Consider the following 72,089-nt stretch of genomic DNA (forward strand, 5'->3'; position numbering starts at 1 on the left):
GGCTGTATCTTTTGTCGCCCTTTAAGCAGAAAAATAAGCATAATCTCGGCACATATTGATGCAGGTATAACCGTCTAAATTGTGCATTCACTACACTAATGTATAATACGGAACTCCAATATGCAGCTTTAACAGATTTATTAACAAAGGGGACAGGTTCCGCCATATAGCGGACGAGAGCGCTGTCCAGCGTGGCTGTCTTGGAGAAAGCCAACCGATAACTGAATAAAATGTACAAAACAGCAAATTACATACAATTACATAATATTTACAATAGAGTTATTTATCAATCAATTAAGCAATTATTTGCATCGTCCAGAGATAAATGTTTACTCAAGTCTTTAACTCTGAAGTCCTTGACACCTGTTCAATTTATAATTAATCTGCCCGGAGGCGCTTTGATCTTTGTCCCGGATTAACACTAATTTCCTTGGTCACATTTGGTCCTCCTCCGGCTAAGAAATGTCCTCATTTCTGGTAAAAACATAACTGTACACACAATAAACACACGGGTAGAATATCAAGACACAATAGGATAAATAGCATCAAACAGTGAGGAATGTGTGACCTAGCAGTACTAATGGAGTAGCTGTAATTAATTCACAAAATATAATAAAAAGTATGCCAAAATTTGTGCAAAACTGTGTCAGAATTATAAAAAAAAAAAAAAATAATTAAACAAACTTATAATTGAAGTACCCTTTTTGCTATAATACAGAGGGGCCGTAATAATATAGTTTTTTTTCAGTAATATTTTATTGGTGTATATTTAATTACATTTATGAAACATAGACAGCACACTAAATGCAAGGTATAGGATTATAAAAAGGAATCAAATCTATACCACACCTTTTTTTGACTAGACTATATATGTTCTTGAAAATAGGGCAACATGTTCAAAGAAAAAAAATACATTTCTGCACGATAAATCACCCTTTAATTGAGCTACAAAATCCAACCAACTACAAAAGTACCACAAAGCAACTGCTGAAATGGTAAATTGTCTCATTTATTGCATTTTTTTTTTTTTTTTTTTTTTTTTTTTTAGAAAATCTTAAGTTAAAGCGCACGAGGCAATTTTGTCAATTACTTTGGACATTTTCAATTCAAAATTCTATATCTGTTATTTAATTTAATGAGTTTGTCATAATTGCTTAAATCTGTCAGATGTAACTTCTTTTAAATTAACATGTCTAATTATCTTAATTAGCCATAAGTGATATGACCAGATGGACTGTGCTTTGTGTGACTTAATTATTGTTTATTTAAAATCATTATCTTTAACTCTACTTGTAAATCAAATAACTCATGTCATGTATTACTCAGAATTGTCAATTATCAAACTTGTCTATAAATACAAATTTTTGTTGACATTCGGGGAGTTGGAATCGGGACGCGCTTGTCCCTGATACTGTCCGACCCGACGAGAAATAAAGGTCTGCAAATCGTAAAGCGGCTTTAACTTCATTTACTAAATAGTCCACCCTAGTGGCTTTTACCGACAAGCCCACGCATCTAACGCGAGGGTGTGATAAGTGGTGCAGATAACCGGGTACGACCCCCTCTCACAGCCAAGCGAGTTCTACCATTTGATTCCCTACCCTAAACGAGAATTCCCCAATCTTAAACTTCGTACACGCCGCTATGAATCGCAGCCTTGGACCACAACGGAGACCTATGGATTACTCCTTTCAGCGTCAATTTCCAGTTTGTGGCCGATGCGGAATTGACCATGGACCCAGTTGCCGTGCTCAAATGGAGAAGTGTTACAGATGTAAGCGTCATGGTCACTATGCTAGAATGTGCAGGACTGTCCTCTCTTCCCCTGTGAGGATGACCATGATGGCAAATACTAGTGCACCAATCCAAGAGCAACGTTCCGGTAGACGAAAGTCCAGAGACAAAGTTCGTATGGATAAATACCTACAAAGCAAATCTCATCTCCGCGAACTGCCTTTCTATAATCTAAGGAATACAGCGTTCAAGGACACCCTCAACATCCATCATGGACTTAAAAGGGAAAATCAACAGTTACGTTTCAAAGTGAAAGAAATGGAAATAATGTATGCTGAAGCAGTAAATGTGATTATTAACCTGGAGGAAAAGTTAAATAAACTTTCAACGACACAGCCATCTGAATCTCACTCATCTATCTGCAATACCGCCGAAGATAAACTTATCATTTCAAACTTGCAGCAAGAAGTTCAGACTCTACGGCTTGAAAAGTCATCTCACAAACAGCTAGTAGAATCAATTAGTGCTAACGTCCAAGAAGAATGGAGAGAAAACAAAGCAAGACTTCAAGAAAGGGACAACACCATTCTGACCCTGAAAACCGAAAACATTCAACTCTTGAACAACCAGGAATTGTATTTACAACGAATTCGTGAACTTGAAAATGAGGCCTATAATCGTTCCATCAAAACCCTAAATCACGGACAAAACCGGCAAAATATTCATTTCGGACATCAAATTTATTCAAGTGAACAAACCTCTAGTGTACATGTACCTATTCAAAACACGAGGCCGTGTTTTACTGGGGCAAGGGGGTATTGTCACAGATGAAAATGTACCATGGACATTTTGACAATTACTTTAGATATTTTCAATTCAAAATTCTACATATCTGTTATTAAATTTAATGAGTTTATCATAATTGCTTAAATCTGTCACATTGATCTACTTTGACATGTCTAATTATCTTAATTAGCCATGAGTGATATGACCAGATGGACTGTGCTTTGTGTGACTTAATTATTGTTTATTTAAAATAATTATCTTTAACTCTACTTGTAAATCAATTAACTCATGTCATATGTTACTCAACTTATCAATTATCAATCTTGTCTATAAATACAAATTTTGGTGAATATTCGGGGAGTTGGAATCGGGACGCGCTTGTCCCTGATACTGTCCGACCCGACGAGAAATAAAGGTCTGCAAATCGTAAAGCGGCTTTAACTTCATTTACTAAATAGTCCACCCTAGTGGCTTTTACCGACAAGCCCACGCATCTAACGCGAGGGTGTGATAAGTGGTGGAGAAATTTATAACCGCGTAGTTTGGGTCTAGAAGATGTGTCGTTGATCGGGAAAGAGGGAATGTTGGCAGGGGAAGTGAGTGGCGTCGTTGGCCGGAAGTAGTAGAGCCGTATTCCAAGGACTCTTCCCGATGACACATATAAAAGTCCAAAGTAACGAGGAACAAGTATGGTTTCCGAATTTATTATAAAGTCCCAACGATGAAAATGACTAACATGGAACAACAATTAACAATAACCAGTTGGATATGGCCGTGGCCTCCAAACTGTTAAAAGTTAAAAATAGTTAAAACATGATGGGGGAACGAGTCGGATGTGTGGCCGGTAGTACACCCGGCCTCCGAACTGATTAAGTAAAATTTGACAATCATATTTAAGGGGAATTGAACAATGAGTTAAAAGTGGCAGGTGTTGACAATGAGTAAAAGTGAAACGGTAAACAATTAATGAAATGCTTTGATGACATAGACATAAAGAACGCCGGTAATTAAATAATTACATAATGTTTGTAAAAGTGATTAAAAAGTCCTTGGGCATAAACACTCTGCCCCTTAGGTGTCTGACAAGTGTCACTCAGTAATTAAATGAACACTGAATAATTTATAATGAGAAAGAATTGTAAATTGCAAATTTAAGAACAAAATAATTTTAGAATATCACAATATAATAAAAATTAAATTTAACATTGAGTCCAAAATGAATTATAAGTAAAACAGTCAATTTCACATGGTGATAGTTTCCCACCGCTCCGGGAAAAACACGTCCTCGTGTTTTGAATGAGAATCACTGCACATTTAGATGACAGTAGAATTTATCTTGGCAAGTTCTTGATAATCTGTAAAAAATAATTGATGGTAAGAATTGGAAAAAGTCTTGGAATCTTGGTATGGATAAATCGCGTTTGTCTTCAGGTATAAGATACGGTAAATTTAGTCTAGTTGTCCATGGCTGTTGCAGCAAAGTTGTTTTCCATCGTTGAGCATGTTGAGCTGATTGGTCGAACATATCACTGGGGAACTCGCTAGCTGGAGAGGTCTGGGATCTGACCACTGCAAAGTATATGCAGCGGCCCCGGGCGTTGTTTTACCCGGATTCTCCACCAAATATAACCGTCTAAATTGTGCATTCACTACACTAATGTATAATACGGAACTCCAATATGCAGCTTTAACAGATTTATTAACAAAGGGGACAGGTTCCGCCATATAGCGGACGAGAGCGCTGTCCAGCGTGGCTGTCTTGGAGAAAGCCAACCGATAACTGAATAAAATGTACAAAACAGCAAATTACATACAATTACATAATATTTACAATAGAGTTATTTATCAATCAATTAAGCAATTATTTGCATCGTCCAGAGATAAATGTTTACTCAAGTCTTTAACTCTGAAGTCCTTGACACCTGTTCAATTTATAATTAATCTGCCCGGAGGCGCTTTGATCTTTGTCCCGGATTAACACTAATTTCCTTGGTCACACAGGCGACAATTTGTTCCGATGAACGACAATATGTACAGTGAGTCCGACGACAATATGTGCAGAATGATGATATGGATTATCAAAACAGTTCTTTTTCTCAATAAATTAGCATACCATACGCAATAGCTATAGTTACTTTACCAACTCAATTGAAATAATCTTTTTCCCTTTAAATAATTATAGATTTCCTATTCATTAATTAAATACATAGCAAAAGCGTATAATTGAGATTATGCATTTTGACATATTTTATTGATGTGTACTTTGTACTCCTTAACTGAATGTCTCCCGTGTACTCCTTTATTAAATATCAGTGGTTAGAGCGTCTGCTCAAGAGTTGCGAAGTAAGGAGTAAATCCGTACGTCGCGTGTTCGAATCCCACTGTGGGACGTAAAGACCGGTCCTTTGGATGAGACCGTTTAAACCGTGGCCCCGTGTCTCAGTGGGTGCTTGTGAAAGTCTCGCGAGTCTAGGGCTGCTTTCCGCGGATGACGAACACAATTATAACCTGAAACCTAAAAGAAGAAGGCAATAAAAAATTAATTAATAAAGGACTGAACAAAACTGCCTTTGTTATGCTTAAGTATTAAGTTGTTATGTAAAAAAAATATTATATTGAATATTTTCTTTATCAAAATTAAAAAAACTCAGAAGGATCGTATGCAAAATATTGAATCTTTCTCTGGAAATTGTCTACATAAACAAATTAAAGAAATATGGTCAATACTTCTTCATATTTACACCATAAGACCGTTTCTACGTACAAATTGAGAAATTAATGTCAGTAAAGTCCTTTGCATTCTGTAAAAAACGATATTTAAAAAGTGAAACGCTAAATGTATGAATGTATCAATCCATGAATGCATGAAGAACCAATCCATAGAAATATTCACTCTTTAAATATTTGCATACATGCTGTCCGAACTCAGATATTAACTAGAGGTACTGTGAGCAATGAGCTCACTAAATGATACCCCCCGCCTCCCATAATGTCGATGTGTTGCTTTATATTGTTTTAGGGTAATGTGTAAAGAGGAATAATTCGTCCTATGAAATGTTATCCAGAAGCTTCTATTATGTGACGTCATAGGTAAACAAAAAATGGCAATGTCCATGTTTTGCTCTGGGAAACCTAAAATACGTGTCGAATAAAAAAGTAAAATAGGAGGTGCACAATGGCAATATGTAATAAAGATTCTGTGAAAGTTTCATTAAATTTCACTCAGTAGTATAAGAGGAGTTGCGGATAAGAGAAAAAGCGTAACAGACGGACGGACGGACGGACGGACGGACGGACGTACAGACGGACGGACAGACGGACGGACGGACGGACGGAAATCCCGATCACTATATACCCTCCCGCTTTTCAAACGGGGGGTATAATAACAGCCTTGAAGCAAAACTCGTTTTCTTCCTATGCAAAAACAAGAAACATTTGTAAAATATGTTTTTCAGTGGTTTAAATACACTTAATTTAACATGTACATTTGTACAGGTTTTACATGTGCCAATACCTTGGTAGATACCATTTCCGGTCGGCGACATTGTAATTGTTGTACTGTGGAAAATATGTCTACCTCCTCATCCTGACATAGATGTTCTACGGCGTTATACACAGCTATAAACACTCCACAACACATTGCTCCGTCCCTAGGAAAAAAAAAAGATTTTTTCTCCAAAAAAAACTTTTTCTTAGTCAATCATTATTCTTAACAAATATTTTTAAAAATCAAAATGCATTAATTTCTTAGAAGTAGTAATACACACACGTAATGGATATAAGGGTCACAGGGCCATCTGGTTTTGTCATTCTATCCAACCAGAATTGTTTTATCAAAGGATGACTGCACTTAATGCTGTGTCTTGGATCTTTTTTGATCGCTTCTGTTTCTTTTAAGACTTAACATAATTTCACTTTTGTATATGTAGAAGTATGTCCATTTGACACCTAATTTAAATGTTTAAAACAATTTTAGACTGTAATACAATGACTTGATTAAACATTTTATATGTTTGAGAGGAGGAGCTAACATCGTAAGAATGGATCTAAAATTAGACTGGATGAAGAACAATGACATGTATAAAAAAAAAACGAGATCCCTTTTTCAATCTTGCGATTTATTCTGTATGACACAATTACATTATTTACAAAGGTTTAAACATATGAGCCCATCCATGTAAGTAAAAAAGTATTTTAAATCGATGGCTGAGTATTCAACGTTTTTGAAGACTGTATCGTTGTTAACTCAAAACATGCTATCAATAAGTTACGTGACGGAATTTAGTATTCCCAAAATCACCATAGGAAATATATTACGTGGTGAATTATGATATTCAACGTGTCACATCCCTTAGTTAAAGCAGAGAGAGAGCGAGTGTAAAAACAAGCAGTTTTTCCTCTTTTTAAAATGAGCGCATCATTGTCTATTAATCTCCTTTTAACACAACATTACTTATACAAGTGCAAATGCTGTTAAAAGGAGAACAATAGACAAACATGCGTTGACTATGTATAAACTCAGTAAAAATGTGGCCGTCTTCATTATCTTACGGAGATTGAAGGAATTTTTGTTGACCCCAACCTCAAAAAAAAAAAAAAAAAAATAAATTAATTAAAAAAAAAGAAGAAAAAAAAAAACAGATTCGTGCAATGTATATACATACTTTTATTTAATGTAATTAAATAAAATTGTAGATTAGATGTCGATCATTTCTGCTATTGAAAGAAAAAAATGTCTGTTTTGAAAGTTTAGTTTGAGGCTAATTTCGCATATCCTTAAGTGCAGTTATCCTTTGTCATCGAAGAGGGCTGTTATGGTAGAAGCTTATAAAAACCTCAGGAGAAATCAACTTTCGTTTTTGACCTGCGAGAATAATACATAACGCATTCCAAAATCAAAACAGAAAATCTTTTTTTCTGTTTTAAGCATTTTGCCCTTAGGTATTGACAAAACTCAACAAACAACACAGTTTACAAGATATTTATTGGTGCAAATACTAAAAGTTAAAAGAACGCAAATCATCGTTTACATAGCTAGTTTTACGGAGTAAATTTCCTCCCAAAAACTATCACTGAAACAGTTTTCACTACCACATTACAATTTGAAAAAGACAAAAATCTACAGGGTAAATTTCCTCTCAAAAATGACACTGATACAGTTAACATTCAGAAGTCAATTCAAAAGCGACTATCCATGATTAAACAAGGTTTTACGGAGTAAATTTCCTCCCAAAGAATATCACTGATAAAGTATTCACTACAACAATTACAATTTGAAAATAGCAAAAATCTAGAGAGTAAATTTCCTCTCTAAATGCACATCGGTGCATTGTACATTCAGTATTTCAATGCCAAATCAACGATCGTTTACATTGCTAGATTTTACGGAGTAAATTTCCTCCCAAAGATTTTCACTGATACAGTGTTCACAACTTTCATCACAGTTTGTTATAAATAAAAATCTAGAGAGTAAATTTCCTCTCTAAATTCACGTCGGTGTATTGTACATTCAGTATTTCAAAGCCAAAGAAACCATCGTTTACATAGCTACACTTTACGGAGTAAATTTCCTCCCAAAGAATATCACTGATACATCGTTCACCACTACATTTCAACATAGAAAAAAAAGTACGGAGTAAATTTCCTCTCAAAATGCACGTCGGTGCATTGTACATTCAGTATTTCAAAGCCAAATCAACCATCGTTTATACAGCTAAATTTTACGGAGTAAATTTCCTCCCAAAGACTATCACTGATATAGTGTACACAACTACATTACAATTTGAAAATAGCAAAAATCTAGAGAGGAAATTTCCTCTCTAAATGACATTCATACAGTAAACATACAGTAGTCAATTCAAAAGCGACTATCATTTATAAAACAAGACTTTACGGAGTAAATTTCCTCCCAAAGAATTTCACTGATAGAGTGTTCACTACTTACATTAAAGTTTGTTATTAACAAAAATCTAGAGAGTAAATTTCCTCTCTAAATTCACGTCGGTGTATTGTACATTCAGTATTTCAATGCCAAATCAACTATCGTTAACATAGCTAGATTTTACGGAGTAAATTTCCTCCAAAAGAATATCACTGATACAGTGTTCACTACTATCATTATAGTTTGTTTATAACAAAAATCTACAGAGTAAATTTCCTCTCTAAATTCACGTCGGTGCGTTGTACATTCAGTATTTCAAAGCCAAAGAAACCATCGTTTACACAGCTAGATTTTACGGAGTAAATTTCCTCCCAAAGAATATAACTGATATAGTGTACACAACTACATTAAAATTTGAAAATAGCAATAATCTAGAGAGAAAAATTTCCTCTAAAAATGACATTCATACAGTAAACATACAGTAGTCAATTCAGATGCGACTATCCTTTATATAACAAGACTTAACGGAGTAAATTTCCTCCCCAAGAATTTCACTGGTAGAGTGTTCACTACTTACATATTCCAGTTTGTTATTAACAAAAATCCAGAGAGTAAATTTCCTCTCTAAATTCACGTCGGTGCATTGTACATTCAGTATTTAAATGCCAAATCAACCATCGTTTATGCAGCTAGATTTTACGGAGTAAATTTCCTCCCAAAGACTATCACTGATATAATGTTCACTACCATATTACAATTTGAAAAAGGCAAAAATATACAGGGTAAATTTCCTCTCAAAAATGACACTGATACAGTTAGCATACAGTAGTCAATTCAAAAGCGACTATCCTTGATATAACAATATTTTACGGAGTAAATTTCCTCCCAAAGAATATCACTGATACAGTATTCACTACAACAATTACAATTTGAAAATAGCAAAAATTTACAGAGTAAATTTCCTCTCTAAACTCACATTGGTGCATTGTACATTCAGTATTTCAAAGCCAAAGCAACCATCATTAACATACTAGATTTTACATTCATTATTCGCAGATAGAAAATAAACATTATATAAAGAAAACAGCAGAATATGAGAGGGTTAATTTCCTCTAAAAAAAAAAAACTTTTTACAGGAAAAAAACATACATTTTACATCTTATTCAAAAAAAAGACTTTCAAGGGACATTTTTATCTCTATATACTAATGATGAAATACATTATTATTTAATCTATAAATAAACAACAAATAATCTATGCAAACACATACAGTTTTTTTGACTGATTTCAAGGCGTATTCAACGAGGGAAGGGGGTTCAGTGCGCATGCAGTAGCATGGTGATGTCACAAACAATATCTCAAAGTACGTTGAAAACTGTATTGTCCAGTCTATATCCGCGAAGAAAAAAAGGTGGTGGAGACAAGTCCCTCTCTTGATTATTGTCGAACAGTTTGATTTCAAACACATCTATCACATTTACTTTCTTTGACCGAAGCGATACTTCTATGCCTTCCTTATGGCTGATGCCATTGAACACTTGCTGAATGCATTCCCAACATGTCCAAAGGAAATATGGCCGCCATATTTTGAACAAATCCATAGTTGACCTATTGATAAAATTTTTAAACTCGTAAATCATCTCCTATAATTGTTTTCAAACTTTCAATTTTTCAAAACTCATGGGCATTTATTTCTTCAGGCATGCCGGATTACATAATGTGCACCACAGTCGAGTAGTGTTGCTTTCACAATTTTTGTAAAGTCAAAAATAGTTTTTCCGTTCGTTTTCCGTATGAAAATTTCATTCATCTAAAGAACGCGTACATATACCCTCAGTCTACACACACGTTTAGACAAACTAAGACAAGATAGATTTTATTTGAAAATGATGTCCCTTTATCATATAAATCCAGATCATATACTATTGCATGAAACACGATTTTGCATTCAGATGATTTCAGACAGGACATATGCAATTAAAACATGTATTACTACTGCCATTATTTTTAGAAGGTTCAGAGAGGTTAATGATAACATGTACATGCATGCGGGTAGTTTTACTCCAAATAAAATGATAGCTAAAGTGTTTAGTATTTCACACAATAAAGAAAGCAACCACCTTGACCAAGGATCGAAATCCTCATGAACTGTAGTTAAGGGTAGAATTCATCTGAAGACACTACCTTAATTACACTTCATCGTAACATACACTTAATTATATAATTGCAAATTTACCTTTATTGTTCAATGTTTGGTCTTGGTTTCCTTATTTCTCCATTCATCAGAAAACAGTCACTTTTATACCCAGTCGTCACTTAAACCACTCCTGAAATAATTGTGTTCACAAAATGTGGGGCAGTGTAACTTGGATTTCTTTCTCTAACTTGTTTTGTGTTCTCAGTGACTTTGAAGTAGATGAACCACTGGGCAGAATGCAAATATCCGATGCCGCCAATTTCAAAACTGCCATACACACAAATCTTATATATATACGTAGGATATGAAACGGGAAACGGAAAAATAAGCCGTTTTAACACAGAACTTAAAAACAAATCCATCGTTTCCAAGATAAATGAATTAGGTTGTTGTGAGAGAAAATTGTGATAGTCTAATGGCTTCTCATCATTTAACCATTTTCATTTCCGCTGGGAATCCCCGCTGTTACACTTGTAATCAACCCTTTGTATTGCATAGAGCTGCGGCCATGTCATAATAAACTGGCCTAAATTAAACTGTAATTTCAACATTTTCTCACCCCCAAAATCTAAGCCTGTGAAACGCACTAGTTGCCACACTATTACTTACAATTTGTTGATATTTAACATTATACTCTGCTGTGAGTGCATTAACCTTATCTACTCGTGTCGTAGTATTTATTGTTTTTTTTTAAATACATATGAAATATGCGGTTCCAAAGATCATGAAGATGTGAAAAAAATCACGGAAAATTATTCCTTTTCGATGATATATCTACACTTACACAATGAGATTAAAAAAGAGAAAATAAGCTTTATAAAAACACTTATTTTTGACAATAGAACTCTAATATTGTAAATGATTTGCTATCTTTATGCCAGTGTCTTTCGATCCTATTGTAGTTTATCATTTACAGTTAATTGGATGTCAGACTGCAAAAATTGTAAAGAATGATTGTAAAGATTTAATAAGATATATATTATTTTATGTAGCGTAATTACAGTTACACAATCTGTCTATTTCATGTATTTCTTCTTTTTTAATTTAAACATGCCTTTTTTAAACTGTTAACACTAACACTGTACAATTTGTATATTCACAAATTAAAAGAAATATAAATGTATTATGTAATCACTTCACCATGTAATCCCTACACTATGTAATCACAGGGGAACTTTGATAAGGCCGAGATTATGTTTTCCCTTTCACAGGCCGAGTGTTTAAAAATTACTCTCTTTGAAATATTTAATAATTAAAAAATGTACAGATAGACTAAATTATTTTTGAGAAATTTGAAAGAAAAAACTGTTCTTAGCAAAACTTTTCGACAACAGATCTTGCATGTCTTGTCGAAAGGGTTCTAGAGAATTGCTATTATTAGGTACATGAAGTTGCCAAAAAATGGACATTCTGTCTTAGTTCAAAATATAGTGTCTACAAATTACTTTCTTTATTCCATGTTATGCAAAACAATCCCATACAGTTAAGTACATATGGTTATCAGATCCTCCATCCATTAATTCTCGATTAGGAGCAATATGTGCTCAGCATGTATTCTTTAGGTCTAATGAGGTATCACATTGCCCATCCTGCCGAAGTCGCAATTACTTTCAGTCACTCAATTAAGTTAAAAAAATACACTTTATTGCCTAGATATCAAGAAAAATTATGCTTAAATAAAAGAATGCATTTTTTTTAAATTCTAAAAATGATGTACATATAAATTTGAATTTTTAAGTCAGCAACAAAATTTTATCAGTAAAGCTTTTTCCTTATTAATTTTGTTTTATCATATATTTTTAAAAGTTGTTTTTAGAAGTATAGATAGATATCCTTTCAAAGAAAGGAAACATGCCAAGAAAACCTATCTATATATAGAGCGAACTCAATAAAAGCTGAATGAACGTTAATCTGTAAAACTTCCCCGAGAGATTTTTGCACGGCAATTAATGTCTACTGTTAACTGGGTTTAAAACAAAGGTACAAAACTAATTATTTAGAATCCTTTGCACCCATCCTTTTTTTTTTTTTGGGGGGGGGGTCATATTAATCAACTACTGTAAAAAAAGTAAATTAAAGAAAAAGACAGTTATAAAAAATATTAATTTTACAATGCTGTGGGAAACTAAATCGTTAGTAGAAATAAGCTGTCTTTCAATTTTTGTTTTACGTATTTCCATATAATTCTATTTCCCTTTGTATGAATTGACTTCGGGTACGATATAACTTGGTAATTCTGGAAGTACTGCGAGTTGAATTATTGGGAAAAGGGTACGAAATTCCCGGAAGTTGGTATCATTTCCTGGTTAAACAAGAGGGAGGAGGAGTACTAAATGGGTAGAGGTATCACACAGGTAATTGACCGATCAAAATAAACTTAGTCAAATATCAAATTGATTTTCCTTTCTTTTGAAACGTTTTTCTATTCTCTTCCAATCCTTTTTTACAACTTTTGTACCTGTGCCTAGTAAATTTTATGTACTTTTTGAACAAATAAAGGTTTTTTTAATGAGCTTTTTTCGGGCATGGGGGGCTACAATCTGTGATGCACTAGGAATGTTTATAAAGACTTTAAAAAACGCGTGAATTTGAGGTAGCCCTGTTTGCAAATGGAAAAAGTCAGAAAATGCCGCGTAGGTACCGTTTTGTGTGTGAGGATGTTTTAGCTAGTGTGACAGGTAATGTTTAATATCTCCTGTTAAATATTTTTTTTTTTCAAGTAAACAATTACCAGATTCTTTTTTTTTTACGATTTGTTTGGTGAAAACATTTACCGTTGTGATACCTAGACACATCCTGATTGGCTATGTTAATATTTTCATTCTAATGTAAAAATTTCACTGATAGAAATTAACCAAAAAAAGCTGAAAACCTAGGATCCACCCTCCTGAAATCAAAATCTACTGCCGTAAACTGTCTTGCCAGCGTTTGGGGAATACGGGTGATTTGCATCAATTACACTTTTATTGACTTCATCGGGCGCGTCAATCGGACAAGATTTCTTTGAACGTACATGTTTACTGTTCATATTTTTGTTACATCTTGAAAAATAAATATTTTCATTAATGTATTAATTAATATACTGTCACATCAAATAAATATACATATGCGATACATGTAGTAGTAGAGTATATGTAAAACTTGTAACTTTATAAAAATCAATAAACTTCAATGGATTTACATAATTAACAATTTCTCAGATGTAAGTTTGCGCTTTCAGGTTTGATAGATAATATATTAAGAGCTTACAAAATTTGGAAATAACGGTTTTATAGTAATTAAGATCAGATGTTATAACACCCAAAACACCATTATCGAATACAAGTCGTAAATAATAAATTACAGTTAGGAATAGAAAATACAGGCATATAAAAAGGAAGGCGATATACTAGTATGTATTTTTTTTAATTTAATTTTTAAATGATTTACATTATTTGAGTTTTTAAAATTAAAAGCTTAAAAAAAGTTTTAGAAGTTTTGCTTTTGCGTTAGCTTTTTCTAAAGTCTATTTTTCTCTTTTTTGACCCCATGATGTTAGTGTCGATAGGTCAACTAAAACGAATAACAGTCAATGATTTTTAATCACATCTTTGAAACCTAAATATCGGTAATTGCTGCATGAAAGATAATGTCTATGCATTTGCAGCAGAGTACACATATCAACAAAATGTAAATAGCTAACTGAGGCGATTTTTTAGGGCTTAGATTTTGATGGTGAAAAAATATGGAACTTACAGCTTGATTTAGGTCAGAATATTATGACATGGCCGCAGCTCTTTATCTAATACAAGTGTTTGATTACAAATGTAACAGCGGGGATTCACGCACCGAAAAAGAAAATCATGAAATGATAAGAAACAGACCATCTCAATTTTCTCTTACAACAACCTATTGACGCTAAATCATTCATTTATCTTGAAAACAATGAATTTGTTTTCAGGTTCTGTGTGAAAACAGTTTATTTTTCCGTTTCCGGTTACATGTGTATTATCCCCACATGAGGATTTGTGTGTAATGCAGTTTTGAAATTGGCGGTATCGGATATTTGCATTGTGCCCAGTGGCTTCTCCACTTCAAAGTTGCAGGAAACACGAAGCAAGTTAGAGAAAGAAAACCAAGTTAGACCGCCTTTCAATAGGTGAACAAAATTATTTCAGGAGTGGTTTAAGTGACGACTGGATATATAAAAGTGACTGTTTTCTGATGAATGGAGAAATAAGGAAACCATGCAAGACCAAACATTGAATAATAAAGGTAAATTTATAATTATATATGTATATATGTTACGATAAATGTAATTGAGGTAGTGTCTGGCATATGAATTCTATCCTTAACTACAGTACTAGTTCCATGAGGATTTCGATCCTTGGTCAAGGTTGTTGTTTTCTTTATTGTGTGAAATACTAAACACTTTAGCGATCAATTATTTGCAGTAAAACTACCTGCATGTACATATTATCATTTAACTCTCTGAAATCCCCTTTTGGCGTTAGTAATTAGTGTTTTAGTAGCAAATGTCCTGTCTGATCTAATCTGCATTCAAAATCGTGTTTCATGCAAACGTATATGATCTGGATTTATATGAGAAAATTTACATCATCCTCAAAAAAAAATTATCTTGTCTTAGTTTGTCTAAATGTGTATGTAGACTGGGGGTAATATATACGTGTTCTTTAGATGAATAAATTTTTCAAACGAAAAACCAACGGAAAAACTATTTTTTGATTTTACAAAAATTGTACAAGCAACACTGCTCGACTGTGGTGTGCAACATGTATTCTAGCGTGCCTGAAGAAATAAATGCCCATGGGATTTGAAAAATTGAAAGTTTAAAAATAATTATATGAGATGATTTACGAGTTTTAAAATTTTATCAATAGGTCAACAATGGATTTGTTCAAAATATGGCGGCCAAATTTCCTTTGGACATGTTTGAAATGCATTCAGCAAGTGTTCAATGGCATCAGCCTTAAGGAAAGCATAGAAGTGGAGCTTTGGTCAAAGAAAGTAAATTGTGATAGATGTGTTTGAAATCAAACTGTTCGACAATAATCAAGAGAGGGACTTGCCTCCTTCACCTTTTTTCTTCGCGGATATAGACTGGACAATACAGTTTTCAACGTACCTTGAGATATTGTTTGTGACGTCTCCATGCTACTGTATGCGCATTGAACCCCCTCCCCTCGTTGAATACGCCTTGAAATCAGTCAAAAAAACTGTATGTGTTTGTATAGATTCTTCGTTGTTTATTTATAGATTAAATAATAATATATTTCATCATTAGTATATTGAGATAAAAATGTCTCTCGAAAGTCATTTATTAAATAAGATGTAAAATGTATGTTTTTTTCCTGTAAAAAGTGCATATTGTATCAATTTATTTTTAGATGTTTATTTTCTATCTGCGAATAATGAATGTAAAATCTAGTATGTTAATGATGGTTGCTTTGGCTTTGAAATACTGAGTGTGCGATGAACCAATGTGAATTTAGAGAGGAAATTTACTCTGTAAATATTTGCTATTTTCAAATTGTAATTGTTGTAGTGAATACTGTATCAGTGATATTCTTTGGGAGGAAATTTACTCCGTAAAATATTGTTATATCAAGGATAGTCGCTTTTGAATTGACTACTGTATGCTAACTGTAACAGTGTCATTTTTGAGAGGAAATTTACCCTGTATATTTTTGCCTTTTTCAAATTGTAATGTGGTAGTGAACACTATATCAGTGATAGTCTTTGGGAGGAAATTTACTCTGTAAAATCTAGCTGCGTAAAAGATGGTTGATTTGGCATTGAAATACTGAATGTACAATGCACCGACGTGAATTTAGAGAGGAAATTTACTCTCTAGATTTTTGTTAATAACAAACTGAAATGTAAGTAGTGAACACTCTATCAGTGAAATTCTTTGGGAGGAAATTTACTCCGTAAAGCCTTGTTATCTAAAGGATTGTCGCCTCTGAATTGACTACTGTATTTTTACTGTATGAATGTCATTTTGAGAGGAAATTTCCTCTCCAGATTTTTGCTATTTTCAAATTGTAATGTAGTTGTGTACACTATATCAGTGATATTCTTTGAGAGGAAATTTACTCCGTAAAATCTAGCTGTGTAAACGATGGTTGATTTGGCTTTGAAATACTGAATGTACAATGCACCGACGTGCATTTTGAGAGGAAATTTACTCCGTAGACTTTTTTTCTGTGTTGAAATGTAGTGGTGAACAATGTATCAGTGATATTCTTTTGGAGGAAATTTACTCCGTAAAATCCAGCTATATTAACGATAGTTGATTTGGCATTGAAATACCGAATGTACAATACACCGACGTGAATTTAGAGAGGAAATTTACTCTCTAGATTTTTGTTAATAACAAACTGTAATGTAAGTAGTGAACACTCTATCAGTGAAATTCTTAGGGAGGAAATTTACTCCGTAAAGTCTTGTCATATAAAGGATAGTCGCTTCTGAATTGACTACTGTATGTTTACCGTATGAATGTCATTTTGAGTGGAAATTTCCTCACTAGATGAAATGTAGTTGTGTACACTATATCAGTGATAGTCTTTGGGAGGAAATTTACTCCGTAAAATCTAGCTGGGTAAACGATGGTTGATTTTGCTTTGAAAAACTGAATTTACAATGCACCGTCGTGCATTTTGAGAGGAAATTTACTCTGTGGAATTTTCTTTTCTATTTTGAAATATAGTGGTGAACAATGTATCAGTGATATTCTTTGGGAGGAAATTTACTCCGTAAAATGTAGCTATGTAAACGATGGTTTCTTTGGCTTTGAAATACTGAATGTACAATGCACCGACGTGAATTTAGAGAGGAAATTTACTCTGTAGATTTTTGTTAGTACTAATTTGTAATGTTAGTAGAGAAAACTGTATCAGTGAAATTCTTTGGGAGGAAATTTACTCCGTAAAATCTAGCAATGTAAACGATGGTTGATTTATCATTGAAATACTGAATGTACAATGCACTGACGTGAATTTAGAGAGGAAATTTACTCTGTAGATTTTTGTTAGTACTAATTTGTAATGTTAGTAGAGAAAACTGTATCAGTGAAATTCTTTGGGAGGAAATTTACTCCGTAAAATCTAGCTATGTAAACGGTGGTTGATTTGGCGTTGACATACTGAATGTACAATGCACCAATGTGAATTTAGAGAGGAAATTTACTCTCTAGATTTTTGCTATTTTCAATTTGTAATTGTTTGTAGTGAATACTGTATCAGTGATAATTTTCGGGAGGAAATTTACTCCGTAAAATCTTTTTATATCATGGACAGTCGCTTTTGAATTGACTACTGTATGTTAACTGTATCAGTGTCATTTTTGAGAGGAAATTTACCCTGTAGACTTTTGCCTTTTTCAAATTGTAATGTGGTAGTGAAAACTGTTTCAGTGATAGGTTTTGGGAGGAAATTTACTCCGTAAATTCTAGCTATGTAAACGATGGTTTGCGTTCTTTAAACTTTTAATATTCGCACCAATAAATATCTTGTAAACTGTGTTATTTGTTGAGTTTTGTCAATACCTAAGGGCAATATGCTTAAAACAGAAAAAAAGATTTTCTGTTTTGATTTTGGAATGCGTTACATGTATAATAATGTATACATTTTGCTATGTTATAAATGTATTTCATATATCTATTAAATGTTAAATATTATTTAAATCCACAGGGAATCAAAATCATTTCACTTTAATTGTCAATTCATTTTTATGCGCCCGGATCGAAAGATCCGAGGCGTATATTGTTTTTGTCCTGTCTGTCTGTCTGTCTGTTTGTCGTTTGTCTGTTTGTCTGTTTGTCTGCAAACTTTAACCTTCGCCATAACTTTTGAACTATGAATGATAGAGAGTTCATATTTGGGATGCCTACTCCACTAATGAAGCCCTTTCAAATGACACCAAGGTCAATGACCTTGTGACCTTGACTGTGACCTATATGCTAAAAATAGAGGTTTTATTGCAAATTTTGACCTTTGCCATAACTTTTGAACAATAAAAGGTAGAGACTTAATATTTGGCATGCATACTCCACTAATGAAGCCCTTTCACATGACACCAAGTCAATGACCTTGTGACCTTGACTGTGTCTTATATGCTAAAAATAGGTTTTTTGAACATTCAAGATAACTTTTGAACCATAAAAGATAGAGACTCAATATTTGGCATGCATACTCCACTAATGAAGCCCTTTCACATGACACCAAGGTCAATGACCTTGTGACCTTGACTGTGTCTTATATGCTAAAAATAGCTTTTTTGAACATTCACCATAACTTTTGAACCATAAAAGATAGAGACTTAATATATGGCATGCATACTCCACTAATGAAGCCCTTTTACATGACACCATGATCAATGACCTTGTGACCTTGACGTGTCTTATATGCTAAAAATATCTTTTTTGAACATTCATCATAAGTTTTGAACCATAAAAGATAGAGACTTCATATTTGGTACGCATACTTCACTAATCAAGATCTTTCAAATCACATCAAGATCAATGACCTTGTGACCTTCACTGTGACCTTTATGCTAAAGATATGTTGTTTTAAAAATTTGTTGCCGCCGGGCGCATAGTGTTTCACAAACACATCTTGTTAGCTTTTTCGTTTTAAGCGTGTATATTTCTTCTGATGTCAAAACTAAAGTGATGCATTTTTTTACGAGAGCTTGGGATTCTCTAAAATATGTTTAAATTTTCATAGCTGAGTGTGCTAAATGGTGTGACTGCTGCGATTGTTGGATAGGAGGTACAGGCATCGATACTGATGGGGCATTGTGTCGTTATGTGTCGAGATGGATTCTGGGATGATTTAGATTGCATGTGCGAGATTGCATAAGTTTATTTGTGAGAAATTCTAATGCTTTTATAAAGTCAGATTTTTTAGATTGTATCATTTCAAAGAAGGTTTCTGAAGATTTTTTGTACGATGCACATGGCTAAATACACGTTTAATACCTAAGATGGTACAAGTTCAATCGATCAAGGAATCAACAAGCTAATTCAAAGAATTCATGTCCCCCGCTTAGTGAAAAAGTCGGATTCCCCTGACTGAATTTGTAGAATTATTAAATCTTTTTATATGGAATACTTATCACATTCTAATGATGATTTGATGAGTTTGTATAAGTCAGACCTCATAATTTTTTTTTTTATTTCACATGCTTAATACTATAATTTTGTGAAAAAAAGTATTTCGAGAAAAAACAGAATATGGATCGTCCGGGACCTCTCAAATGTGGAGCGAGAGACATACCGCTAGACAACGGAACTGCTTTACTTCAACGAAAATTAATTGCAATGATGAAGTCACATACACGTACATGTATTTATATATTCACGTTCGATATTGTCAAAATTTTACACAATGCATGGTGTCTCATCTAACCTATCAAGCTAATAGCGACATGTAATACAATAAATACTAATAAAACAAACGGTGCGGGACAGTTTGAGAGAGATGAGAGAGGTCCTATGGAGTTTGGGTATAAATTTACATTGCAAAAGCTCAAAATACTCTTGAAATATCGCCCGGAAAGAAAAGTGTAACATACAGATATAATGTATAAAATTACGACCTTGAACTTTGCCATTTTTACCTAAAAATCATTAGGAGTCTTCCTTAGGCCACAGGGAGTTGTAACATGTATGTCAAAAGCTCCAAGGGTTCTTGAGATATTGCGCAGAAACGAAAGTGTTTCAACAGAGAGAAATTGCAAATTTATGACCCTGATCTTTGACTTTTTGACCTCAAAATCAATAAAGTTCTTTATTCGTCCATAGGACATTGATATGCAAAATTCCATTTCGAAAGTTCAAAGGGTTCTCGAGATATCATGTGGAAACGAAAGTGTTACAGACCGACAGAATGGCGGACGGACGAACAGACCCAAATAAATATCCCCCTCTTTCCAAGCGGGGACAATCAATGGAAAATAAACTAATTGTATGCATTATCATTGAATTGAGTACTCAAAAATCTTTGTATAAACGTGAATATATTGTGCAATGCGTAAGGTTGTTTAAGTAGATCGATAAAATGTATATAGAAGGTCATATTGAATGGCATGTTGTAAAAATATTTAAGGAAGGAAGCTTATTTCAACTTTTGTTATACGATATAATATAACTTTGGGCAGTTTACGCTTTATAAACCGCGAAGCGGTATGATTTTTTTTTCATGAAAAATACAAATGAAACCAATCTCATGTCATTTCAAATATCTGAGACGATTGAATATATCAGTCTACTCTGTTGAGAGTTATTGAAGACTGGAAATATGCCCTGGATAAAAATGAATACACTGCAGCTATTTTAATGGATCTTTCCAAGGCCTTTGATTGCCTTCCCCATGAACTACTTCTTTTGAAGCTAAAAGCCTATGGACTATCTGAATCAGCACAAGAAATGCTTTATAGCTACCTCTCACATAGAAAACAATGTGTTAAATTAGGGCATCATGTTAGTGACATGTTAAACATTATTAAAGGTGTCCCACAAGGATCTATTCTTGGTCCCCTGTTATTTAACATATTCATAAATGACCTGTTTTTCTTTGTAGATAAATGTAACCTCTACAATTATGCAGATGATAACACCCTATCAAAGTCTGATAAATCTCTAGAACAGGTGGTAGCAGCTTTAGAACATGATAGTAGATCTCTCATTACATGGTTCTCTTCAAATAAAATGCAGGCCAACCCTGAAAAATTTCAGGCAATTTCTATTGGAAATAAAACACAAAGTAAAAACATTGTATTTGATTTAGATGGAATCAAAATTCCTTGTGAGGATGAAGTTAAGTTGCTAGGTATAACCATAGACTTTAAGTTGTCTTTTGATACACATATTACAAATATGTGCAAAAAGGCTGCAAGGCAATTAAATGTTCTTAAACGGTTAGGAAAGCACTTAACTAAGTTAGGAAAACTTACAATATATCACTCTTTTATCATGTCAAATTTTAGTTATTGCCCCTTAACATGGCATTTTTGTACTGAGCAAAATACTCGCAAAATAGAGAAAATTCAGGAAAGAGCATTAAGATTTATTTACGAAGATTATAAAAGTTCTTATGAGAGTCTTTTACATAAATCTAAACTACCATCTTTGAAAACCAGAAGAATGCGTGCCATTGCTATAGAAACCTTTAAAATTTTACAAGGTTTAAGTCCTGTCTTTTTGCAAGATCTGGTTGTTTTTAAAAATAATTCATACAATTTTAGATATACAAATACTGCAGAGGTCCCAAGACCAAGAACAACAAGGTATGGGATGAAATCATTTAGGTATGAGGCAGCAAAGCTCTGGAACTCTCTACCCAATGAAGCCAGGCAATTCTCCTCATATAATCAATTTTCAAATTACATTTCAACTTGGTGCGGAGAACTAAATTGTAAATGCAGCTCCTGCAGACTTCAGACTTCTATGCCTCATACCTAATTTTTCAGTTTTATAGATGACCGTCTTAAGTTATTATTTATTTATTTATTTATTTTTACAGTATTGTGCTTTCTTAACCATTCCTCCTTGTTTGTGTGCATGACTTTTGTTTTAAGTACTTGTTGTTCTCTTATGTTGACTCTTTTATTTTTTTTGTGTGTTGCTCAAATGTTTTGTCTTTTATTTCTTTCTTTTCTTTTTATGTCTGTTTATCAATGTCTTTGGTTACACTTGTGTATTTAAATGAACTTCTGTCTTTGTGAAACTTTAATGTGATATTTGTGCTCTTATGTGTATATATGTACATTTTATTATATATATGTTTTTTATGTTTCTAGTCGGTAAAAGAGCTTTATAGCTCATGTTCTTTGTTATGTGTATGTAGTCCGACTATAAATAAAATTTACTTACTTACTTACTTATCGATTTTATTTGACACATATCAGTATCGTTCTGCTGAATCTTATTTCAGGGATTATGCATTGCTATATATTTCTTACCCATTTGAAGGAGACGCTATTAATGACAAAAGCAACTGTAAAGCATGCATTCTGTATAATAAGAATGTCATATTGAGGAGGCGGACACATACCTGATTTTTTTCGTCTTTCATTCTGCGTAGTGCTGATAGCTTATGTCATGTAATTTAAACACACAAAGCTAATTTTAAAAAAAAACTACTCATCACGAGGATATTTTTTTAATCGAACAAAGATAAAAAATAGAAAGGGAATGAATGAAACCAGGGGGCATTGCCATTTTTTATTTGTCAATCGATTTACATTTATATTTTGAAAAACCAGTAGGGATATGATAATATTGTAAATATTTAGACTTTTAAAGTTAGTTCTTAAGAAAGGACACAGAATTCCACAAATTATCAACCTGGCTTGATTTTTTTTAAATCAACACAAAATGTAAGAAAGATAATCAAATCAAGCTTCTTTCGTATGTTTTTAAAATTCTTTTGTCTTGCTCAGGAATGCACCCAAAGGCGTGCAATAACTAAACAAAATATGATTCAGTTTATTATATAAGGAATGTGATTCCTATAGATTTTATGAAAGACAATCATTTCAATTGTAAAAAGATGTGATAATTATTAAACTCCATGTTACCTGTGTCTTCATCCTTAATACAGATTGCAACAATAAGGAATTGTTGTCATATAACTTTCAATTATTATAAGAGACACATTTTTTCCAGAGAAAGTAATTTTGATTTGAAAATCTTCTGCAATTAAAAACCTTCACTAGTTAAGCGAATTGTTTTAATTTGAAATTAAATGGAAATCAAAAGAGTCGAGGCCCTTAGTCATACCTGTAGCATGATCTTTCATAGATAATGCTTCAGTCGACTTTGAGTTTAACGTCTATTGATCAGCACGACAAGCTGAGTTGCACAATAAAGGAACATGTGTGCAGCTATGGGAATCGTTGTTTAACAGCACCAGGACGACTAAGATTGTACAGGTTTAACTTTTTATGCAGTAAGTAACTTTCATGCATAATTAAAGTAAATGCAACTTGATTCGTGTTATGCGGCAAGATTTTATTTTCATAAAACTCTTTAAATGAAGGAAGTTGCATTTTGCACTTATGAATTCAAGGTGTCATTTGCTTAATACGTGTAGGTCAATGACGTTTTAATTTTGTTAAAGTTGTGGAGTAAGATCATCTTTAAAATGATGTTTGTTTACAATGTTCTGACACAGGGAGAAAGGAATGGGCCGGTAGTTTGGTCGAAAATTCTTTATAAGGAAGACTTCGTCTCTGTTCATGGGGTGAAAAAAAACAGGAATAAAGAAAATATTGTCTTCTGAATAATAAAAGAAATGTTGAGTCGTGCCAATTTATCCAGTCGTTGGAGAGAAGAAAGAAACAACCCTCTATAATGATGGCTGAATGTTGCTAAGAATACTGGCTATTCGATTCTGGTGTTACATTTATTGTAGAAAATATTTTAAGAACGTGAACACTTTTGATATGTTTTAATTTTTTTTCAAAATTATACAGCCTTAAATGGGGGAGGAAAAACCATTAAAAGTGGGAGACATCATTCGAAAGTTTTCGAGGTGAGTTTTACTTTTTTATATACGTATTTTTTCGATGCAACATAATTATTTAAGGGATGAATTTAATACATGTATCTACCCATGGAAAAACATACTTGTGTAACATGGGAACAAATGAACTTGCACAACAACAAAATTTATAAGTTGATAGTAATATTATTGGTAATAGTGAAGATGAACTTGAAAACCAGGATGTTTCGTGTAATATACCAATTATCAAAATATCTATAAACTAAAAAACAATATAAAATTATCTTAGAATTATCTTAATTTCGATGAATAAACGAAACAACATTTATCAATCTCTTAATATTGCTGATCATGGATTATGAACGAAGAACATGCATTAATTTTCTGTTCTGTCTTTTCTTCTTAATATTTTAAATGGAGCAGTCAGTCGGATTTGACCACGGACAGCAAACCTCAAACTACACAGTACAGGTTTGTAAGCTTGAATTTTTTCTATTTATTCATTGTATTGATTAAAAACGAGCCGTATCTATTGATTTATTAAACTTACGATCAATCCATGTAATTGTTTGTGGCAGACTGCCAACGTACAAGGCCCAAGATTCTGTGTAAAAAAAATCAATGAAACATGCATTTTCGAACGGATTACTTCGCACAACTGCAACATTAAAATGCTATATGACAATCGTGATGACTTTAACTTTTCTATCGTCAACTTCCCTTACTTATGCAGCAATATACCTTCATCACCTGCATACGGATTGTATATATCTCAGTTGATTCGATACGGAAGAACATGCTCTACGTATGATCAATTTCTAAAAGGAGGTAAATTATTGACAAACAAGTTGATGAAACAAGAATATCAGCAGTCTTGTTTAAAGTCATCATTTCGTAAGTTCTATGGTCGATACAATGACCTTTTCAGCAAATACAATTAATCATTGAGTCAAATGCTAACTGACGTTTATCATACTAATTGTTAGTCCATTATTTATTCACTGAATTAAAGACGGATTTTTCCGTTATTACACGATCATGACAATGAGCACACGGCGGGTGTGACCGGTCAGCAGGGGACGCTCACTCCTCCATGGCACCTGATCCCATCTCTGATGTTTCGGGGGTCTGTGTTTGATCTGCTCTTGTTTGTACTGTTTTATGGACTTTGAGATTGAATACTGTTCGTTACAAATGTATCTCCATATATCCTTCGTGCAATTGAGCAACATAGAACAAATTAAAAAAAATAGCATTTACATGTATATGTTCAATTTCAAATTTTAGCCAAAAATATGAATTCAATGCTTATATTTACATTCTCTAATTTTCCTTCTTCATAATTGCTTATTTCATTAATCTTTAATGTGAATTTAGCGCCCTTCTAAACTGACGTGTTTAATAGACGTAAGAGCCGCTTGTGACGTCAGATGACGTTGCAAAGTTAAATAACGCAAACAAACATTGCGAGGAAAAAATGACACATTAATTTTAAACGCAAATTTGTAGTATTTTACGTTAATCTAACAGGTTTATAGTTTTCAATTAAATTGAGTCAAAACATTGTACATTTTGTTGTTCCTAGATTATAGAAATTTGCATATAGTTCCTTCTGTGTACTCTAAGGCGTGGTGACAAGTTTTCGCGTGTGTTATAGAAATTTGAATGCCGTGGATTTCTAATGAATTTCATAAGTAAAAATATACGGAATGTAAATATTTACTGTTAAATCACATATTTTTGTGGGGTCAAATTTTCGTTGTTTGAAGAAAAACTCTTGGTTTGAGGGGATTTGATTTCATTAATGAAGAATTGTTGAGTAGTTACGCGTGCAACATTTTACCTTTCATGGTTGACATCCATTATTGTGTCTCTTCATACCTTATAAACAATCATAATTAATTCCAACGAAAATTGGTGATTTTACAGTCTGTCAAAAGTCACAATATGACCGACGTATAATTTTTAAAAAAATGTAATTTTAAGATTATTTATTGAAAAGACATTTTGTTATTCTATTTTCTTTTCTCCTTTAACAGGAAAAATCCATCGGCTCATGAATCTCCTGCACAGACGTCTCAAGTGTATGTATGTTCTTTGCTTTGTTTAATCTTGAACCAGCCACGGTAGCCTCGCAATAAGGTACTCACTATGTGATCAGGGGTCTGGAAGTATTTCTAATCTGTTGCATTTTATCAAACATACGACGTGAACAAGGAGACAGGCCATCCTTCTCCAACAGTATTAAAACTGAAAGTCAAAATCCCTTGTTACTGTAGGTTTTGGCATGATAAAGAACCCTAAGTGCTATATAGGCTTTTAATGATTAATAATGGTCTAAAGTTAAGTCTTTTTATAAGTTTAAATATTCAGGATGTGATGCAAATGAATATACACAGTGACTGTACAATAAATCAATATTTGTGTTTGATATCACAAGATAGAAAGTTCTTGATATCATAAGATAGAATCTTCCATTTTAGGACTCAGGCACAGGTGGCAAAGATTGCGGAACCTTCCCTATATCAGAATGTTTCTAGTGAACCTATTGATATAAATGAGTTGAGAAAGAAAAAACCTCACATAGCATTGAAACCATTCTGTGAGGCATCCCCTTTCACAGAGAAATTAGAAAAGGTGAGAAATACATTATATATGAACAGGTGCCCTATTAAGCAAAAGCCTAAATGCACATTTATTGAATAAGGTCATTGAAAAAAAAGCTGATAATTTATAAGGCAAATCTGTTGTATTTTATTTTTCTTTAGAAAACAACAAACATCTGACGAGTATTTTAATAAAAAGAATTGAAAAATGATACAGTTTGAATTTTTCAAATGGTGTACATTTCATGGTATATGGAGTTAAGTATTGTAAATTTAGCTTTTAAATGATTTTAACGTTTTGTATTCAGATGTGACGTTTTCTTATCCTGTTTAAGTAACTGTTTGATTTGAAATGACAGGATACTTAAGGCGTAGACAAATCATATAAAATACTATGTACTTATAAGACTATACGTATTTGTAAAAATTTACCAGCACGTTTGAAACAATACGAAGTGACAATGTGCTGGCGTTAAACGTGACGATGTGTTGTGAAAAGCTGTGTAAGCGACCGAGCGTGATTGCCTTTGTATGTAAACGTAACGGTATATTATTTTTGCTCGTTGTTTAAAGTTGTGTTATCGTGACCGTGTGTTGTGTGTTCAGGCGACGAATGAAGCTAACATCGCGCCTGCGTGTTTTCTCTTTGTGCTAGCGTTGTCACTTACAAAAAAACAACGCACAGGTCCCTTCTGAAAAACGCACTCTCAGATTGTCACTTTGCGCTAGCGTTTTGTTACACCCCACTAGCGCTTTGTTCCTAACTCGTGGTTACAAATTTGCAAATGACTCTATCGGGACATTATACATATTTGTCAAATTTCCGTATTTTTGCTATTTTATTTCCAATTCTTATAAGGTTAAGGAATATTTTCGTTCAGATTTTAAATATTCTTATTTTTCCTGTAACAACCGCTTGTACTGACTCGATAAAGCTCACCTAATGAACAAAGGTTTATTCAGTTAATGGCATTATAAAGAATCGCCCATGTGTTTCGACGGTCTGGAAGGTTTACTACGTCAACCCTGTCTGCTGTTACACTTTTTAGCTCACCTGAGCCGAAGGCTCAAGTGAGCTTTTCTGATCAAAATTTGTCCGTCGTCTGTCGTTGTTGTTGTTGTTGTCGTTGTCGTTGTCGTCGTCGTTAACTTTTCACATTTTCATCTTCTCCACAAGAACCACTGAACCAATTTCAACCAAACTTGGCACAAAGTATCCTTGGGTGAAGGGGATTCAACTTTGTTCAAATGAAGGGCCACGCCCTTTTCCAAGGGGAGATAATCATGAATTAGAGAAAAATTATTGGCATTTTTAAAAAATCTTCTTCTCAAGAACCACTGGGCCAGGAAAGATGAAACTCATGTGGAATCATCCTCAGGTAGTGTAGATTTAAGTTTGTTCAAGTCATGACCCCCGGAGGTAGGGCGGGGCCAAAATGGCCGATCAAAGTTTTACATAGGAATATATAGGAAAAATCTTTAAAAATCTTCTTCTCAAGAACCACTGGGCCAGAAAAGATGAAACTCATGTGGAATCATCCTCAGGTAGTGTAGATTTAAGTTTGTTCAAGTCATGACCCCCGGGGGTAAGGCGGGGCCAAAATGGCCGATCAAAGTTTTACATAGGAATATATAGGAAAAATCTTTTAAAATCTTCTTCTCAAGAACCACTGGGCCAGGAAAGATGAAACTCATGTGGAATCATCCTCAGGTAGTGTAGATTCAAGTTTGTTCAAGTCATGACCCCCGGAGGTAGGGCGGGGCCAAAATGGCCGATCAAAGTTTTACATAGGAATATATAGGAAAAATCTTTAAAAATCTTCTTCTCAAGAACCACTGGGCCAGGAAAGATGAAACTCATGTGGAATCATCCTCAGGTAGTGTAGATTTAAGTTTGTTCATGTCATGACCCCGGGGGGTAGGGCGGGGCCAAAATGGCCGATCAAAGTTTTACATAGGAATATATAGGAAAAATCTTTAAAAAATCTTCTTCTCAAGAACCATTGAAACAGGAAAGATGAAACTCATGTGAAATTATCCTCAGGTAGTGTAGATTCAAGTTTGTTCAAGTCATGACCCCGGGGTAAGGGTGTGGCAAAAATGGCCGACCACAGTTTTACATAGAAATATATAGGGAAACCTTTTTAAATCTTCTTTTCAAGTACTTCAAAGCCAGGATTAGTAATATTCTGTCATATGAAATCATCCTCAGGTAATGTAGATTCTAGTTTGTTCAAATTATGATCCCCTTGGTGGTTAAAATTCAAGCCCCCCCCCCCCCCAGTAAACTTTCAGTTCTGATCTGATATGTGTTTTTTTTCCGAGCTGATGTGCTCAGGTGAGCGCTGTGGCCCCTGGGCCTCTTGTTATTGTATCGCTTCATAGATTCAACTTAAAAGATGTGAATAAATCTGCTGATAATAGCTCGATTTTGATGTAAAATGTAGTATATGATACAGGATAAACAAAGGACATTTTATCTTCTTGAAATGTGATTGTACTATGTGGGCTCAGGTACAACTGTGACGGAGGACTCGGCAAGTCTTGTACTCTATCCTACCTCAATCTCACGTTACCTGAAAGACAGTAACCATGTGTTACAAATATTTCTTATGTTCTTTTTTTCGCCAATGTATACTTGTAAATTTATCTTATTAAAATCATTCCTTTTTAAAGTAAGTCTTAGAATTATAATTCACATTTGATTGAAAATTGTCGCAGACAACTGTTGCATCGAACCTTAACATTAATATAATATTAAATGTAAAGGGTTCTTTTAATTTTAATTATCAAGAAAAACAAACATCTATTACGCTCTTGCAAGCAAAATGACCCAACATCTGTCAGACAACTGTCACATTATAAAAAAAACTGCACTATGAATTTGTAGATTGAATTAATTTTTTTTTGTTTTTCTATCTTCAGACCTTAGAAAAGTCGAGCAAAGATCAGAAATCGCCTGATGGTGGCAAAATACAAACAAGGTATTGTTTTAAGCGCATCATTAACTAACCTTACACTTGAGTACTAAGATTTCTTCTTTACTTGCTTATGGTAAACAAATATTGTTATCTCAATACAGTCCCTGAAACGTTCTACTTTCCCACCTGAACGGTGAACGAACGCTGAACGAACGCTGAACGAACGCAGAGCGAACGGTGAGTGAACGATGTGCGAACGCTGAACGCAACTTGGTGAACGATATGTGAACGGTGAACGGTGAGTGAACGCAGAACGCAAACGGAGCGCAAACGCGGGCGAAAAGTGAACGGTGAACGAACGGTGAAGGCAAGATGAACGATTTATTCGGAATGCCTCCGATCTTTTCCTTGCATTGAAATTATTCTATTATTCTATAATTCTAATTTCAGGTGCTTTAATATAAAAATTAACAATAGATAAATAAAAAAAAAAAAAAATAAATAATAAAAACATTTTTTCTCTACATATATGTACCTATGTTTTATTTTATAGCACGCTTTTAATTGCCGTAAAAAATGTGTATTTGTTACCGAACGCGTGTAGTTTGAATATAAAATTAATCTATTTATATAGTAAATATGCTTTTTCTTTTAACTAATAAAATAATGTGGACTTCAGAAGATAAAACTATTGCTTATAGAATGAATTAGTTACATTGTACGCGGTACATACATTAACGAACTAATTATCGCTTGTATACAAACAATATAGTAAGTCGTACAGTATTATATTCTCGTCAAATAGTGTGCCCTATTGTGATAAACCGTACAGTTTAGATGTTTAACGTTTTTTTCCCTCTGATGTTCATTCTTGTTTACTGGTTATTGTGGTCAAGATACTTTGAAGATTTTTAAATACACCAAAAATAAATATACATATATATATATATTTTTTTTTTACAAATAAACATTCCTTAAAGCTTACATAAATATTTTGTCGGCGAATGTACATGCACACGACATAATTTCCAGGAATTTGTTTATCAGTATTTAGCTCTGGAGCTTAATTTTTAAAATTTCTGCAAATGAAAAAATGATAAATAATTGGTAAAATCATTTTAAGAGATTAGCAAGCATTGAATCAATGGAAACATGGATATAACTTGTAATTTAAGTCATTTCATGCTGCGTTTTTTTTTCCAATCGTTTTCCACTTTCTGAATATTATGAATTCGAAATCCAATTCAATCAAATTTTACGGTCCACCTACATGTACACCTTCTGATAGAACAAACAAATCCGTTTTCTTAAGTCTGAGAATTACCTAAATAATTATTTATAATCTAAAATATTAAAATAAGTCTTACATGTATTTAGTTCCAGAAAAAGTCAATGAATAATATTGATAATTCTTTGACATCTTAAATCAGTATTACATGTAACATGTGTAAGCCGTATTTCGTTTTGTAAATACTACTGTTGGCACAAATTTATTCTAAAATAATATTATTTAATGACTGTTTGATGTTAGTTTTAAGACTGATTTTCTTGAGTTACAATACACATTTGATATTAAGTAAAATGTACTGAAAATACTAAGAATTTTATTTCGGGAGAAAAGGCACCGGATTGGGGGGAAGAGCTTAATTATACTGAATGGAAAAAATATATTTTGGTACGGTGAAGTAAGTAATTTTCCATCTCTAATAAAATATTATTTTAAAAAGTTGGTGTTTTTTTTTCCAAAATTTAAAACCACTCTACCAATTTAATTAGCCCTAAAAATATTTAATTAACTGAATATTTGCAGTACTGTTCATAATTCTAAGACCTACGTGTAGTTTGAAACACGTGTTACTGTAGGAATAATTTTTTTGTGTATTCATGTCCTTTAAAAGACTTGCATTAATTATTATACATCCATTGGTGATTTGTCGTGTTTAACATTACAACAAATTGATGCCGTGCGTAAAGCATTTGTACATTGTCTTTTTTTAAATTTAATATTTTAGCATCGTTCGACATACATGTACAATAGGTACTTAATGTATTATTTTCCAGGGAAATTTCATGAAGAAAGTAACAGCTGAGTCATGACAATAAAAATATAAATACCATAGATAATTTTTGCAATGAAATAATTATTTTTTTAAACACGATATCTAAGTTATTGAATTAAAAAACGTGTAAATCCTTACCATCAAAAAGATAAGTCCTTTCACTTCGGAGTTCCGAATGACAAGAAAGACTGAACGTTAAATGAACGGTGAACGCAAGGTGAACGCAAGGTGAACGCAAAGTAAACGGAACGAAGAGCGAACGGTGAACGTTTTGTGAACGGTGAACGCGTGCGCACGGTGAATGGTGAACGTAATACTGTGAACGGAGAGCGAACGGTGAATGCACGCTGAACGAACGGTGAGCGAACGGAAAAATGGGAAAGTAGAACGTTTCAGGGACTGTAACATGGAATGTCAGCCCCTTCCAGTCATTTATCGCTTTGTACTTAAGGTCATGTTAACTGACTTATGTATTTCTTCTTACATGTAGATCTGAAATGTATTGATGATAGACTAATCATCTCCGCTCTGTTATATTGAACGAATTTCATAGGATCAACATTTCCAATACTCTATCCAATCATTTCATAATCAGTTCAACTAAGCTACCATTTTACCAATTAAACCATGTTTATCAAATTCAGCTTCCAACTTTCTACTAGGTCTGACTTTCAACAACATACATCGGGGGAAATACAGGAAAAAAGACTGACACATTCAATAGAGCCACCGACATTATCTACACAACCCATTTTTACTAAATCTCCTGTAAACCAACTTGCACCAAAGTTACCACCAAAAACATATCAAGGATTTCATTGGCAAGTATCAGAAAAAGGATTTTGTATCCACGCATTGAACATGTTGAAGTTTTATTAATTTAATATTTATTTGGATTTCACAAAACCAATAATGCTTTAATGTGTAAGGGGGTTTGAAGCTGTACAATCATTCTTTTCCTGAAATAAGAAATAGAGTTTTTGTTCCTTCAAATATGTTTCTCGTTAACGAATAGGTCTTTTGAAACAAAATATTTTTATTTTGTTTTCCTGCAAAAATGGATCCCATCTCTAATTCTATAAATCAAAAGTATATTTACAATTATATGCATTCGAGAATTTTGTGTCGCCGGCTAGGTAATATTACTATTGGCACTCGGGAAAATGTATAATTATGTGATTCGAAGCTTTGACATCAATTCAACATACATTATGTTTGAATTGTAGTGTACGTTATTTTTTTAAATATTAGATAATTTAAGCATTTGAATGTTTACGTCTACTTGAACGTGTAAACCTAGACGTGTTTTACAAGTATGGGTACCCAATATCGTTTTCTGTTCTACAAAACCTCACGTGTACGGTACGTGTAAAACAACATTTCAGCAAGTCACTTTACAATCCATTTGTATCAAATAGTTCTATGACTTTCATTTAAAAAGACTTGTAAGATTTATTGAATAAACTCTTAACTTCGTACCAAATACCACCTGAAAATAATATAATATATACTTTGATTTTGAGAAGTACAAGTTCTCACCTCCGTGTACTTTTGAATCTACGCGTTGTATACAACCTGTAGAATATCATTGTCAGAAAAAGTGATAACGTAGTAAATTAGGGGATTTCCTTAGATACACGTACACCCATACGGTCACATGCTTAACCCCTCTTTTGCAGAGAACATGCATGTAAATAATGTGAGCGTTGTGGCCCATTCAGAACGGTTTCATTTGAAGAACTGAGTGCATTTTCTAAATTATAATTTTCAAAGTTACTTACTCCTGCTGTGTGACATATCTTTTTAACGACTCAGTTGCACTTAAATTAAGTTATATGCAGTAAGAGTGAAAGTTATGCTGCACAATATCACCTATATCGACATCTTATAATGATTCAAGGATATTAGCACAAAGATTTCATTTTCACAGCAGGCGGAAAAAAATAATATCGCCACCTTTCCATACAAAGCATGCTAAGGTTTTTTCCCTTCGTAATATCTTGCAACGGAAGTGTATAACTTAATTGGTTTATCTTTTTTCTTCAAAATGTAGTCAATTAATTAAAAAAAGACTTACCAGGAGTAACAACGATATTCAGAAAGAGATAATTACAATGTTTGATGACTTAATGGAGATCATTGAAAGTGAGGAATACGACACAAACCTAAGACAATGCCTGGAAAAAGCATCCCCAGATTATAAGACGTCTATTGCTAAGCGACAGAAGGATATTTTGAGATCAGATCATGGCATTGTTGTAGCAGGTACATTTTAGCTTTGTTTCAAATATCAAAGTACAATAAGTGACATTAGTGTTGGATTCCTAACTGCAGTGCTTCTAGCAAAAATCATTTTGAAAATCACTAGAAGTGCTAAAATATAATTGTTTTATTTATGTTTTTGTTAATGCATTCTGAAACTTAAAGAAAGTCATGTAATAAAATTAATGCTAATAAGTTTTTGGTATAATTTGAAGGAAAATGATACATGCAGGGCTTTAGATTGATCTCATCAAACATTTCATGAACCTCACTTAAAAGAATACAATTAAAGTTCTTTTAAGTGAGGTTTGAAATTCTCTTAACAGGAGAAACAAGCGCGGGAAAATCCACCCTTATTAATAAAATACTAGAAATGAGAATTTTTAAAGGAAGAAACATGGAATCTACATCAACAGTCTGCAAAATACGAAACTCTGACAAAGTTATGATAAAAACTGAGTTAGAAAATGGTGAGGTTGAGCGCAGAGATATGAGTGACATTGATGTACTAACAAGGAAAGGGGAAAAAACTCTTCGAGATACACTGAAGAATCTTACAGATATGACCATTGAAAAAGACAGTAGAAAGTATAAAAGTGTTGATATTGGATTACCAGTACCCTTTTTAAAGGTATTTATAATAATGTATCAAAAGATATTTTTACGTTTGGAAATGACAAGACCTTGTTTTTATTATTTTATATTTAATACAATTTAAACGCAAATAATATTCAATTCAATATCATCTCCCAGGGTAACACAATAATGGTTGATACACCAGGAATCGGAGGCTCTGGAAAAGTCAGTCAAAAGTTAATGGAATACTTGCCAAATGCTGTTTCTTTCATATTTGTGATCAATGTGGCAAGTGCAGGAGGGATGCAAAGAGACAGAGTAATTCAAATTAAGTATTAATAGACCCTTTCACCATAACTACTGTACTTGTACAACTCATTTACAAAATGATATATTTTGGTGAAATATGACGTTAAAGCAATTGTTTAAAAAACGTCATTAAATTATCTATCAACAAAACTTCGCTTAACGTTATTAATTTACCGTGCAGTAGAGTACTACCTTAGTTACCGTGAAAGGACTCTTTAGAAATTGATTTGGACATTATGCTATATGCATTTGAAAAAAAAAGTTATTTTGAAAATGAATGAAACGAGCACCAATTATGCTGAATATCCGATAGAATTATACCATTTCTGAGGAATGTATGCATAGACCTTTTATAAAGAGCTTGAATTAGGTTTGATGGAGCTTGCCCATAGCCATGTGTGTGTAAACGTAAAATACAGAGGAAAATGTGTGATAAAAATAAACTAAAATTTCTTAAGAAAAGCATCCTTTGACCCATCGATCGATTGTTTTTGCAACAGTTATTGTACTAAGATCTTGCAAAAAGTTGCCTTTATACATGATTGTTAATGCCTTTGTACCACGACTTATTTTCAGAGCAGGCTTCGAAGAAGAAATTGTAATTAGCAGCATTTATTCGTAGAGTTTGATCTTGCAAATCTTTTTTTCTTGGAGTAAATATGAACGTTAAAATGACATTTTGCTAAAGTATTTTGTTTGTATATCATGGAAGTTGAAGATGTAGGAATTGTCATAATAATAAATTGTTATTTTGCCGTCATTTTTTATTTACTTGCAAAACTTGCAAATATTGAACTTATTAATAGAAATCTGTAAGTTCTTTAATGTCAAGTTTAATGTGATAGATCGAAACAACAAATAATAAATTAAAAATTGTTAACTGATTTAAGAATCGTCGATATCTCTGAATGTAAAAAAAAACAAAACAAAAATTTTTCACGTTGAAAAATTTTAAATAAATTGAATAAAATTTACTAAACGATCAGTACAAAACTAATACACATTTACATTTTCTGTAGTTAAAGATCCACGAATATTTTTTACAAAATTAAAGAAATACATATAACAGTGTCGTTTTCACAAACAACTCTATCTCATTGGTCTGATGCCTTAGATTTTCTTGGGCTTTGGCAATGGATCTTTTAGCTTAATTTCTGTTTGTTATGTTTGTGATTTATTTTTCTTTCTAAAACTTTATTTCGCTTGTCGATTTTTTTAAAATAACTGTACATGTAATATCATTTTATATTCATCTACTTACTGCGAAAGAAATTTAGAAATTAAATTTCAATCATTTTAATTTCATAGATATAGAATCAGTAATGTAAACAAAAGTCACATACTGGAAAACGAGAATATTTGGCGCACTATTAATTTTAGCGCCTTTGGCGCAAGACTCCCTGAGCGCTAAAATTTATTGTGCACTAAAGGATTTCTAAATATCATTTTTGTGCGTGTTTAAAGCTTTTACATAAGTACATGTAAACCGGAACGCCCGATTACGTAATGTCGAAGGGTCATTGGAATTTATATACACACTAGACAGTACTGCACATGTTCGGAAGACAGAAAGTTCTGCCAAATTATAATTTACTTGAACTATTGTTACCCCAGTAGTAGTTATTATCATTAGCACCTTCAAAGTTTGGCTTCTCGGCGTGTCAACCATCTATCGCCTCGAGGTAAACAATGCAATCAAGCATGGCGATTGAGCTTGCTTGAACTTGAACTTTATTCTCATAACTGACAAACCAGTGAAGAGAAGATATATACAGTACAATGAACATGAAAATATTACATGCATGAAGAAAGGATAACAGAGTAATATCAACCAAGAGAGCTAACTCTCTCAATTATAATGTTTAACAATTTACAAATATTGCCGAGTTGATAAGTATTGGTTACATTAAAAAGCATTTCAAATTTCAAAATATTTGGATTCGAATAAAAATATTTTGACAAATACATGACTCTTGCGTTCTTTATAGACACATCAGTACATTTAAATAAGTAGTGAAATTCATCCCCAATGTCACTGCTATTACATAATTTACAAATTCTGTTTTCTCTAGGGATGTTAAACCATCTACCAGTCTCAATTGGTAATTTTGTATTCCCAGTTCTAAATAAACAATATTTCTTGGATTGTTTTGGAGGCAAATTCAACAAATAGTCTTCAAAAATTAATGATTTTTTAAAGATTCTATAGTTCAAACCTTTAGGGGAAGTTTGCACTTCACTAAACCATGTTTGTTTAAACTGATCTAAAAGAATGGTATATACTTTATTTTTAAGCCAAGATATATTAATTGAATTTTCATACCAGACATAAGTCAATCCACATTCATCTAAAATTCTCTGTACAAAGTCACACCATGGATTCTTATGTAATTTCAATGCACATAAAAGCTTTGCTGATAATTTAGAGCACTGAGCATTGATGAGTTTACCCCAAAATGAGATCATTCTAACTTTGATATCAATTAATAAAGGGTGTCTACCAAGTTCTCCATACACCATAAAGTTTGGTGTTGATGTTTTCAGGCTCAGAATATGTTTACAAAATTTTAGGTGTAATTTCTCTATCAGTTTAGTATTGTGAAAACCCCATATTTCGCACCCATATAAGAGTATTGGTTTGACAATTTTATCAAACATGTCTAATTTACAATCAATTGATAAGTTATGTTTTCTACATCTACCAATAACACCATACATAGCTTTAATAGCTTTATCTTATAATTCTTTAGTATTCAAATTAAAAGAATTACTTTTACAAAATGTAACACCCAAATATTTAAAGTTATCAACTATATCAAGCTTAGAGCCTTCAAATGTAAAAGGGACATTATTTTTCCCTTTACCAAATATTATGACTTTTGTTTTCTTACTATTAACCTTAAGATGCCATTTCTTGCAATATTTAGAAAAAGTGTTAAGCATGTATTGAAAATCATCTGGGTTTTCAGATAACAAAATAGTATCATCAGCATATAATGATACAAAAAGCAAATATTTCACAAGACGAAACTCTAGAGTTTACAGGCGGTATATATACTGTACCTATTAATATATGTTCATTGATTCCGAATGCTTTACCTTCAATTTGGACCCAAAGTATATTATCACATTCATTATTAACAATGTTACAGTTTTTAGCAATTGAATCTCTAATATACATAACTATTCCCCCGGATTTCCGAAATGATAAATTTGTTCTATGCTTACAAAATGCACTAAAATTTGGAATGTCAATTATGTCAGCTTTATCGGTTTTGGTTTCTGTAAGGCACACTATATCATATTTATTAACAAAATCAAGAAAATCAGGAGATTGGAGTTTTGTATTTAGCCCACAAATATTAATGGAAACCAATTTTACATTAAAAGTGTCTTTTGATCTGAGAGAGTTACTTGAGTTTTTACTTTCATTAATAATTGTTTGTTGTTGCTCTCCGTGGTTTACCTGCATCGGAACTTGATTGGAGCCTGGATCAGCCACGAATTTACCAGTTGGTGGAAAGAATCGTTTGCTATCTATGATAAGTTTGTCCACGATCATCACAGCCTTCTTCCCTTGTTGTTTCGCTTTTTTGTAGTGGGGATATAGAACTTTCCTGCGCTCGTTAATTTCCCTAGGAAATTGCTCGTTAACGCCAAATCCCTTTCCCTCTAAGCTTGATGGGGCGGCCTTTCTCATTATTTCTCTTTCTTTATGCAGCACGAACTTTGCGACGATTGGTCTGTGTTTATCCGGTAGACTCTTCCCCATTCGGTGTACCCTGTGGAACTGTGGAACTTCTGTGATATTCATTTCTGCACGTATGAACTCTTTCAGTACTTCTTCTGTATTTTCCTCTTCAGTCTCCGGTATACCACTAAATACGAGGTTGTCTCTCATCGATCTGGTTTGTAGATCTAAGTGGCGTTCGTTCAAATCCTCGAATTTATTCCTCACCATTTCTAATTCATTCAAGATCATTTCATTTTCGTTCCTTATGTTACTAACAGATTTCTTCATTTCTTTGACTTCCCTCGTTTGATCATCATACTGTTTACTAATATGTGTCACACACTCTTCCACCCCGTTGACCATGCCCTTCATTTCTTTTAACTCTGTGTTGACATTCCGTTCCAGTTCATTGAGTCTCCTTTCAATATGATCTAATTTGTTTAGTTTAGTAGATACTTCTTCTAATCGATTCGACATGACTTTCAAAGTCTCAAGAATATCAACGTGCTGATATTGGTGTTGTGGGGGGTTTGGTACTAGTGGTATAGGGGATAAGTACAAAGCAAATTGACTCTGTGGTCCCGGGGACCCATAGGGTTGAAAATTATTTCCTTGACAGTTGTTTTGAAAGTTTGCAGTTGGTGTAGATGCAACTGCCGTTGGTGCACTAAGGCTGATACTACTATTACTGTTACTCAATTGACTCTCCATATCATGGATACTAGGAACATGCAATGATTGAGTACTACTCACATGAACTTTCCTTTTCCCTTTTCTAGGCATTTCGCAGTGCTATGTCTCAGATAGGTTTCCACACACATTACTACACGTTTAAACAACAAATCCAGGTGATCTTATATACAAACCACGATGTATATTGTATTAAATTCGAGTAAATTTTCTCTGCGATTTTTAAAGCTGCCCCCCTTCCTCACGCATGCGCTATGCGCAGACAATACCTGATTAGGATTACCGTTTTATCGAAGTAATTTTCTGTCGATGCATGCATTGTTTTAATATGATTTTAAATGAGTAAATTCTCCATTTCTTTTAATAGAAAATAGAAATAAAATAAATATTTAACATTGTGTCACGTCCATGTGACAGGAACACGTACCGCGGTAAAGTTTACGAATGTTTACTTATATACGGTAGTACTTATGTGTTTCCGTGCTCGACTAACCATAAAATCAAATACGGGTGTGGATTAAAAAAAATGAAATATAAAATACGTATAAATATTTTATTGACATGTGCAAGCGCTAAAATTTATTTGCGCTAATGCATTCCCACTTGCGTTTGCGCTAAAATATGTATGTGCCAAATTTTCTCGTTTTACAGTACTAGGTTTCTCTTCCATCATTTAAATAGATTATTAGATATATATGTTAAAACAAAAGAAACAACGATTGCACTAAAATGTTTCATAGCTTCCAGAAATATTAAAAGCCATTACCAACTTGCAAATGGATGACGAAATGCCTTGCTTTGATCAACGAAGTGTCATCTTCATAACAAATAAATGGGATTCCATAAAGAAAGATCCAGATGACAGCAGCGATGAAGACGAGGTCGAAAAAACTTGGAAAAAATTATCAGAGAGGATTCTTAGACAGTGGCCTTCAGTTAGGAAAGAAAATATCTTCAGAATGAATCTAACAGATGTAAGATATTATAGTACTGAATTCCTGTTTATTAGACAAGACTACTTCTTTTATCAATAGTAGATCATCTAAAATATGCAAATATATTGAAATTTGGTTTAAAATTATTTTTAGATTATTTTTGCTGTTATTTTGTTTATTAACTTCAAGAAACTATCACTATCGGCGACCTTTAATGACCAGGAATTTTACAAAAATATTTTCAAACAATGCATTCCAAGCTATTCTGACTTGGATTTCTTAGATAATATTTTGGTATTTAATTGAACCATTCATTTTTATTTGGTAAAAATGTCATTGTTCAAGTACGTTTAAAATAACACTCGTACATGTATATTCAAATACACTAAAAACCAATTTATTTAAACTTAAAAAAAGAATACAACTGTAAAATACAATCCTTTCTTTTTTATATTTTAGGTATATCAAAAGGAAACTGCAACTCAGGAGTTTAATCAATTCCGAAAGTCTTTAGAAAAGATTGTTAAGGAAAATGAAAATATAAGAACTACGGAACACTTTAGGTATTTACTTAAAACTTCTTCTTTGAACTCATTAGAGTGGTTTTATGAGCACGTCTCATCAAGAGGTTAAGGACGTTTTTCTTTTGCACGCTTTTTTTGGGTGTATGTATTTATGTACGTATGTATGTATGGACGGAACTATGGAGTGACGGACGAATTCACAGGATGAAAAGCCAGGTTTCCCAAATTTGGAAACCCGATGGAAACATATGGGAATCGTGACATCAGTAGTTTCCATATAGTTTCCATTTTATGGAAACCACATAGTGGTTTCCACATAGATTCCCGACATGGAAACAATCAACCTGTGGTTTCCCGTAAGTTTCCCAAGATAGGAAACCATGGAAACATACCCCGGTGGTTTCCACATAGATTCCCGACATGGAAACAATCAACCTGTGGTTTCCCGTAAGTTTCCCAAGATAGGAAACCATGGAAACATGCCCCGGTGGTTTCCATGTAGATTCCCGATATGGAAAAACCAACCTGTGGTTTCCCGTAAGTTTCCCAAGATAGGAAACCATGTAAACATGCCTCAGTGGTTTCCATACAGATTTCCGACATGGAAGCCACCAATGTGTAGTTTCCCCCATGTTTCCCAGGCAGGGACACTTTGAAAGTAAATCTCAATACTAACCCACCTACCTTTTATTTTACAAAAAAGTTAAATATTTAATTATGTTACCATATTTTTACCAATGATAGAAATATTTCAAAAATGTTTACATGCTGTATCAAAATAATTAACTTCAAACAGTTAAAATAACTAGATGTGTATTTCTGTGTGATTAATTTAATATTTCAGCACCGTGAACGCAATTCAATTTTAATTTAATTTTATTTTACTTAATTCTATTTAATTCAATTCAATTTTGAATTAAATCACATAAGTTTTGGTAAACTCATATAGAATGCGTGAAGTGGAATAGAAAAAAGTAAGTGCATGCAGTTATGTAGAAATCAATCATTTCTGTCTATGATGAATGTTCCTTTGAAAAAATGGAAGAGCTAAGGAAGGGTACATTTGATTTGATTTGAACATATTTTATTGATTATACTTTACAAATGGGATTGGGCAAAAGTTCTAAAAACTTATTACGCCCTTTCCCTACATATACATTATACCAAACATATTTACATACATGGGTTTCAGCTTAAAATGAAATAACAATAATAATAATAATAATAATAATATAATAATAATATATAATAATCAGAGTGAAACACATTCAATAGAATACATTTCATATGAAATAGACATGCTGTATAAGATTTACAATTAGAAATAATTATTGTATCAACCAAATCGTCCTGACTTTTTAATGAAAGTTTGTACAATAGAGAATAGGTATTCATTTTCAAAATCATTTAACGATTTGTCTCCCCAGAGTAAAGTGTGAGTATCGACAGTGTGTAATTTACCCATTCGCAAAAATTTGTCAAAAAATTCTTTCCTGGCTTCTGTATATTTTTTGCATGAGAAGAAATAATGATGAGAATCCTCCACTCTTCCACAAGAACATAGTGGACTCAAGATTACATTACATCGAAAAAGATCGCTATTAAGCACACAGTTATGTCTAAGCCTCGTGTGTATTATATTTAAGCGTCGATTTCCATAACTGAAGTAAGAGGGTGGCATTTGTTTATTGAAAGAAATAGACTTTTTAAAAATAGATAACGAGGGAGAATTTCTTACATTAAGAGGTAATGAGTTCCATTCTTCAATAACAAGGGGAACGAAAGTTGATTTGTAAGCTTGCAATCTGCATTTGGGTATGTTATAGTTCTGCGAGTTTCTCGTACTGTAACTTGATGAATTACATCGTAGGTTAGGGATTATATCAGTGAGATATTCAGGAACTTGGTTTTCATCAATTTTATACATTGTAGTTAGTCTGGTCTTTTTCCTTCTTTCATGTAAAGGGTACATTTAATGAAATTATTTACAGAAAAGGTTTACTAAAAAGATCGATTAAAAAGTAAATAAAGAAATATGTCAAATTACGATTACTGATTAAGAACAGGTGAGACGTTCCTCAATAAAATAATTAAATTTTTTTCCAGTATTTTGCAACTGACATTGAAGAATTATTTATACATAATTACATGTATTCACAAGACATCAAGGTACCTTACTAGGCATTTGTGTTAGATACCAGAGGTTGGCATTTCTTATATACCGGGGTAATCCGTCAGGAAAAAAAATACTTCAGTTGGTTTGTCAAAATTACATTTTTAGTGTTTCAAGTTTTTAAATACAAGTTTAGAAAGTGATAAAGATTTTGTTTTAATATGAATTAATATATTAATATAAACTGGTCAGATAAGAATCATTCATCGAATTGGCTGGGGGTTGAGTATTATCATACTAGTATTTTACTATTAATAGTGAATATTGTTTTTTTTTTAATTTATTAAATTATTATTTTTATTATTGGGGGTGGGTGGGTTGCTTTTCATTTTTTCCTTGAGAAGCCCCCCCCCCCCCAAAAAAAAAAAAACAACAAAAACACGCTTTTGAAAAAGTCACTATGGTCGGCCTGTGTGATTAGGGACACCTGTCCTCACGTGCCATTTCAGGTGGAGACACGTGCCGCGAAGACACCTGTCACTGTGTATTTTTTGTATATTCTATGTGAATTGAGACGGTTTTGTACCTAAAGGGAACAATGGGCTGTCGTCGAGCATGTACACACACAGTCTCCGACCGAAAATTCTTTTAAATTAAGATGATGATTCGTGTTTCTTTTATCATTTAAAAAATTGTATATTCCATAAATAAAGTTATACAAGAGAACATATTTATAAAATAACCTACATTTAAGAAGTTCAATGAAAGATCAAACTATTTAGAATTTTTATTTCAATTTTCATTACTGATTTAAAATAAACCTATCCTCTCTCATGTGTCTTTAGAAATTAAATAATTTTCTATAGGTATTGAATAGATCTTAATTCTCGTCGTGTATAATTATATTAAATCAGAATGACGTTAATAGATCAATGTGAAATCAAAACTGTATTTAATATTGTTGATGGGTTTTTTGTGTGAAATTTGTAATCTAACGTACTACAAAGACATTTATTAGATAAATGTTTATAATATAATTCATCAGATAAAACGTTTTTTTTTTTTTTTTTTTTTGGTCTTTCCTTTTTTTGTTTAAATATGTATGCAGATCCCCGTTTAGTAAAACGCCTGCACTTTTCGCATGAAATTACAATGTAGGGTCATAAATGCACATACATTATATTTAACAAACTTTAAAATTTTCAGACATTTTTTTTCTCCAAAGGCCATTGCTCTAGATAAAGGAAAGTCTATAATATTTTGCATGATTTTGTTTTCCTTAAGAACAGTGGATTTTAAAGTAGTGCATGCTAAGGCAATCTATTAAAATAATTAATTGTATAATTAATTCATTGTATAATTGTCACGATTGTATTTTTGTGCACTTTTTGTTGATTTCATTCTATAAAGGTATGAAGTTTGTCAATACTTCAACAAACATTTCTTTATCTATGTTGTACACTACTTTATTTTTATTCGCCGACATGCTACTCTTTAAAAAAAAAAAACTTGCGTGACTAATAGACTTGATCTTCAGGCCTGTAGGAAAGTAATTTCCGTTAGAGTAATAAACTAACCGGGATTTTATTTTTACTAGCATACCTTACCAGATTTCTTAACGAAAAAAAAAACATTAAAGAATACAGGGCGGGACCAGCAGCTAAAGCTGTATGCATAAGTACAGCCCTACACATCAACGAGTATAGATGACTTTCGACATAATCTTTCCCATGACTTCACTTATACCAATCACGACTAAAATACTGAATTAAAATACTGTTATATTTTCCTGCCTTTGATAAGATGTTAGTTTTGTTCCACCTAGAGATATAACTCTCCTAAGAAAAAGGTTTTCAACATATTCTGATTCATTTTTAAAACAATTTTACGTGTTAAAATGATGTGTGAAATTTTTTTTAGCTAAAAGCCAAGGAGTTTAAAGTACAATGTACATGTAGCAATTAGAGAAAAGTCTAGCAGGTCCACCAGTAATATTGATAGCAGGCTCAAAATCTAATTAAACCCCGAAAAGGAGGGAGTTCAATTAGTAATTTAACCCCCCCCCCTAAAAAAACACAACAATTTATTAGCAATGAATTATTAATCACCGAACTTTTCAATCATCACTACTGAAATAAAAAAAAATTCTTGATAATCATATTATAATTGTAGCTCATTTTCATGCCTTTTAGGATTCCTGTGGAAAGTTCACAATAAAAAATATGTGCTTTTAAAAATTTAACATCTTTTAGTGTGACATTATAAATTCATAATCATACATGTAACAGTTAAAAGAAGCGGGGAGAGGGGGGGGGGTACTTTCAGCAAGGACGGCAACTAAAAACAACCAAGCCCCGAAACCCATATCCCGAAGGCAAATAAGTTGAGGTGTCGAGCAAGAATTTTTTTTCTGCTCTTGCCTCATGTATTTAACCGCTTATTTTCTAAATATACTAGGCCTACACATCATATCGGCAAAAATATTTAGGAGCCCCTCTTTTTATTCCATGAAAAGGGGAAAACTTAATTAAATTCTAATATAAGATCTCAACAGTTTATATTTCCCATCCTGCATCGCTCTGTAGGCGCTTTATTTCATTGGTCAATTTCCCGAGGCGCCATTTTTGGAGGATCGAGAAGGACGAAGAAGAAGGTGTAAGCAGCTGGTAAATGTGAAAAGTAAAGATGGTTTCACCACCCAGTGTCTTTAAGACTGTGATAAATGCAATGGCCAACTATGAAGGATTAGTGTACGTATATTTTTGTTAACTTTTTACGGTAAATAGTTGTAATATCTGGCAACAACAAATCTTCACTATCGGAGGCAACTTTTGCTCTGACGCCATTTTGAAAAGTTGGATACCTAAGTTTTAAATTGTTAAGTGTATATATTGCAGAGAGAAAGAGAGAGAGAGAGAAAAATTTGAGACAATGATATAGCATAACTTTGATTATGGAGGCCCCAAAGGCACCGTGCATGTGCATGCTGTATGTTGTAAAATGGCAACGTTTCGCCTTTTATCATGTTTATTAAAATGTATGCTACATATGTATGTTCTCTCTCTATATATAAATGAATACTTTTCGGAATTAAAAAAAAGTATATTTTTAACCCCGCTCAAATTATCCGGATGATAATAGTTTCACCGAGCATGGTTTCGTAGTTAAATTCAGACCGTAGAACATCCGGTTTGAATACATGTGTTTTTCTGACTTTTCGGATAGCCAACTCTTGTTTTTTGGAACTTAAGACTTATGGCAAGGTATAAATGAAATATTTTTGGTTCAAAACTTTGATAAAAGCATCGATATTTTTACAAAAAGTGTCTTCAATCTCAGCTTATCCGATTATTCATGAAGGATATCATCATCAGAACAGTTGGAATAGATTGTAGGGAATAGCATGCATGACGATGATATGGAGGAAAAATATACATAAAAAAGTGAATGTAGGTGAAAGCCTGTCCACTTTTCTGAAGAGATTAGGTTTGTTTTATTGTTTAATGAATAGTTTACTGCTCAAAAGATTTTTTTTTTTGTAATGTCTAACCTGTTGAGATGAAGATGTAAAAAAAGAAAAGCCTAATAGTGAATTAATAATTATAGTATGTCAAGAAATGCAAATGAATCATCAGCTTGAATTATCAGTTTTTTCACAATTATTGACCTGAGTAGGACAATGTATAGCGAATTATTGACCTGAGTAGGACAATGTATAGCGAATTATACATACTCTTTTCCATATCACATCCTAGCCCGAGACACCAATATCAGCCAGAGGAACAGAGGCCCTAGGGCTGATATTGGTCAAAGGTCTGATACAGGATGTGATGTGGAAAAGGGTATGTTTCATTATGTTTATTACAAACTTGGTAATAAAATACAGAACACTTCAAGTTGAGAAGATCAAGACAGTAAGTAAATAATCATGCACAATAAAACTACTTACATACATGTACACAGTATTGTCTTACTGAACAGATTTAGCTGTCATTAGGTCAAAATTGCAAATAATAAGATGCTTCTTATATCTGTATGAATAGGTAACACTTGATAGCTTGAACTTCGATTTTTCGGAAGTTCTTGATCGCTTGAAGTGAGTCTCCGGTCCCGATTTTTTCCACTATATAACTAAGCAGATTTGCTCTTGATTTATCGAACTCCTGATCTCTCGAAAGACTTGATCCCTTGAAGTCAAAATGCAGTCCCGCTGTGCTGTGAATTTTACCCTTGATACCTTGAAGTGTCTGTGTGTATACCAAGTTATAATGTTCAAACTTTTGCCATAACTGTATATCTGTGTGTCTGTCTGAGTGTCTGTGGTCAACTTAAACCTTCACCATAATTTTAGAACTATACGAGATAGTGGCTTCATATTTAGTATGCATACTCCACTAATGAAGTGCTTTCAAATGGCAACAAGGACAATGATTATGTGATCTTGACAGTGACCTGTAACAATATGCTAAAAAAATTGCATTTTCGAACTTTGTTGCTGTGTTTCACAAGCGCATCTTGTTTTTAGCTCTACTTGTCAGAAACCAGAAGAGCTTATGCGATAGTAATGCGTCCGTCCATCTGTCTAGCTGTCCGTCCGTCTGTCTGCAAACACTACTCCTCCTTAAATTTTAGTCTGATTTCAATATAACTTGGCACACAAGTAGATTATACTAAGATACATAATTCTGTGCATCAGTTTTTGATAAGTACAAACCAGTAGAGCTACAGTCTTGACAGAGACTTCTGGTTATTTTTTCTTCCATCTCAGTTGTTGCTAATGCTATTACATAATTAGTTTAAATTAGAATGCAATAGTACCTGGACATAATTTATCATTTCAGAGAGAAGAAAACTGTGTGACTTTAAAAGAAAACCTGTGAGATAAAATTATAGAAAATGTATGATGATTCAGGATGTGGTCATTTGGTAAGTGGTAATTCATTCATGATTAGTATGTATATGACAATTGCCTGAAAAAAAAAAAGATTCTAAATTTTATTTAAATACTGAACTGTGGTATATCAGCTGTGAGCTACAAGAAGTTTAATGTAAAAGCTAGGGCTGAAACAATTTGCCCCCTCCATGATATGTGTGTATTGCTATGATTGACATACAATCAGTTCTCTAATACACACACTTCAATAAAACTTAGTCGTCTTGAACCTGAATTGAACAGGAAAAAACTCTGAGATCTCTACAAAAATTTGAATGAAAAAAGGAAATGCTTATTAACTGATTTCTTGCTGGTCAGTATTTTGATTACTTAAAGGAAGCTCTAAAAACTGCACACTAAAGAGTTCTACTTTAATATCAGGTAGTTTTATGAAGTTAAAGTGATCTGCCCATAGATTAAGATTATGAAAAATGTTATTTTACAGTCAGTTAGATTATTTTTAATAGATTAAATTATTTTTAGCATTATTTTAAAAAAAAATAAATAGGAAATTAATTATTTTCATAAATTTTCCAATGTAAGTAAACAGCAATGATTTCTGCTTACAGTCATAGTCCATTGTCTTTGAAAATTTCTTGGGGAAATGAGGCACATACTATATGTTCTAAATGAATAAAAAAGGCTCATTATGCACATATTTATGTGAAATATGATAGATTTTTTTCTCTTCAAGGAATAATTTCTGCAAGTCACTAAGTTTTTAGAGTTTCCTTTATTTTATAGATATTCAATGAAATTATTTGAAGTATTAAATTTTGGTAAATTTTATGATACTAAAAGGTTATATGGATGAAAAAACAGCATGCGTGTATGACAATAGGGCTTAAATTTTTAATGTCTCTTAATTTTTCAGTGACATTAAAACAGGAATTGTCATCACCAATAGACGAATTTCACATTCCTAAGAGTTTCCTCCAATTGTCGGCGTATCGCTCATTTTCCCCACTTTGTCCTTTGTAAGTTACTTGTTAATATTTTCAATCTTCAAAAATATTGGACAATTACGATCTGTATCTGTATTGCCAGAGTATGGGGGCAACATGAAAGTCATAATGATAATGTTCATACAGATTTTATTTCTAAGATATTGTCCCTCAAAGTTGATACGGTTAAATAGGGAAAACAGCGTCTTAAGCAGGTTGACCCAGATCGACCCTGCGAAGGGGAATAACTTTTGTAAATGTGAAAGTCCTTTGTGGTATATCATATAGATCTAAAACTGACTGAATTTTGATCAGCCAATTCATGAACATGAAGAATGGATGTAAATAATGTTGGTCAATATATGTAAAAAAAAAATTAAATTACTTGTTTATATATACATTTGTGGTATCTCTCCCATTGAAGATTCAAGTTTATAAACTTGTTATTTATTTCTTAAATAAACTGAGCGTACATGCAATACCGGTATAAAATTTCTCATAAGATACATGTATACTTAAACCATGATAAAATCATATGTGTCCAATGCAGCATATGATAAATCATTAACATACAAGTACATGTGTATATATACTGTAAAACATATATATTGCATTATTTTTAGGTCCTGTTCTGTGGATGCCCTTAGACAGTGTCTACCCATCACTCCATCTGAAATCACTTGTTCTGTGCATATTTCTCTCTCAAACTTAAACTACAGAGAGCCTGTGGATAGAGGATGAAGAGTGACCTTGGACTAATTTTCTAGGTCAAAGGTCAGTATCAAAATCTACTGTATATCTTTATTTAAAATCGTAGTCCAGAGTATATTTCTCCCCTGGTGTAATCTAGCTTTTGTGCAATGGGATGGAGGGTCTGCAATGATCTTCAACCAATTTCTAGGTCGAATATCAAAATTAAAAAAAAAATCTCTACCTAATATTTTTGTTATTATAAAGGGTACTGTATACAGGGAAATTTTCGCCCACGTTTTATTTACGCCCCTTTCACCCTACCCTCATTTGGGCGAATTTAAAACGGGGCGAGTTCAAAGAATACAGTAATATTTTGTTAACAATAACTATGACTGGGCGAATTTAAAACGGGGCAAAATTGTTCGCAAGTGTGAAAGGGCGAAAGTAAGACGGGCGAAAATAACCCTGTGTACAGTATGTTTTCTCTCAAACTATAAATCAAACTTAAAGCAGGGCTCTTAGTATGAGATACATGTAGTAATATATTCTCGATGACATAATAAGGCTGAAAACATTATTTATATTATGTTATTTTTTTTCACTTATCATAAAGCATTAAATATTAAAGAGATACATTAAATGCTGAAATCATATGTATCATGGTCATGGAAAGTAATTATTGATATTGGTATATTAAAGGACATTGACTGATCTTTCAGATTTCTAAGTTATATTCAAGCATTATAATTCTGACATCATATAATAATTTTGTATGAATATTGCAGATCATAGGTGATGTGAAGAAAACCAGGAAACTGATGTTGAAAGAAGTACTTAATGACCCTTATGAATGGACTTAAATGTGAAAGACTGTTCCATTGTTTATCTAAGATATATGAATTTATTTAATATTTTGATATCATTGAAAAATTCAGTTACAGTTTTTGTACATCAAATGAATTATTAAAAATATAAAATGGTAATGCTTTTTTCTTTTACATGTAATACATTTTTTTGATAGATTTTTAAAAGAATACGCATTATTTCACATTGCTTCCTTTAGAAAGGTTAGGGAATCTTGAAGTTTCCCAGTAATTTCCACCAGGAATGAGACTCCAGATAATTCCACCAAGTTTCCGCCACACAGAAAGTGCTACACAAGTTCCATATAGTTTCCTGAGTCAAGGAAACTTCAGGAATCATAAGGTTTCACGAGCTTCCATGTAGTTTCCCATAAAAGAAAACCTTAAGATTCCGTTAAGTTTCCATTCCACGGAAACCACTACGCTCTTATTCCATATGGTTTCCTGAGTCATGGAAACTTTAGGAATCGTTAGGTTTCCCGAGCTTCCATGTAGTTTCCAGTATAAGGAAACCTAAAGATTCCATCAAGTTTCCATTCCACGGAAACCCCCTACGCTCCGATTCCATATGGTTTCCTGAGTCAAGGAAACTTTAGGAATCATGAGGTTTCCCGAGCTTCCATGTAGTTTCCCGTAAAAGGAAACCTAAAGATTCCACCAAGTTTCCATTCCACGGAAACCCCCTACGCTCCGATTCCATCAAGTTTCCTGATTCTAGAAACCAGTGGAATCTTCAGGTTTCCCATTACGGGAAACTACATGGATGTTCTGGAAACTTCAGGTTTACAGAGGTTTCCGTGGTTCGGGTTACCTTATGGAATCGGAGCGTAGGGGGTTTCCGTGTCACGGAAACTTGGCGGAATAACCTAGCATCCGCTACGGAAACCACTGGGAAACATGATGTAAACTTGAGGTTTCCATGTGGTTTCCATAAAGTTTCCCATGATGGGAAACCACTTTTTTCACCCAGTGATTGATAAATGGATAAATGAACAAATGTTGAGAAAGAGAGGAAGAGAGGGAGGGATTTAGAAATTGTGGAGTATATGTAAGTAGATGGGTATGTGTTAATTTATGTAATGTATGTATGCAAATATATTTGAATACAAAGTGTGCCGTGTTAAAGCCGTACATTTACGACAAAACGAACAGACTTTAATTAATAATAAAATAAAGTGAGTTATGTGTCTCAGTTGTTTTGCACTTCATTTTCAGGTACCTTCATACACTGTTGGATGATGTTTGCACAGGAGTTCGAACTAGACAAGTACTCATAAATAAAACCAAAGATGAACAAGAGGAAAAAAGTAAACAGCATCAAATGCAGATTGATTTGCTCAGAGAAAAATGCAAAACGGTACTCGAATCATCTAAAGTTACAAGAATTTCAATAACCTAATTTAAAGTCGGGATTTCTTGTACTCTATGGCTATCATAATGTGCATGTCAGCAAGCATGACTTATCCTTGGGTCGTATTTTTAGGTCACCTGAGCAAACTCAGGTGACCTATTGTATCTGTTTTCGTCCGTCGTCCTGCGTTGTGTGTTAACATTTGAACATTTTCAGCTTCTTCTCTGCAACCACTGAACCAATCTCAACCAAATATGGCACAAAGCATCTTTGGGTTAAGGGAAACAAAAATTGTGAATTTCATGATCCCTGCCCCGCTGGGGCCTGAGGGGTGGGGCCAAAACCACTAAAATTAATGGAATCTTTAAAAATCTTTTTCTTCACTCATGGACATCAAGCAGTCAAACTGTTTGCATGTTTGTAATTAGCAACGAGTCCTCTACCAAAATTGTGAAATTCATGGCCCTGGGGTCAGGGGTTCTAGTGCTAGGGCGGGGCTAAATAAGTAGGTACTGAAAATGCATTATTTCTTTGAAAGTCTTCTTCTCTGCTCCTGGGTATTAAATAAACCAGCTAAGTACATAGTTATAATGAGCAAGAGTGCCTCTACCAAAATTGTGAATTTATTGGCCCCAGGGTCAGGGGTTCGGGTGTTAGGGCGGGGCTCTATTGATTATATAGTGAAAATACATGAATTCTTTGAAAATCTTCTTCTCTGCTCCTGGGTATTAAATAAACTAAGTACATAGTTATGATGAGCAAGAGGGCCTCTACCAAAATTGTGAATTTTATGGCCCAAGGGTCAGGGGTTCTTGTTTTAGGGTGGGGCTCACATGATTATATAGTGAAATGCATGAATTCTTTGAACATCTTATCCTTTGCTCCTGGTTAATATTCTAATGATCTAATTACATATTTAAGGTCATGATTTATTTTATTTTCAGTTTTACAAACCCTCCGCTCCAGGTTTTGAATTTTCAGAAAAAAATAAAACAATTTTTTTTCCGATGTCAAATTTGAGTCGGGATCGAGATTTCCAATTTATGAACTCGCACTTCCGGTTTTAGGATTAAACGGCGGGTAAATAAAGCTAGATGATAGATCTGAGAAGATAGCTTGGATTAGTGTAAAATTCATCCATACGAGTGCCGTTCAAAACGTTTCACCCGTTCAAAGGACAGATAAAATGCTGACGACTCTGTTGCACAATGACATGATGGTGAGATAATTATGTATTCGTTTCAAAAGTATCTGTCTGTAAATTATTTTCCTCCCCCAGGTTTTAAACTGCCCGTGGTAGCTATTGCATATTTCCAGCGACATTGTTTAGGTCTCTGTCATAGCTTACAGTCTGAGCATCATTCTTCAGAAAAGGGTTGCTTACGCATCAGATGTAATGAATAAAACTATGGGAGAAGTTAAGTCCATTTGAGGAAGAAATAAACAATAACCCGAAGAAATAAAAAAAATTCAACTATTGAAAGGCTAGAATATACAAATATATACAGGCATGTAGTATCATTTGTATCAGCTAGCCTGAAAAATTATTTTACACTTAATTGAAAAAATGTTCACCTTACTCCCCAAAACTCCCTGTCTGTTTTATGATAGGAATTATAATTTTAGGCATCAAGTAAATGTCAGAACAATGTCTACACATTTACCTAACACATATTAAAAAATGAAGACATATTGAAAGACTTTTAAAGACTTTTTAAAAATATATTTTGACCAACATCAAAAAATTTATATAACTAGCCCAAACTGGCAGATGATGAAATAAGCAATTAAATGTTCTACTTTCCTATTTGTAAGCATTATGTGTCCAGTGGTAAGGAGCCTATTAGAATAGCATAAAAAGAGAAGGTACAAATGTTAATAATTGATTTATCAAATTTTATTTTATTTCCTTCTCCTTTGGGACTTTTTTATCCTCATGTTCATAACTAAACCTAAACATAAAAAAATGCTGGCCTTATAATGAAGAAAGGGGCCTCTTTCAAATTAGATAATTTCAGGGCCGCTGGGTCTGGGGTACCAGGGGGGTACTTTGACTAAAAATAAATTAATGCTTTGAAATATGCCCCTTGATACATGTAAGCAATGGTGCCTCTTTCAAAATTTGTTAATTTCATGGCTTTTGGATTAAAACACGAACCAAATACAATCGCTGGAAAGTTGTTACATGATACTCAGGTGACCTATAAGGTCCGTGGGCCTCTTGTTTCTGAATGGTTTTATACCAAATGTAAGGTCTTTGTTTTTTTTAAAATATAGACTCTTTGACTACGGATTACTCAAATCATAGATCTCACAATAAGAGTGATCTGTTATAAAGGAATGCTTACTTTTTAGCTACTGATCCTCCCACTTGATTTGCCAAGGGTCCATCTTTTTTGCCCTCATCATATACCGTTTCAGTGGAAATTTTAGCGAGACGCAAATTTAGCGATTTGTCCTTAAAAACTTGTAACTTATTTTTAGCGAGATGTTATTTTAGCGATTTTAAAATGCATATTAAAGAAGCTATTACAAATTATACGCAATTCTACCACGGTTACTGAAATCTTCAAAGGAAGCCGCCAGACATTATTCTCCAATAAATCACGAACGTCATCAAAAAATTATCAGATCAGAAACACGTATCAAATCTGAACAATTCAAATGCATGTTCGGCTGTAGAATGAAATACTTGTTTAGACCGCATCGACGTGTCGTCTTTTGCAGTATAAACACTGTAAATTGCATCAAGATGCTGATGAATGTCGGTTTTTATAGTTAAGCGGGCTATTCCACGGACCTCCCTACACATTAAACAACGTGATTTTAGCAGTAAAACAAGAACATGATTTTGTTTTTGTATATTCATTTTAACTGATCAATACATATTACGAACAAATTTGTAATTAAAAAAGACTATTTTTGATGCAACGAAAGCTCAAATCATCTGCATTCCATATATAGGTAAGTCAACAAAATTTCTCTCTGGTGTTTAAAAGAACAGCGTAATCGAGACATGGTGACCTAATTCGTTTCTCTATAGAGGAAACAATCGGCCGTATTTAAGGCCATTGGTAGAATAGAAATAAAGTCCTTGTTGTCGTGAATGATGCAGAATAACCTCCTCGGTGTCGAAATGTTGTTTGAAATATAAAAGCCTCGGCTAACGCCTCGGCTTTTATATTTCAAACAACATTTCTCGACCTCGGAGGTTATTCTGCAACATTCACGAAAACGCGGACTTTATTTCTTAATTAATTTTTAGCGATATTTAATTTTAGCGCCCTCGCTAATAATGCCAAAATTAAATCATTGCTAGAATTTCTACTTATACGGTATTTGTGTTGTTTATTAGGGGGATGTTTTTAACGAGGCCTGATCTAGTTGAAAATTACGAAAACGGAATGATAAAAATTTTTAATTTTTGGAAATATTTTTGTATGTATTATGCTAAGAAAAATTAGAATGAAATTTTATTACCTTGCCTTTATTGTAGTCAAATGGAGGGACTGTCAAGATATGGACCATTTTTTGTAATTTTTTACACAATTACATAGTAAAACTATCCAATAAAAAAAATGAAAATAAAAAAATTACACGGTGAAATGTTTTGCTTTTCACATAAATCATGCAATTTTCATTCTTCTTATAAAAAATTAAAAGAAAATTGAAAGTAGTCTTTATTGCAGTGAAAAGTGGGCGTATCAAAACACAAAATTAGGACTTATTCTATCTAACTAGATATTAAATAAGTCACCATGGCTGTACATTACATCAACAAACGATTGCAATACTGTATTAGTTTCTATAAAAAATAAATAATTCTTACATTTTGCAATAATTTTATCTTTTTTTCCCTTTACACTCGTTGTTGTTATAGGTGGAATGAAAAGGGGGGGGGGTAAAAGGCGACAAATGACGAATTTTACTAATATAGAAAAAAAAATATTTCAGGGGTAGCATTTAAATGATTCGTAGACTGATTTTTTTTTAAATCAAGCTTATCCATGCATATGTAAGTCCTCAATAATAGAAAAAAAGGTGTGTATAAACACTTAACATGTTCAAGGAGAAAGACTAAAATCGTTTACTTTTGGTTGAAGTGTTTTTTTAAACTATCACGCAAATCGAAATAAAACAAGGAAAAATTAATTAGTATGGACCAAGAAATTGAAACCTCAAAATAAATCATGTTTAAAAGTTGTTTATTAATTTAGAAAAAATTGTAAAAAACATGTAAATAAAAGAAATAACAGCTTTCAACATGTACAATACCGGTCACGGTAGCCTAGTGGTAGAGCGTTCGCTTCGTGATCGGGAGGCCCGGATTCGATTCTCGTTCGCGGCCCCACGTCATACCTAAGACGTAAACAAAGGTAGTGACTGTTCCTTCGCCAAGCGCTCGGCACTAGAAGTGAAAGTCACAGGTCTTTCGGATATGACCTTAAAAACGTAGGTCCCGTGTCACGGTAGGCGCTGGCACGATAAAGAACCCTCACTGCTCAATGGCCCTGAGTGCCGAGTATAGGTCTAAATTTGAAGCCCTTCACCGGCATACGGTGACGTCTCCATATGAGTGAAAAATTCTCAAGAGGGACGTTAAACAATATACAATCAATCAATCAATCAATCAACATGTACAGTCGATAGAGTTACCAGGTATGCAAGATCAGTGAAACATTTTAGCGCAATTTGACGTCATTTTAATTGTGACGCTATTGTGTTCAATTGTGACGGCAGTCAAGGGTACTGTGACGTGCCTGAGTCGACGCTGCCTTAAAACGTATGCGCAGTCCAACTAGATCGGGCTTTGTTAAAAGATAGATTACTGTTATCTTCACCTTTTACCTTTATGAGTATTTTACCCTATCTTTGGACTTTCAGTAGGCGTGACTTTCTCGGCGCTACGTAATGGAGAATACTTACTAGATTCTCATTGGTTACGAAATTAATAATACAGGAACATAAATTGTTTGTTAATAACGATCAGACGACTTATGCCCCACGTCTGTTCCGTGAGAGAACTTTTAATTGGCTATTTACTACACCAGTTGACATTCGGCCGCATTTCTATCATATGTATGTTTCAACAGTGAAGGGAAGCTGTGTAAATTTCAGAAACCAATTAGGTAACGTCGAGAATGCCACGCCTTACTGAAAGTCCACACTAAGCGTGTAATTCTTCTAAGATGGGATTTCATATTTGCAATTTATTTCTATTTAATAACTTTGGCTAGAAAATTAAATGTAGTGGCCTATGCAATTTTATGAACAAACCGTCGTAGCAGGGAAAAAATGAAGTTGCAAATAAGTAAATGCCTTCTTGAAAAATTACTTAATTTTGATATACATATTGATGGTTGCAATTGATAAGACTTTCAGTAATTTCGAGCATCAATTTTTTTGATTTTTGTAAACAAACTCATAGAAAAATTTTTAGACGCATAGAGAAACGCCGAAACTATTCACTTGGAGATGAATAATTGACATTAATTCAACTTTTTTTTTCCAGAAAAGCCATTGCTGGCGAAAACGTATTCAATGTTTTATAGAACAAGTAGCAAATGATAGTTTTGAATACATGTCATCGGATAATGGTAAAGAGAGAATCTTGAATCCAAAGGGTTGGGAGCCTATAATGGAGGTAACCTATGTTCCAACCACACTAAGTGACGACGTCCAAAATAGAATTGACCACTACATAAATGAAAAAGTTCGGTCTCCCGATGTAATTGAGGAGTTCAAGAGTATCAAAGATGACATATTGGAATTCTATAAAGAAATTTCCTTTGAAATAGGAAAAATAGAAAACGAATGGACAGGGACTGTCGATAAGAGCTATTCGAAGAGAGAAATAAGAGGAAGCAATTCGAAGGGAGAAATTAACTATAAAGAGGAATCAGTAGCACCGTACGTTGCAGGGGTAATAGCTACGTCTCCTATATGGTTTCCACTACTGGCGGCAGGCGTTGCCATAGCTGTAGCCTCAGTTCCTTTTGCGGCACCAGTCATTGCATTTTTAGGAAGAGATAGTAGAAAAAAGAAACTAATAGATAAAGAATATGAAAAATGTAAATCAATATTTAGATCCAAAATGTGCAATTCAATGGAAAGCAACCATGGAGATGCATTGAATAAATTGATATCAAAAATCACAGATGTTATTTTGCAAAGAAGAATAAAATTTATCGAGGAAACGATCAAAGAACTATCCGAAAACCGAGAAAGAATAATTGCAAACCAAAAAAAGTTAATCAACCTTGCTAAAAAGCTTAAGTTCATGAAAGATGTTGCAGAAGAAATAAAGCATGCATTAATCAACTGTTCAACTGAGTAAATTAACATTTTCTAGAAACTGGTAGAATAGAGATAATTTCCATGTATCGTTACATAAATATATATGTGTGTGGAGAGATAACATTTAAAGTGTGAACTTAGTATGAAACATTTTCATGAGATTGTAATTGATGCATAAAAAATACTTGATTATTGAAGTTTGAGACATGTGAAAATATGGCTTATGTTGAAAAGTGTATTATTATTATTTTTCATGAGTTTATTTCTAACTTTGTTGACTTTGATTCCGAGTAGCTGAGTAAAGAAAAACAAAATAGATTATTTGATGTTATAAATTTTCCCTTTTATTCCCTAAGAAACTACAAACTGTAAGTGTATAGCAAATAGATATATGTAGAATCAGTCCTGCATGTACCTTAGACATAGTTTATTTTTGAATAAACAACATTTTCAACTGCTGAATATGCACCATAAACTTAAATCTAATTAAGGATGAGAATTTGCATTAAAATGATTGATGAAACTTTTTGAACTGTACATATATACACTGAACCAAACTTCTAAGTGTTCACGTCACATTTTTGAAGTTTTAAAGAACAAATGCAAACAATAAATAATTTCTTTAATTCTTGGTTAATGATGCATATTTAAGTTCAATGTTGCGTAAATTTCATGTAAGTATCTCGGCAGAATTTTAAGCAAAGTGTCAATTAAATGACGTACCCTCAAAATGAAAATTCGCACAAAAAATCTCGATGGAGTAAGACCCACTACTCGCTTCTTATTACTTCAAGACAATCTTTATTCTTGGATACAATGTACCCCAGAATAGGAGATTGACCCATCTGCTGCCACACCTACATGTTCTGCATACTGGATCTTTCCAAACCATTGAAATTGTGAAGAAAAAGGTGGGGGGGGGGGGGCTCTGACATTTCTTTTAAAATCCCAAATGTGTTCAATGGGATTCAGATCCAGGAATTTGAAGTGTATCGTCACACAAGTACCTTTTGGTACTTATCCTTGGGTGTTTAGCACGTAAGTGCGTCACTTTAAGGATAATTCAGACTGCTTGAGCTGATATAAGACTGCCATGAACACCGATTTCTTATCATTTTCGTACGATTGAAATGGATTTTTTTCCATGTTTTTAAGATTTTTTCAGGACACTTGAACACTCTCTTTACCTTGTATAACGTGAAATTTTCTCCCAAGATGAATATTAAGGTCACTTCCGGTGTGGTTAAATTTTGTCAAAAACTTTCAAATTGTGATAAATTGGTGATGAAAAAATGAGCACAGCCTATACAAAAATGTGTTTAAATGGGTTTTTGATATTGTTTGATAATTTTTAAAAGTAATATCAAGTACAATTAAGCACTTAAATAAAAATGAGTAAAACGTGGTGGGAAGATGGTCCAGATATCAATATTCCAACGGCTCTCCCTTCTACATCAATGGTTATTTTGCCAATGTTTTGTGTTTTTTAGTGAAACCAGTTTTTAAAATTTGATAATGATCACAAAAAGATGCTTATTACACAAAACACGTGCTGCAAAGTACAGATTTATTGTTTTTATGCTTCGTCACGGAACATTGGTTTTCATCGGTGATGTTGAATTTTCTTTCTAAAATTGCTCAGAAGACTCATTTGTTGTAATAATTTGAAAATATCATACCATTCTATAAAGTAGTTTTTAAATAAATACATTTATTAGAGTGAACACTTAGAAGTTTTGTTAAGTGTATTGCATTCAATTCTTGAAAAAATGGCTAATTGTATGAATAATTTAGATTAAAGTTTTTTCTTACGAAAAGTTATAATCTATAAATACAATTTATGTAAAAGATTTTTTAAAGTTTTCTTGAATTTATTTTCAATAGTGTTGAATCTACCATCCTGGGATGTTTTGAGAATTTCATAAAAAGTTTCTCTATATTGATATGTTTTTATAATTCCCAGTTTATTTCCTAATAATGATTTTTTTCCCGAATGATTACAATCTTACTCACTTACTTTGATCCCTTTTATTTTAACATTTGCATATAATTAGTTTGAATATATAAATATTTTTGTTCATAAAAGTTTTTTACATAAAATTTGAAATTTTTAATGTAAATTGATTTTGTAGTTTGTTTCCTGGTTACATATATATATTATTCAAACCAATAAAAGGTCTTGAACAGAGAGTTTATTTTTCTGATAACGGTTAAAGTATGGTTACTGATAGTCCAAAGTATTTGACATTCTTCAGGCCTTTTCACGATTATAATATTAAACGTGTCATGAAAACGTCAGAACCGGCGCCAATACAAAAGCAGCGTATTCGCAGCCTCCATCTGGGGATGGCAGTATTCTCGGGTTGATTTTCAATACTTGCAAACTGAATTTAACGCTGAATTCACAACTTATAAATGGTACAATGCCATAAATTCTCACTAACATCGTTTTCATTGAAAGTTTATAAAATATTCAGACAAGTGAAAATATCTTATCAAACCGTCGATTGACTGATTGATTGATTGTATATTATTTAACTTCCCTCTCGAGAATTGTTCACTCATATGAAGACGTCACCGTATGCCGGTGAAGGGCTTCAAATTTTGACCTTTACTCGGCACTCAGGGCCAATGAGCAGTGAGGGATCTTTATCGTGTGAACGCCTGCCGCTGACACGGGTCCTCGGTTTTTAAGGTCTCATCCGAGGGACCCGCAACTTTCACTTCAAAGTGTCGAGCGCATGGCGAAAAACAGTTGCTATCCATTTTATCGACTAGGTCAGTCGCGGCGGAGATACGAACTCATGACCTCCCGATCACGAAGCGAGCGCTCTACGGACTGAGCTACCGTGTACTGTTCAAATCGTCGAGTTTTTTGTCAATTTGTGCATTTTAAATTCTTGAAATATTTGTATCAAAATGTGGAGTGAAATTTTCTTTTCATCGATATTGGTGAGTACTAGAGGTATTGTGTTATTGATAAATAGTAATTTGACCTTTAATTCGATTCGCATGTATCGAAAATAGGCTCTGATTGTAGAACGCGAAATTTCCAGTTTACATAATGTTGCCGGTTCTGACGTTTTCATTGCACGTAAAATGTAACGATCGTAAAAAAAAAACTGGAAAACGACCGATATTTCGGACTTGTCACTGATTGAGATATATGGACATAGATGGATGTGTCTTAACTGCAAGATTATATAGCTTTTTGCAGCTGATATGAAACTCAATTAGAGCTGACCACGAAAAGAACTTATCAAGCACAAACCAAACCTGCTGACAAAAAAAAAAAAAAAAAAAAAAAAACAAACAAACAAACAAAAAACAAACAAATAAACAATCAATTCATGGAGCGTCTGTTCTAGATTCACGAGGTACATGTAAGGAGTTGATTCTTACCTCGCAGGTTCGAATCCCACTGTGGGATATAAAATACAGACCAGAACCAAACTGACACTAAGCGGTCCCAGAGCAGTCCCAAAACAGCGGTCCAAGAGCAGTTTTTCAGTGGTCCCAGTGAGAGGTTAATTAATTTCAGTTAGGACTCTTCTCTGGCTTTTGTCTCAATGAAATATTCAGAGTTATTTGCTATATGTCATATATTTAGGTGTAAGAGATTTAAAAGACCATGCTTTTTTTCCTCGTAACAACTGTACAACTTTAAATGGAAATGGTAAATTGTGTTTGAAAACTAACAGGGACTATATTTTTGGCGGAATGGTGGCGTATGAAAATATTCTCTTTTCTGCCTATCAAAATTATTAAAGAACAATGAATATAGCTATAATGTTTACACAATCAAAGACTTGAAGAAATTTTCATATCTACATGTAAGTAAACGATCAAAACTTGTGTGAAAATGAGAAAAAAAAATATCTCGGCCTTATATGGTACAATCTTTTTATGCAAAAAAGAAAAACATTCAGTCCTTTAAAGAAGGAGGAATTGCATGATTGGCAACAGTAATTTTTTTTTATTCTTAATGCCCATGGAAAAGTTCATGACTTTGTTTTGACCTTACCTATAATATTAAACGGTCAAAGTTAATCTCAGAGATGACATCACTTTGTGATATTGTCTTCTTGATTCTTTGAAAATTTCATTAATTTTTAAATACAAGAAATGTAAGATGAATCCTAACTTAATGGGCGGAGCTTACTCAGAAAAGAAACTTCCAATAAACAATGTAACTAGAAAAGGCAGTTGAAATTGATTCTGAATATAGTATCAACAAACTTTTTCAGTGACGTGTAAACAGATATTTTAAGACATATTTTTGAAAACACACGAATTGTATGCATAATAATGAGAAAGACTGGTCAATTTTTTTCTGAAAAAACATTTTGAACGAACATGTCCAAATTTCATCCTGCACATGTATGCAGTTCTAACTAATTTAAGTAGACCACTTAAGCTGCATCTCCTGATAGGACAGGTTAAATAATTCCTTTCTTGAAGAAAAAAACCATATCAATTTTGAAATAAACACATATTCTTGAAAGAATGCGAACGGAGCGCTAACGCGAGCGCAAAGTAAACGGTGATCGAACGGTGAACACAAGATGAACGATTGATTTGGAATGCCTCCAATATTTTCCTTGCATTGATATTATTCTATTATTCTACAAATCTAATTTCAGGTGCTAAAATATAAACAAACAATAGATAAATAAATAATAAAAACCATTTTGTTTTCACATACATATGTTTAAATCTATATTTTAATAACACAATTTTAATTGCCATAAAACATGTGTATTGATGAACGAACGCGTGTAGTATATATATAAAATTAATCTACTTATAAAGTAAATGTGCTTATTCTTTTAAACTCCCAATTTTACGTTAACGCCCCCAAAATCTACTTGATTCGAGATCAATAATTTACCGCCTGTCAATCATTAAAAAAACAATAGCTTGTGATTTGATTGACAGGCAAGCTACCTGTGCTACTTGAAAATCTGAATTTGCATGTTTTGAAAACAATTGACTGGCCACGCGTCTAACTCTTTCATGTACCCGCCTTGTGTACACGCGGGCTAATAAATTCCCATCGTTGTGTTGGTAAGTTTATTTCAAAAAAATAATTGAGAGCTAGTATAGATGATTAAAATACTTGTTTTCAATCTTCGCGGCAGTTAGGCACTTGTAAGTGATATGTCGTCAAAAAGATGCTGTAGACAATGGTAGACCATCCCCAGAAACTATTAATTTGCCGATTGAAATTAAAACAAAATGGAATTAGATAAAAAAGAACAGATATTTAGCATAAACGGCCTGGGTTACAAAAAATTCCATTATCGCATGTTTTATAATTGTATATAGATACATGTTGTAAACAAATGTTAGAATTATTGCTCGAATACGCGAGTTCTGAGATTGTAAGTTATTGTTCGAATTTCCTCTAATGTCTGTCTCTATTCATAGTGGAAAGGTAAAGATTACGAACAATGCTCAATAAAGAAAATAAAGAGCAAGAGCCATCTTATACATTAAATGGCCCTATGCTTTTATCAATTTATTAACTATCACCCTCTTTCCCATTCCATATGTCAAAATAAAGTAGACACTTGGTGCTTTCGTTTTCCATAAAAAAATTAGTTTTGAGAATCCGGATATTGGAAAACAGGTTTGAGAAATTGCAATGTTCTTGAATTTTGCAGAAAACGTGCGTATTTGACTACATTCAGCAAAGATTTAAAATATGAGGACAACCCACGATCCAAAAAATAAAACATGTTTTTTGATCTGCAGAAACAGAGCTTTCATTATGTGTTTGAATATTTTGGATTAGAGGTTGTGCTCCATATAAAATATTGAAAAAAATGCTTCAACTTTAGGTCATTTTCAAAGGAATTTACATTTATATGTGGAAAATGACGCATTTTATTCCGATCGCGGTCAATGTTCACATGACAGATAAATGGAATACTTTATTTTTTATTTCCTTATTCACAGTTATTGAAAAAAAATATGTAAAGATCATATGGTTGTTTTGCATGCAGTTTAATTTTAACTTGTGATCTTCTCTATAATTTTACATTTTTTGAAATTAAAATTTGATTTAAAAAAAACATGTGTTTTTTATAAGTTTTTTCTTCAAACGATACAATGAAAGCAATAATTTTATACAAGTTATTGATTTTATAGTGAAATATTTAGATTATTTTAGTTTTGACTCAAAAATAGACACGAAACACGTAATGTTGACCCTGATTACGAAAAACAGACTTCCTGTGTACTGCTACGTGTACATAGATTTTTGACTTCTTGGGTATTGGGGGTCTCCAGGTAAATAACATCACTATTACCTAGACTACTCCCCTCCTCAGGTAACTGTACGGTAAAAAATTGGGTCTTTAACTAATAAAATGATGTGGACTGTAGACGATAAAACTACTACTTATAGAATGAATCAATTACATTGTAACCGGTTGAAAAAACCATAAATGTATTTCCGTGCCAAGGCGATTCTGAGTAACTAACAGATTTTTTAAATTTACAAATGTTTGTTAACGTATTACATGAATACACTCGTATTTTAAAATTATAATGCAAAATATTAAAAATTTATATGTCATTTTAATTCTTTTATTCTACATGTATTTATAGATATTTCCTGGCTGTGATAATACTTGGACAACATAATGAAAAAAGGCAATTGAATTATTTGTAATAGATTAAATTTTTAATACTAAATAAGCTTTGTGCTGCCATGGATTTTATTGAGAAAGAGAGAGAGAGAGAGAGAGAGAAAGAGAGAGAGCCTTCTTCGTTCTCAAATATTTGTGTATAAAATAAAAATTCTTACTATTTTTCCTAAATATTCAATGCAGTAAAAGTAATCATTTTTTTAAGATTAACAAATCTATTTGACAGTAATCATCGGTTTTTATTTTCGATCTTCAAGTTCACACGGTTCACGGGAAGTCCACGTGCTTGTCATGTCATTCAAAATTATTCGATACAGTGGAGGTGTGGAAATCTCGTTTCACGGAAAATGCCGAAGGCAAAGAGTCACTTAGTATTTCAAAGAAGTTTTTTTATATATGTTCCGATCATTTTACGATCTTATTTAAGCATTTCTGCAGAAAAAATAAATACTTGTAAATAATGGGAATATATACTCAACAAAAAAAGAAACGCATATTGTTTTACTCGTCAAAGAAATTTTTAAAATGTACATGGAATAACTACATTTTATATCATAATTTTGGATACCTGTGACCTATTTAAAGGACAACATGGGGTTTTAAAACCAAAGTGTTGAATTATCTCCCTTGATTAAAGGTGTTTATGAAAGTATTGGTTTTCGTGATTTCTTCTAAATCGGATGTTATTTTCGTTGCTATTTTGGATTTAAAGAAACTATTATCACTGCTATTAAATCCATATTTAAGACTTGATTGCAGTGTTGATGCTGCAATACCACTCTGAAACAAAGATGAACACAACCAGGCTAACGATGATACTTAACGGAGCTACGCAACAGAAAGTTACAACTGCATTTGGAACACATCAATAGGCTTTGCAGCCGTTAAACTATTGTCGGAAGACCAAGAATTGGCCATTGGCAAGTAGCCACACCCAGGCAGGACCGTCAGACACCCCCCTTTTTTCAGCACATCACGCGATTCAGAACTGTGTAAAAACTGCTGCTACAATTGCTGGATGAAAAAATTAGCATAAAAGTGCATAAATTGTTCGCAAGAAACTAAGAGGAGCTGGTATTCGTGCACGACATCCGTGCATTGATAATCGACTTGCTCTTAGACGTCGCAAAGGACATATGGACTGTTTTAGACGGTATGCCCCAAGAATTTGGAGGTGTCAATAATGACATAAACTTCACTTTTCTACTCGCAACACAGGACATGTTTGCTTTTTATCAAACCCCTCTAAAATCACTTGTTAAAAAAACAAGGATTAAACTGAAAACTAAGATTATCATGTTTAATCTCAATATGGGTTTCTTTTTTTGTTGAGTATATACCTGGAAGGATTAAGTTTGAAATTGAATTTGAAACATATTTCCTGCCAATTTTAAAATACTACTGTCGGCACATGTATATTTTGAAATACTATTATTTAATGGCTGTTTTGATCTTCGTTTTAAAACTGATTTTCTTGTGTTACAATACACATAAAATATTAATTCAAATATACTAAAATCACTTTGAATTAGATATCGTGAGAAAAGGCGCTGGGGGACTCTTAATCAATCATATATTTAGGAACGGTGAAGGAAGGAATTACTTTTCTACTTAACGTAAAGTAGAATTTTTTTTTATTGTACATGTATTACATTTTAAACAGTTGGTCATTTCTAAAGTTTTAAATCAATTTAATTAGATCCAAAGAAATTTAATCAATTGAATATCTGCAGTATTGTTCATTATTCTCAGACATACATGTAATTTTCATATATTTTCGTGCATTTTTCTAAAATACGAGTTAGGAATATTTTTTTTGTGTGTGTGTAATCTTGTCTTGTAAAGGACTTGGATAATTATCCTCCCATTAACAATTTTTCGTCGTTTACATTACAACAAAAATTTTGCCGTGCTTGTACATTGCCTTTATTTAATTTTAATATCTTTGCATCGTTCCACATACATGTAGATACTTAATGGATTATTTTCCAGGAAAATTTCCTTGATAAAGAAACAGCTATAAAGTTATAATAATAGAAGTATAAATAAAGCAGATACTTTTTGCAATGAAATAATCATTCTTCAAATTATTCTTCTTAGTTATATAATTAAGAAACGTGTAAATACTCACAATCAAAAAGATAAGTCCTTTCACTCCGGTGTTCCGAATGACAATGAAGGCTGAACGGTAAGTTAACGATGAACGCAAAGTGAACGCAAGTAAACGGAACGAAGAGCGAACAGTGAACCTTTTGTGAACGGTGAACGCAAGCGCACGGGGAACTGTGAACGCAAAACTGTGAACGGAGAGCGAACGGTGAACGCACGCTGAACGAATCGTAAATGAACGCTGAACGAACGGTGAACGAACGGAAAAATGGGGAAGTAGAACGTTACAGGGACTGTAATTGTTTAACTATTATAATTTTCTATTGAATTAAAATGTCCATGTTATTATATTGTTGAAAACATTATTTACAACATCTGTAATATTCTTATTCAATGTGTCCTTTTTCTTGGTCATTTGGAACAAATCCTCACGAAAAGATTTGTTCATAAATTACTTTTTAGTTCATATATAGATTGTGTAATTTTTACATCCTGTTTGAGAATTTCCACTCATGTAGAAACACCACAATATACCGATGAAAGGTTTCAAATTGGAACATTTACATGTACTTGGCACTCAGAAACATTGAGCAGTGAGTATTTTTTTATCGTACCTACGCCTGTCGATGCACGGATCCTTAGTATTTAAACTCTCATTTGAAGGAACCAGCTCTTTTTCCTTAAAGCGAAAACACTACCTTAAAGTCACGGAGCGAGCGCTCTACCGACGGAGCTACCCTATTTGCCCTTTTTTGAAAAATCGGGTATTCGAAATTCATGCACTGTTGTTTAAGTGTATGTTCACATTTGGAAGTGTCAAATTCAACAGGAAAGAAAAAGGTATGTTGTGATAAATTCTAAATCTACATCTACATACATGTACATGTAATCAACAGTTTTTTGGTCAAAAATCGCGTTTCTTGCTCTCTCTAGAAAATTAAAATTTTATATCATGATAAATATTTTTTTCCACGCGTCCCTTAAAACCTATAATTTGAATTTACATACTTTGTGATATATGTTTCATTTGAAAACAAAGTTATTTGCATGTTTGATGATACATGTGAACAATTGCCCCGTTGGAATCCGGGTTAGAATAAGTCCTCAGTACCCCCTTGCTTGTCGTAAAAGGCGACTAAATGGGGCGGTCCTTCTGATGAGACCGTATAAACCGTGTCACAGTAGGTGTGGCACGATAAAGATCCCTTCCTGCTCAAAGGCCGTAAATGCCGAGCAAAGGCCTAAATTTGCATCCCTTCACCGGTAATCGTGACGTCTCCATATCAGTGAAATATTCTGGAGAGGGACGTTAAACAGTATACAGTGAAACTTCTCCAAACCGGCCCCCCTGGAAACCGGTTCTCCCCGAACATCTGCCAAATTTATACGTCCCGGCAAAATTCTTAACATTTCTTTACACATAAAATCTCATAATACCGGCCACCCCTGAAAACCGGACACCGGCCACTTTTCCAAGAACAAAAGTTAAGAAACATAGGAAATTTTCCCTCATCATACCGGCCACTTTTTTATTGCAAGAAATTTAACTGTCATTGGCCATAGGGGTAATAATGACCGGCCGGAGGTGTGAAAAATAGCCTACCCACGAGAAGTAAGAGGTGTGAAAAACTGAATATGGCCTCATAGGGTTTTCTATTGTTTAGCCGTCTTGAAGGGGTAGTCATCGTGTCAGACTACATAAATGGCCGGTCTAAGCTGTGCACATATGATTAACATTAATTAAACTTGAATTGATAAAATATTAAGCAACTAATAAAATTAAATCACAGAATGAATTAACAAATTATCGCACGCCATATTGCATCATCTTTTTAAATACACATAAGCGGCCTTAAAATTGGGTACTGCTAAATAATGCTAAGAAAAAAAAATAAATTAAAATGTTTACCAAAATATACATTTCATGATTAAAATAACAGAAGTTTTGCACAGAAAGGCTTTAATTATTTACTTGTAACTGAAGTACAAACATTTTTTAATGACATAAGCGATACACAGATACACATGCAGTATTCTGTATAGACTTCAGTTAAGGTAAAGGGTCTGGTTTATTTCTTCGCATATGATTAATAAAGTAACTTTCCATGTTTTTTTTCTGTTCTTTTTCTCTTATTTCTTTTCATAAAAATCAACATGTATGTCGAATTTATCATCACTAATAATAATTTCCTTTTTTAAGACCTTGATATACATTACGTGTCTGCCGATAATTAATAATATGTTGACAGATAATTATATCAGACACCAAAAATATATTTTTCCTAGCATCTGTCACGTAGTTTTGCATTTCTTCAGTATGTTAGATTCTTGGGAAACCGGCAACCCCTCCAGTCTGGCCATTTTATTCAGTCCGGCAGCTGGCCGGTTTAGAGAAGTTTTACTGTACAATCAATCAATCAATCAATCAATCAATCATGTGAGGAATTCGACTGTGTATGGGAATTATATTGACTGATTATTACCTACCCTCATTATTCATGATCTATTGGTATATCATAACAAATCTAGATGTTTCTTTGTCTTTTCTACATTAAATAAAAATAATAAAAATACTGTCGATCAAGATAAAGTGGCAAATTATCAAGTGATAACGTTTTAACATACAGCTGAAGTAATGGTTATAATCTATATACACGCCATGCACAGCACATGATTGTTTCACACTTATCTGATATAAATGAACTGACATAATCAGTATTAAATATTTTTAAACAACTTGAACCCATATACGGTAGATACTCCAATATTTTGATAACAGGCATCATCTTCAATGTAAGTCTCATTATTAATACATATAAAAAATATTTTCTTTATTCCATACAATTTTTGTGAACAGCATACTTATTAGCCTTGTATGTTCTGTCTACATTCACAGTATATTTTCTAGATTGTTTATGTTCTATCCGTTTAGAAAAAAATGAAAATCGAGCAAGGCGTTTGTGAGAACTCGTGTGAAAAAAGACTCGGTAGGAAAAAATGTGGACAAGAAACCTAAGAATAACAAGAATTATTTTCGCAGAAAAAGAACTTGATAAGGAAGCATTTTTTTCAATTTAATTCAAGTACTTATTAGGATGTGTGGTGAATCAATGCTATTTGACTGTCCTTTTCTGCACCATTTTTATAATGGTTATTAACAATAATGGACTAAAAAAGCAAAAACAAAATATATTGCAGAAAAGAGCAAGAGCCATCTTATGCATAAAATGGCCCTGAACTGATAACAATTAATTAACTATCACCCTCTTTCCCATTCCATATATCAAAATAAAATAGACACTTGGTGCTTTCATTTTCTGTAATGAAATTTCGTTTTGATAATCCAGATATTGGAAGAGAGGTTCGAGAAATTGCAATGTTCTTCAAATTTTTTTGCCCAATTAGTCTCATCGTATTTTGATTTAGTACTTAGAAAACATCTTTAATTAGCTAAATATACTGAATTTCTGTCGCCTGTAATTTTGATTATGAAACAACATCGAATGCTCTCTTTTTCATAAAAGTATTACAAAAGACGAAAATGGAAAACGACAAACCTATAAATGTGAAGGACACGATTAAAAGTTTTTCAAGGCTAGTTTATTCTTTGTCTTTAAACATAATGTTTAATACTTTAAATATTTCAATCAACTAAGATGGGTACATGTACGAAGCTCTTATCTTCACTCGATTCCAAAATATTAAATGATTTTAGAAAATGTAAAATTATTTTTTTAAGTCACTAACATTAAAATTTCGGACATATATTAGTGTGTAGTAAAATGTGAAAATAACATGTATTTATATACCTATTGACAGTGCTTCATCATATACTCTTTAAAATGTTTTATAAAATAAAGTATGTAGTTTTTAAATAAAAAATGAAAAAAACTCATCCTGCTCCAAGTCCTATTTTCACCTCCTATAGTATAGTTCCCCACTAAATGTTTTTGGTATGGGGTTTTATCATGGGATCTTCATTTAATATACTTTAATTAGCATTATAGAACTAAAACATTATGTAGATTTTTTTAATAGAGTCCAAGACAAAAAATCTGCAGAATAGCTAAGAAGCGAACCTCGTTAAGGTCCCCAAAGGAATGTTCTAAATGAAAATTTAAACCAAAGGAAGGCTACGAACATATAAAATGATGCTACAGGTATTTCAAAAGTTTCGTTTTAAGCTTGCATTTCGAAAGGCATAAATTTCAGTTGGATGGAACCATTACTTTAACAATTCAGGCTGTATTTTTGGGGGGTGGGGGATAGGCACTAAGTTGAATTGTACATTCTTTCAAACCTAAATGATAGTTATATATGGACCAGCAGCATCCTCACCTATCCGCATATTGCTTCTCTTATTGGGCTTGACAATGATGGCGACTTCAGACTCAACTAGAACAAAAGGAATTGTGCATAGGACCACAGTGGTACGCCAGTTTAGATAGATAAGATTCCCCAAATTTTATTTTAGTTAACAAGAAATATATTTACTTGTAGGCAACAAGGCTACCTACTATTTTGATGGTTGATATTATATCAAATTGTTCAGAATAACTGACTGTGTTACGAATTTATCCCGCTGAAGACCTTTTTCAATATAAAAATAATATTGGTGCATATTATGAAAATATCAAGTTTTAATCCATAAACAATCAACATAAAATATAGTTACGGTAACAAGAAATTTAGCTAAAATACCTACGTAAGCCGTTTCATAGCTGCCATTTTTATTTACAATCGAACGGAATCGCGTGCCCGATTTTTATATTACGCCCCGACGGAGACGTACATGTAATAGACCGTTTTACGGTTACTGCGGTACTGCTCCTTTGCAGGGCAAAATGATATATTTGGTGAAATATAACGTAAAAGTAATTGTTTAAAATACGTCATTTAATTATCTATCAGCAAAAACACCGCCAAACGTTATTTTTTTTGCCCTGCAAAAATGTAGTACCGCAGTTATCGTGAAGGGGCTAATACGGAAAATTTCAGGGCGTCATAGCTTTTATCAAATCAGTAATCTACAGTAATCGACAAATTTGTCTGAAGCGGGATAATATATCAAATGGTTCAGAATAAGGTGGAGTCAAAAGGCATTTCTCATATATATATTTTTATTTGTTGACATATTGGTTAATAAAGGAAATCAAAGTAGGTCAAGCTGTTGGTTCATTTTGGAAGCCATCTCCAATGTACGTGTACATAATTTTAAATTTCTTAACAGCACTTGTACCGTAATTGAGTAGGTTTTGGCCACACCAATTTAATTTCTTGTTCGTCGGACATTTGATGAAAAAAGTGCGAGCGGGCTAGCGGTCAAATAATGATATTATTACTTAATTGTAGGCAAAATTTTTTATCCGGGGTGTGAAAAAATTCAAGTGGAGAATTATATATTT

The 72,089-nt window shown here is 33.1% G+C and overlaps 1 protein-coding gene and 3 long non-coding RNA genes across 6 annotated transcripts; all 4 read left to right on the forward strand.

Annotated features, from left to right (window-relative positions):
- The first annotated feature begins 24,080 nt into the window (after nucleotides 1–24,080).
- LOC134260619 (uncharacterized) lies at nucleotides 24,081–26,245 on the forward strand. Its single transcript, XR_009990582.1, has 3 exons — nucleotides 24,081–24,139; nucleotides 24,533–24,580; nucleotides 26,149–26,245. It is a non-coding gene; the product is annotated as an uncharacterized LOC134260619 (long non-coding RNA).
- Nucleotides 26,246–26,647: 402 nt separating this feature from the next.
- Nucleotides 26,648–32,496, forward strand: LOC134260620 (uncharacterized). The gene is made up of 3 exons (XR_009990583.1): nucleotides 26,648–26,746; nucleotides 29,641–29,699; nucleotides 32,359–32,496. It is a non-coding gene; the product is annotated as an uncharacterized LOC134260620 (long non-coding RNA).
- A 1,280-nt stretch (nucleotides 32,497–33,776) lies between these two features.
- Nucleotides 33,777–41,381, forward strand: LOC134260624 (uncharacterized protein in xynA 3'region-like). Its single transcript, XM_062743177.1, has 6 exons — nucleotides 33,777–33,961; nucleotides 34,285–34,589; nucleotides 34,712–34,852; nucleotides 40,007–40,240; nucleotides 40,661–40,764; nucleotides 41,318–41,381. The coding sequence occupies exons 1-6, from the start codon at nucleotides 33,811–33,813 to the stop codon at nucleotides 41,379–41,381; spliced, it is 999 nt and encodes a 332-aa protein (XP_062599161.1). The 5' UTR covers nucleotides 33,777–33,810.
- Nucleotides 41,382–45,278: 3,897 nt separating this feature from the next.
- LOC134260621 (uncharacterized) lies at nucleotides 45,279–50,391 on the forward strand. Of its 3 annotated transcripts, none has more exons than XR_009990585.1 (5): nucleotides 45,279–45,588; nucleotides 47,680–47,764; nucleotides 48,646–48,748; nucleotides 49,339–49,489; nucleotides 50,194–50,391. It is a non-coding gene; the product is annotated as an uncharacterized LOC134260621 (long non-coding RNA). The 3 variants fall into 3 exon arrangements; XR_009990584.1 differs by lacking the exon at nucleotides 45,279–45,588 and adding an exon at nucleotides 46,051–46,324; XR_009990586.1 differs by lacking the exon at nucleotides 45,279–45,588 and adding an exon at nucleotides 46,057–46,101.
- The last annotated feature ends 21,698 nt before the right edge of the window (nucleotides 50,392–72,089 follow it).

The sequence above is a fragment of the Saccostrea cucullata genome, unplaced genomic scaffold, assembly GCF_032062105.1.
Source record: "Saccostrea cucullata isolate Sc308-1 unplaced genomic scaffold, CSIRO_AGI_Scuc_v1 ctg1328, whole genome shotgun sequence".
NCBI classification, from domain to species: domain Eukaryota; kingdom Metazoa; phylum Mollusca; class Bivalvia; order Ostreida; family Ostreidae; genus Saccostrea; species Saccostrea cuccullata.

Bases quoted from the DNA above. Each gene is read 5' to 3' on its own strand.
- LOC134260624 (XM_062743177.1), top strand. From the start codon at position 33,811: ATGTTTGATGACTTAATGGAGATCATTGAAAGTGAGGAATACGACACA. The intron at 33,962-34,284 runs GTACATTTTAGC...TTCTCTTAACAG, and splicing joins TCATGGCATTGTTGTAGCAG to GAGAAACAAGCGCGGGAAAA. The intron at 40,765-41,317 runs GTATTTACTTAA...GTTTCCATACAG, and splicing joins AGAACTACGGAACACTTTAG to ATTTCCGACATGGAAGCCAC.